At 36.6% G+C, this 72,089-nt stretch overlaps 3 protein-coding genes across 18 annotated transcripts; 1 reads left to right on the top strand and 2 right to left on the bottom strand.

Moving 5' to 3' along the window:
* Positions 1–362: 362 nt before the first annotated feature.
* LOC145157336 (putative F-box protein At2g02030) lies at positions 363–1,562 on the bottom strand. The gene has a single exon (XM_079076393.1). The coding sequence runs from the start codon at positions 1,560–1,562 to the stop codon at positions 363–365; it is 1,200 nt and encodes a 399-aa protein (XP_078932519.1).
* A 40,530-nt stretch (positions 1,563–42,092) lies between these two features.
* Positions 42,093–43,277, bottom strand: LOC145157335 (putative F-box protein At3g16210). The gene has a single exon (XM_079076391.1). The coding sequence runs from the start codon at positions 43,275–43,277 to the stop codon at positions 42,093–42,095; it is 1,185 nt and encodes a 394-aa protein (XP_078932517.1).
* A 542-nt stretch (positions 43,278–43,819) lies between these two features.
* On the top strand, positions 43,820–52,995 carry LOC145158991 (putative E3 ubiquitin-protein ligase RZFP34). 16 transcript variants are annotated; one of them, XM_079077865.1, is made up of 19 exons: positions 43,820–44,838; positions 44,917–45,085; positions 45,196–45,237; positions 45,342–45,387; positions 45,535–45,638; positions 45,725–45,816; positions 45,921–45,984; positions 46,078–46,548; positions 46,708–46,742; positions 47,075–47,250; positions 47,554–48,042; positions 48,113–48,550; positions 48,921–49,064; positions 49,213–49,276; positions 49,778–49,847; positions 51,074–51,150; positions 51,743–51,822; positions 52,118–52,179; positions 52,635–52,995. In XM_079077865.1, the coding sequence occupies exons 5-8, from the start codon at positions 45,609–45,611 to the stop codon at positions 46,240–46,242; spliced, it is 351 nt and encodes a 116-aa protein (XP_078933991.1). In that variant the 5' UTR covers positions 43,820–44,838; positions 44,917–45,085; positions 45,196–45,237; positions 45,342–45,387; positions 45,535–45,608; the 3' UTR covers positions 46,243–46,548; positions 46,708–46,742; positions 47,075–47,250; positions 47,554–48,042; positions 48,113–48,550; positions 48,921–49,064; positions 49,213–49,276; positions 49,778–49,847; positions 51,074–51,150; positions 51,743–51,822; positions 52,118–52,179; positions 52,635–52,995. The 16 variants fall into 16 exon arrangements, with proteins under 16 accessions (XP_078933991.1, XP_078933996.1, XP_078933989.1 ...); XM_079077870.1 differs by having other exon boundaries at positions 44,917–45,237; positions 46,078–46,339; positions 46,465–46,533; XM_079077863.1 differs by having other exon boundaries at positions 44,917–45,237; positions 46,078–46,339; positions 46,465–46,548.
* Positions 52,996–72,089: the final 19,094 nt, after the last annotated feature.

Here is a 72,089-nt window from a genome sequence, read left to right as displayed (position 1 = left end):
GTAGAGATAGAGGTACGCTTTCATTTGTAAGCTTAATAAGATTGTACTATATGTTGTAATAAGTATACCTCTTAAATTTCAAGAAACAGGCAATGTCCTTAATAATATAGTAAAGATTAAGTTGCATTTATTGTAGAATTGTCACATCGATGCATGGTAACCCATATGAATTAAAACCTGGAATTTAACTTCAACATTAACACACTGAGAAAATGGTACCCAAAAAGAAAACGGTTACTACTAGTTTGGAAGCTTGGATTCTTCCTCCTGAAATAGAATACTTTATGTATTATCTTTCTTGGCTGCTCATAAACGAATTGCTTATTTGCTCCAGCTTTTTCAATGCAGCCACCGGCTTGTCTTCAGTTAGTGATAGAAAAAACACTAGAATCTGGGTGATCAAGCAAAAGCAGGGTTTCCATGTATGAGTCAACAAAAAATGAACCACCTTTTGCGTAAATAGCAGTATGATTAAAGTCTTTTGAACAAAGATCATAGAATACAAATGCAGCTGGTTCTCCAAATTCATCTTGTGTTTCCATCATGGGACCACCATTCTTCATAAATCCCAAAATCTTTATAGATGCATATGGTGCGTTAATGGCACACAACTTTGAAAACAAGTTCGAAACACCATTAGTCATCACCCATATGACACAGTCTCGTTTCTCATTGTTTGTATTGTATTCAAGCAGCACAAGTGACCCTTTTAACTTAGAAATGGAAAATTCCATGGAAGCTTGATGTGAAAAACAGTTTGGTAAGTCTATCAGAGTAAATTCTTGAGTAGTCATATCAAATGACAAAATCAGCTTATTTGCATCTACCCCATATTTAACAAATTCCTCAATCCCATGAAAAGCAAACCAATAAATGAACTTATCTATAACAACCGGATTCCATCTAACTGTAACAGGTTTATCAGGCAGTTTGCTTGTAGGAATTCTCCAACTACCTGTGCTTAATGTATAAACTTCAACTGCCCAATGGACGCCAGTACTATTTCTCATTTCCATGCTAACATTTGTAATCTTGACAATCATAGGATCACTGGTGATAGGACAAACCCCAAAACCAAGAACAGTATGACGAAATCCCCACCCTGACACACGAGGAACAACTACACCAATGGATTTTCTAATAGAAGGATTCCAAAGAACAACCATCGCTGTTGCAGATTTATAACAAGAATGATCTCGCTCAAAATCGTACAAGCACAACAATCCTTGAGAGCTGCCAACCACTCGTAAATCCTTGTAATGTTTAGCAAGCCCAAGAGTAGTCGGATCAATCTCCTGGCGAGTAAAAATTGACTCTAAAGTTTCATCATTAACAAATGAAACAATTTTTTTCCCAGTCTTTCCAAGATCTACATAGCAATCTTCATACCATACAAGAAGACGGTTCAGTTGAGTCTGGCCAACCGTGTGAGTAGCAATAAACTTAGAACTGTTGATCAAAGTCTTCCATCGTTTTGAGACAGATCTGAATTGAAGCAATGGCTTAACTGGAAGTCTTTTAATGATTTCCACTTGAAGTTCAAAAGACAAGTAGTCTGACATTTTGGTTTCTGGAGGTTGTTCAGTATGTGAATTTGTAGGGGATTATATAAAGGGAGACACAAGCGTGAAAAGAATATTTAAGATACCATCATCTGGCACATGGAGCGTTGAAACGTTGATTATGAAATTAATTTGGGCACTGATGGACCGTCTGTCTTCTTGTGTTTGATTTTGTAAAACGTCAAAAAGAACCGGTGGACCTTATTGGTTCTGTTTCTACTTGTAGGTTTAGAAAGGTGGACTATTTTTATACTTTAAAAGTTTTTTTTAATCATCATTCCTTTTTTTTGTTTTATGTAAACTTATAAATACTTCTTGTTAGAACCTCCAACTAATTAAAAACCTAATTAGATGTTATGGTCATGCATAATATATTTAATTTTATCACTAGGAATTTTTTTTATAGACAAAACTGCAAAAAGCCAAAAATTATCCCTTTACTATGCAATTTTTTTGTAATTTAGTCTAAACCCCAACTTTTCAAATTAATGGTCCTTTTAATCATGTTTACTTGTGATGTTGATCCATCGGAAAACTAAAAATACTAATTAAAATACCATTTACATTTTATGTTTTAGCATTTAATTTTGTAAAAAGTCAAAAAGAAATGGTGTACCTTCTTGGTTTTGTTTCTACTTTTATATCAAGAAAGGTGAGCTATTTTTATACTTTAAAAGTTTTTATTATTTTTATTATTTAATATTTTTTTTATTTTTATCATCATTTCTTTTATATTTTCTATGTTACCTTATAAATGCTTCTTGTTAGAACAACCGACTAATTGAAAGCCTAACTAGATGTTAAAGCCATGCATAATATATTTGATTTTATCACATATGAATTGTTTTTAGACAAAACTGCAAAAATGATCCTATGATATACAAGTATTCTAGGTTTTAATCTAAACCCCAACTTTTTCAAATTGGTTGTCCTTTTCACAATGTTTGTTTGTGATTTTGGTGCCTCGTAAAACTGGAAAGACTAAATGTCCTTTTGATACGTATTTTATGTTTTTTCTCTTTAATTTTAAATTTTATTAAAAAAATTGAGGGCCTTTCTCTCTCTCTCTCTCTCACACACACACACACACATACAACCCTACAAATCTCTCTCTATACTAAACACTAATGAAATACACCAAAACAAGGGTGCATCCTTCTAACAAATGGTGACTGATTCCCTTTATTTTATGTTAATTTGAGAGGCCACCATTACCATTACTATCATCATCATCTTCTTCTTCTTCCATATGCATACTCACTAATCTATCTTTATTTCTAACAAATGGTGATTGATTCCCTTTATGTCATTTAGAACACAACACTCTTCTACTTGTATTCAAGCTCTCCGGTGGGCCTTTTTCTCCACTCAAGACTTTAATGGTAAGAAAACAGTAACAAGGAGTCTCCATTTTGCTTTTCTTTTTTCTACCATTTTTTGTTGTCTTGCATTTTAGGGGTTTTTGAAATATTCCAAAAATATAAGTACAAATTTCATTTTTTTAAATCAACCAAAATTCATCAAATATCTCAAACAACCATCAAAGTATGCCATTGTAAAAATAGTATCCGAGTACAAATCCCAAAATCTTAAAAATTGCGGAAACATGGGTGGATGAGCTGCGATCAGGCCATGCCCTTTCCTTTTGAACCAAAAGTACCTAAAACATAAACATAAATCGTAAGCACAAAGCTTAGCGAGTTCCTCAAATACCACATACCATACATCATATATATATATATATATATATATATATATATATATATATATATATATATATATATATATATATATCATACATAGCATACAAGGTACAACGGGTTCATTTTACCCCTGAGTCCCTTCTAACTCTCTGAGTCCCTTCCGACTCCTTCGATATATTTCAACCAGTACGAGTCTATTTCACCCCTACAGCTAAACATACATTCATACTAGAAAGAGTCACAAAGACAACAACCACATACAGACATATCCATAAGTGTAACGAAAATCACTACAATTCTACAACATAATCTAATGCGCCGACATTAGTGCCTTGGATCCACAAATACAGCGAGGAAACTCACCCCAGTCTGAAGATGCAGAAATCACACTCTCTGGTTGCTGCTACCACGACTCCTCACACTGAACATATTAAAACCAACCCTAGTCACTATTTAGGGTAACAAATGAAAGTCCAAATCATAATTCCTATAGCAAAGGGTAAAAGTCCCTTTTATCCTTCCTACTATATGCCCAACAAGCCATGACCCAACGCCTACTAATGGCCCAAAAGAACTAAGTCCCAAGAATGGACCAAAAGACCTAAGCCCCAAGAATGGACCAAAAGACCTAAGGCCCAAAAGGCCATCTGGTGAGTACGCCCGATGTAACACCTTGTTATGCCCAATGTAGAAGTTTTCAAAGCAAAGCAAATGGGACTACAACACGTTACACTGAGCGTACGCCTATATACGCTTAATGTATGCCCCTGATTGCCAAAAACTCCATTAAGCACTTAATTCCTTAAGTCCAAACATCCAAATCACAGATCTAGTTCTTGGGAAATGTCTTAAATGATAAAGTCATCAACTTGATGCTTGTGCATGGCTCAAAGAGGCCCAACTTGCATTTCTAACATCTAGCTTCATATTAAGACCATCAACTCATGAATGGTTGAGCTTAACCCATCAAGATGCCATTTTTCTGATTCTATAACTCCAGAAATACCAGGAAATGACCAAAACAAGTTCTAGAGTAACTTCTACTGACAAAAAACAAACAAAGGGGCAAAAAGCATACCAAACATAATCCCAAATCTAGATCTAAGCTAAGGAGTCATAAAGTTTGAAGCTTTATACCTACAGAAGCTTGCAAAGGTGAAGAGAGTGATGGACCTTCAAGCTCCAAGAAAACTAATCATCCCTTAATGATCTCTTGTTTTTCAAGATGCACCCAACACACACCAAAACACACACAACACTCAATATCCTCTAAAAAGGGGTTAGGGTTTTATAGAAGTTGCTTCGGGGAGAAAGAGGCCGGTTATAATAGAGGTGTTAGGGTGGGGTTATAAAGTGTTTAAATAGGGTCCAAACCCTAAAATTTAGGGTTTGTCTCATGCTCAAGTACACCCAGTGTACTATAGATACGCCCAACAAACCAGGAGGGTTAGCCCCGTGTCCAAGGCTGACAAGGTATGCCCTGCGTACCTTATTTACGCTTAACGTAAATACACAATTAACAAAAAAAACATTTAGGTTTTTAATGAATTTACCTAGGAACCGAGCGTTACAATTTTAGGTCAAAATTATCGTTTTTTGAGTTTCTTCATGATTTCTTAGGTTTTGCTTCATGGTGTTTCGATTTTTTCTCTCTATAATTTATGTGTTCTCGATTTTTTGTGTGGAGATATGAGTTTTAGTTAATGATTTTTCTATCATTTTTGTTAACTGTATTAAAAGTTTGTACTTTTTGAATGCATTGCTCTTTTCTGTATCTTCAATTGGGTTTCAAATTGAAATTGTGGGTGCTTCAGTTCTTGGATCATAATCCTGATTTAAATATTTAAATTAAAGGAACCCAACTTTCAATAGGGTGCATGTAACATCCCAAAATCCGAGACCAAAAATTTCATTTTTAAGTTAATAGATTCATAAAACAGATCATGGAAAATGTCATCAGCATATCATATATAATAAAACCGGTAAGTCATGTGTCTTAACGCAGATCATAATAATGTCAGAGTACAATCCCAAGAGCAATCATAATGTGGAAAAACGGTGTTGTGACGCGCTGCAGTCAAGCCGGCTCCTTTCCCCTTGAGGAAGATGTACCTGAAACCAAAACTGTAAACCGTAAGCACGAAGCTTAGTGAGTTCCCCCATCATACCACATACCATATAAATAACATACTGTCAGGCATACCGGGGTGCCCGATCTACCCCTGCCAAGCATATCTGGGTGCCCGGCCTACCCTGCTGAGCATACCGGGGTGCTCAACCTACCCCTGTCAGACATACCGGGGTGTCCGACCTACCTCTCCGGTTTATCTCAACCGGTTACGGGAACTATTTCACCCCTACCACTACCACATAATAACATATCATGAACATACTGCTAGGAATGCATGAGTATTGTCTACCCCTTCGGTATCGTTCGACCGGTATCAGGGGACTATTCCATCCCTCCTACTACTAACACATATACGATCTCATCCTAGCACATAGAGCATACCAGATAGAGGCAACCAAACAATTATCACAAAGACAATCGTCTCAAACATAATCACCTACTGGTGGGCCGACATTGGTGCCTTAGACCCACCTCTACTGGAAGGTAACTCACCTCAAATGTTGGGTAGTTGCTGAACTGTCCTCTGCTTTGAAATCAATCCACTCAACCGTCTACGCATAAACCTTTCCTTCAATTACCCTTTTCATACTCATAATCCCATTAGGGTCAACATTGGTCAAAGTCATCGTCAAGGTCAACACCCTCGGCAAAGTCAATGTTGTAACATCCCAGGTCCAGGTATACCTTGTAACCCTTGATCTTTGAGCACTTGTCCATTTTAGCCCTTTATTGAGAAAAGGTGGTGAATGAGTACGCAAGGCGTACGAGAGTGTACGCTCAACGTACTCATAAGCGTGCATTTGACGCGGAAGCCACCTAGTATGTTGGGTATACCAGAGGGTACGTTGGTCGTACTAGGCCCAAAGTGAAAACCCTAATTTAGGGTGAGTCCCCTATATAAAGGATATGATGGCCTCATTTCTGGCCACCATTCTCAGACAACAAACCATAAGTATTCCCTAACCCTCCTTTTAGAGCTTGTGAGTGCATATGAGAGCCTTTGAGAGTTCTTATGTGTTGTTGAAGAGAAGAGAAAGCTTTGGAGAAGAAGAAGTGGGAGTCTAGGCTCTTGGATCTGAGCATATCTGAGTTGGAAGCTTCATATAGAGGTATAAAGCTTCAAACGCTCGCACTCTTTTGTTATGTGCATCATAGTAGAGTATTTTAGGGTTTTATCCCAAAAATGTGGAGACTTTATGAGATCTTGAGCTCCAAAGACTATGACCAACCCCCTTTGAGTGTATTAGTGGTGTAATGTTATAAAAATCCAATCTAGGTCGTTGGAATCAAGCCATGCATGAGTTATGAGCTTCTTGAGATAAAAGAGTGAGTATTTTGTGTGTCTGTGATCATATCATCCATGCAAAGCCTTAAAGTCACTGACTTTATGGGTTAAGAGCTTTTAGGGAGTCCAGATCTGTAATATGAGCCAAGGTCTTAACTAGTTAAGACCAAATAAGTGAGAAGGGTGAAACTGGAGCGTACGTTGGGCGTAATTCCAGTACGTGCAACGTAGGGGTCGCGCATCCCCGATGCCTGCATGGCAGCGTAGTACGCCCAGCGTAGAGAGCTGGTACGCGCAACGTACACCCTGCCGTTGACCTTTGGTTGACTTTTAGTGTTTGCTCAATTTGTGGACATTTATGGCTATTGAGGGGTAAAATGGTATTTTGTCCTTCTGTGAGTTTAGTGTAGCCTCTTGAGAGCAGTGATTAATTAGGGATAATTGTTGTGTATGTTAGGCGGAGGCTAGACCGGTGATTTGAGTTCAAGATTTACCGATTTCTTGCAAGGTGAGTCTTCTCACTATACTTACCATGAGTGGTACCTTCGTGTGATTGAGATGTTATTTGTGCTTGCCTGTGTATCTTAATATTCTGCATTATATCTTTGTGATTTATGATGAGTATTGTTATTATGAGCTTACTGAGTTGGGACTGGAGGGTCCCATTGAGACACATTGACCGAAGGGTCTTATTGAGTTATAGCCTAGAGTGGCTAATGAGTTGTGTTTGGTATTTTGGGAAACTCACTAAGCTTCGTGCTTACCGTTTTATGTGTTATGTGTTTCAGGTACTTCCGATGATCGCGCGAAGGCCCCAGCTTGATTGTACACTCACACTCACATTGGAGATATATTTTTGGAGGGTCCTGAATTTTGTGATGAACAACTTTTGAAAAAAATAATATGTGTTATGGTTGATACTTGACATTTTTGGAAGTGTGACATGTATTTATTGTGTTTGAAAATGGAAAAATTTGGTTTGGAATTTTCGATGTTACAAATGTTCCGAGTTGACTCAACTCGTCGAGTTCCATAAATCCGAAAACTCTGGACTCGCAATCCAACTCGTCGAGTTCTTCGTATCCATGATATCGGGACTTTCCCATTCTATTCATTGAGTCATCGCTGAACTCATCGAGTTTTCTCTCTTTACAGAATCGGGACATTTCGACCGAACTCGTCGAGTTCCTCTATGGACTCGACGGGTTCTTCGGTCTGTTGAGCCATCTTAATATATTAAGCTCCTATCCTTCAAATCCAAACTCCATACTTCATCTACATACTGGAAATGCCCTTTTAAGGGTAAAGTTTCTAACTTTACCCGTTAATAGTCCTTCTTAATGGGTTTAGCTCAAACCCTAGTTCCTTAAGACTTAGATCTTAGCCCAAAATCCATAATACTTCAAACCAAAGCATGAAAACTAAGATCTAGGCCTTAGATACTGAATGAACACGTAAAGTATAAGACTTTTTGTAACGCCCATAGATCCGGGCTAGTCAATTTAGAGATAATAGGGGTCGAAAACGACTCTTCGACAAAAAATTATTTAGAATAAATAATCTTAACCAAGTTGTAGAATATGTCTCAAGGGTTCCGTACATATAAAGAACGCCGAAATCCAAGTTATAACGAAGAAGTTATGACCCGTCAAAGTTTCGCGACGGAACCGGCACGACACCGGGAAGCGTAAATAGTGAATTTATGATAGAGCGACTTTTAGCCTTAGTGACCTAAACGAAAGTCGTAGAATACGTTAAACCAAGAGCGTCCATAAAAAGAACACCCAAATCTGACTTCGTATGAGGAAGTTAGGATTTTTTGAAGTTTCGACTTAGCAGTGTACAACCCGAAGTTCAAATATTAGATCGAGCGGTTTTTAGCCGACACAACCTAAACGAGAATCGAAGATCTCGTTAATAGTAGCATAACGATAAAAAGGCAGATGAAAACGGACGTCGGATGAATAAGTTATGAATTTTTAACGGACCAATCATATCCGGCCTGTTAATAATATAACTTTTAAAATAAAGTCAAAATTAGCCGATGGAGTCTAAACAAAAGTTGTAGAGTACGTTCCCGCCTACGCGTGGATATAAATAACGTTGAAAACGGAGCTCATATGAGGAAGATACGAATTTTTGAAGTTGGAACTCGAAAATGCGAAGCCTGTTGCGAGATTGACGGCGTGGCAGCATCTGGGCCGTTCGATGTTGATCAAGCTTCGCATCGGATGAGTGACACGTCGCCTCGCCTACGCCCCGCGTTCGAGGCCGAGTACGCCCAACGTACTTTGGTTCTTATCCACTCCGAGATCAGGCCACCTGCGAGACAGCTGGATGCGAGCTGGCCCCCCTTATCCGAACTACGCCCAGCGTAGTTGAGTTGTACGCCCAGCGTACGGTCTGAAGTCTAGCCCTATAAATACCATGCGAAATGTTCCGGATTTCTCACTCATTTCTTCATTCTTTCTCTCACTACTTTCTCTCTTTAGGGTTTTTAACCTCCCCTAAAGCCTAGGTGAACCCCTAGTAGCCGAAGGAAGCCCCGAGGCTCCCGGAGTCCCGAGAAAAAGGGTCTTTCGGTTCGGAAACGCTGCTCCAAGCGAAGCCCGGTTTTCTATAAAACCGGCGGTAAGTGAGCTACGCCTATGCAATTTTTAATATAGCTTTTAAATAATTATAGTAACATTATTAGGACCTTTAAAATAATTATTTGGGCTATTATTATGAGTTATATAGAGTGTTGTTTAACGCTTATATAATAATAATAATAGCTAGACTATTAATTAGTCGCGGTTAACATTTGACTAAACCCTAGTGGTATCGATACTAGATTTTGTCAAGGGAAAATTGTTTTGAGATAACGAAGTGTTGTCCGAGTACCGAGTCACCACCTTCTCAAGTGAGTGCATAGTTACTTTCATCTTACACATAGATATGAAGTATTTAATATAAATTACATGCTACGTGCGCATATTGTCTGTATACTTGCCGTCTATGCTGGGTGGAAGATTTTTATACATGTTTTAAATGATTTAAACTGTATATGTATTTTATATCTATAAAATGTGTTGGGTAAAACATGCGTAGATGAAATAGTTGCTGTGTGACAAAAATAAAATGATTCGAGATGATATAGACCATGAGATAAGGGTGAGAGGTGAACCATGAGAGAAACCGTTTACCCAAGTGTTGGCCCCGTCATCTAGCAGAGTACGGATGACAACCACAGACTATTCTAGACAGTCCAGTGGAACACTAGCAGGCTCGCAACCTGTAGGTGTATTTGAACTGTGTATTCACCAGCTGTACTCTAAAAACCCATTGACACGTATTGCGAGTGGATTCTCGGAAACGATACTGTCGATAAACGAGAATACTATGGCGACTATGAGACTTAGTGCCTAAACCCTGGCGACTATGCGACGTAGTGCCTGTTGTATAAACCCTGGCGACTATGTGACGTAGTGCCTGTTGTATAAACCCTGGCGACTATGAGACTTAGTGCCTATATACTAGCGACTATGCGACTTAGTGCCTGTAGAGTAAACCCTGACAAAGATGGATTTCGTGCCCATTCCTTAGGATGATCCTTAGGAATGAATGAACGAGGAATATCGAATTCTTAGGGTAGATCCTTAAGAGTAAAGAAGATAATGGGGATGGGTAATTGTGATGGGTTTGAGCCATAAGAACTTTCCTATGTGCACATGCAAACCCTAATTGCTTGGATCTAGGTTTCTCTAATTGAACATGCATCGAATCCAAGACTTGCAATACTAGATCTAATGTAATATATTGAATCTAATCATATGAAATCAGATCTGAAAGAATACCTTGAATTACTTGCTTGATACTTCTTCTTCTTGGAGCTTAGAGTCACAATTGTCACTCCTCTAATGGCTTACAAACACCAACTAGCAAGAAGATGATCTACAGAGAGAGGGAGGAGGGATAGAAATCGGCCCTAGGGTTCCTTGGCTTGCAAGAGTGCCGATTTCTCCACCCCAAGGGTTCTATTTATACTATGAGCTATTAGGGTTTCTCCTTTAACCCTAATTGAATGACTTAGGCCCTAAGCAATCCAAGATCCTTCTAGATACAAGGCTTGGACGAATTTAAGGTTCCCAAACCCTAAATTTCGTCCACCCCAATATCCATAAGGATACATAGCCCAAAAAATACAACTATCATACATTTGACAGTTTATGCCCTTTATTCAATTAACCTCTTTAAGTCACCAAATTAATTCTCAATTAATATATGACTTATATTAATCAAATAATATTATTATTCCTTAAATATATTATTCTCATAATATATTAATAATATCTCTTCTCTCTTAACAAATCATCCTGTCAAGTTGCTATGGTGAAGGCAACCCAAAAGGACCATGCATAACCGGGTCAAGTACTTACCAAATATAGTTACAGCCTTAGACACTAATCCAACAGTCTCCCACTTGGATAAGTCTAGTAACTATATATGCAAACACAATCCGATTAGCAATCATAGCTCTCAAAGACGCTGTCAACTCTGATCTTATCAGTATCCTGTCCTTTAGATAAGGGATCGTATAATCCTCTGTTCTAGATATCGTGCGGACAATTACATGGAACATGGTCATACTTATTGTCCTGAAATTTGTTTCTCGATCTCAGATTCATTTGACATAGAACTTTAATCGAACACATCAATTTAGTTCTGACCAGGCCTGGCACATAAGTCAAATCAAATCATCGAGGGGCCCTGATATCGCTTTTACCCTCTTAGGATAAAAGGAACAGATAAACTTCGACTTATATGCATTTACTATCCACTAATCAAATTACACACAACAATACGTTTTATAACATCAAGTTACTGATGCGTTTGCGCATTATCAATGCATAACCAATTAACAAACAATAAACCATATATCTAGGTTTTAAGACTATATGATATTACCATCTTGTGATCACTCGTGATAAATTCCATGAAGTGATTCCAACAAGTGCGGGTTTATTCCAATGCTCAAATCAAGTTCATAAGCACTCATGAACGTTGTAGCAAGCCTTTGCTATGTCTAATACACTTTAGACAATCTACACACCAATTCATGACAGTCTTCATTCATACCTACTTCCAACATACGAACGACTGTGGACTATTCGAATAATTCGATTATTATCAAATAATTAATTACTCAGGAAGTCAAAACATGCAAAATGAAACAATAGTTAAACAATTAACATAAGACAGTAGCTTTACTTATAAATAATACTCCTTTATTTAATCATCAAATGTCAATTACATTTATCTATTACACGTTTCCAAACTATCTAATCTAAACTAATATCGTCCTTTAGCCCAATGCTCCTAGCGTGCTGCAAATGCTTAACCCTGCTAAGTCCCTTCGTAAGCGGATCTGCTGGGTTATCCTCTGACGATACCCTCTTTACCACGAGGTGTCCTTCTTGTACTCGATGTCTAATAAAATGATATTTTCTGTCGATATGTCGAGATCTACCATGATCCCTCGGTTCCTTGGTCAAGGCAACCGCTCCTTCATTATCACAGAAAATTTCCATAGGCTCCTTTATGGTAGGCACAACTCCAAGATCACCAATGAAGTTCTTCAACCACATAGCCTCCTTTGACGCTTCGCTCGCTGCAATGTACTCTGATTCGCACGTTGAATCAGCTACTGTTTCTTGCTTGGAACTTTTCCAAGTCACCGCTCCCCCATTAAGGGTAAAGACCCAGCCCGACTGCGAACGGTAGTTGTCCCTGTCGGTCTGAAAGCTGGCGTCACTATACCCTCGTACCTTTAAGTCATCACTCCCTCCGAGGACTAAAAACCATTCCTTGGTCCTCCGAAGGTACTTAAGTATATTCTTGACTGCAATCCAAGGAGCTCTACCTGGGTTCCCCTGATATCTACTGATCATGCTCAAAGTAAAGGCCACATCAGGGCGAGTACAAGTCATAGCGTACATGATTGAGCCAACTACGGAAGCATAGGGTATTCGGCTCATCTCAGCTATCTCGGCTTCTGTACTCTGGCTTTGAGTCTTACTCAATTTGGCATTACTCTGTATCGGTAGTTCTCCCTTTTTCGAGTTTTCCATACTAAAACGTTTTAGTACCTTATCCAAGTAAGTATTCTGACTAAGTCCTATTAGTCTCTTACTTCATTCTCTCACTATCCTTATTCCTAAAATATAGGAAGCCTCTCTGAGGTCCTTCATAGCGAAACACTTCCCGAGCCAGGACTTAACCTCCTGCAGAGTCGGGACGTTGTTTCCTATGAGCAGTATGTCATCGACATACAAAATGAGAAAGCTAACTATACTCCCACTGGCCTTGACATATACACATGATTCATCTTCACTTCGTACAAATCCAAACTCTTTGACTTTCTCATCGAAGCAAAGATTCCATCTGCGAGACGCTTGCTTAAGCCCATAAATGGACTTCTCAAGCTTACACACTCTATTGGGATGCTTTGGATCGACAAAACCCTCTGGTTGAGCCATGTAAACATCCTCAGCCAACTTCCCATTAAGGAAAGCGGTTTTTACATCCATTTGCCATATTTCATAGTCATGAAATGCAACAATGGCTAGCATCACCCTAATAGACTTTATCTTCGCAACTGGTGAGAAGGTTTCGTCGTAGTCAACTCCAGGAGTCTGAGTGAAACCCTTCGCAACCAATCGCGCCTTATAAGTGTGCACGTTCTCATCCACGTCGGTCTTCTTCTTGAAGATCCACTTGCACCCGACCGTCTTACGACCTGGTACATTGTCAACCAAATTCCAAACTTGGTTGTCATACATGGACTGAATCTCGCTGTCCATCGCCTCTTTCCATTTTACAGACTCTGGGCCTGCCATGGCTTCCTTATAGCTATTAGGTTCATCTAGATTTATTAGTGTACCATCACTAATATACGTGTCCCCTTCGGTAGTAATATGAAAACCATAAAACTGGGGATGAACTCTAACTCTTTCGGAACGTCTAAGAGGTAAGGAATCGTCAATTGGTTCAACCGGAGTTTCCTCCTTGGGTTGAGTGCCAGTGTTAGAGGTTCCTTCATCGCTAGATTCTTGAATCTCTTCAAGATCGACTTGCCTCCCACTGTCTCCTTGGCTTATGAGTTCTCGCTCTCAGAAAACCCCTCTCCTCACAACGAAGACAACATTGTCACTCGGCCTATAGAAGAGATATCCAAAGGATTTCTTTGGGTAGCCGATGAATATACATCGCTCACTACGAGGTTCGAGCTTGTCGTGAGTTTCTCGTCTTACGAAAACTTCACAGCCCCAAACCTTGATATGTGCCAACGAGGGAGCTTTCCCTGTCCACATCTCGTGAGGTGTTTTGGCAACCTTCTTTGTGGGTACTAAATTAAGGATATGGGCGGCAGTCTCTAAGGCATACCCCCAGAATGAGATAGGTAGTGAAGCACGACTCATCATGGAACGAACCATGTCTAGCAAGGTTCGATTACGCCTCTCAGCTACACCATTCAATTGTGGTGTCCTAGGTGGCGTCAATTGTGAAACTATTCCACATTCCTTGAGGTAGTCGTGGAATTCAAGACTTAGGTACTCTCCACCTCGATCAGATCGAAGCATCTTGATTTTCCTGCCTAATTGATTCTCTACTTCTTGTTTAAACTCTTTGAACTTTTCAAAGGTTTCTGACTTGTGCTTGATTAAGTAGATATATCCATATCTGCTATAATCATCTGTGAAAGTCACATAGAAGCGATTTGCATCCCTTGTGGTGGATCTAAAGGGTCCACATACATCTGTATGTATGAGATCCAATAAACCCTCACCCCTCGCACAAGTGCCAGTGAAGGGTGACTTGGTCATCTTTCCAAGTAAACAAGATTCGCACGTGTCATCTTCCCTAAGGTCGAACGACTCCAACACTCCATCCTTTTGGAGTTGGGCTATGCGCTTCTTGTTGACATGTCCAAGACGACAATGCCACAAGGATTCTTTATCCATACCATTGGAAGAATCCATACACAACACATCATTTCCTAGGTTATCTATAACCATAACAGTTTCATAAATTCCATTACAAGGCATTGCTTCAAAATATAAAACACCATTTAGATAAGCATAAATCGAACCATTCTCATTATTAAACGAATATCTAAATCCTTGTCTAAATAAACCATGAAAAGAAATGATGTTTCTTGCCATATCTGGCGAGTAGCAACAATTATTTAATTCTAAATTCAAACCATTCCTAAGCTCTAAAGAATACACTCCAATCTTGGTGACAGGCGACGTTCTTCTGTTTCACATGATCAGATTTATTCTTCCAAGCTCCACATTCCTATTTCTTCCTAGTCCCTGTAAATCAGAACAAATGTGGTAACCACACCCTGTATCAAGAACCCAAGAAATAGCATGAGATGAATCATTAGATTTAATTGTGTAAATACCTGCGAAAGATGGCTTGATCTTCCCATCCTTGATGGCTTGCAGATATTCCGGGCAGCTTCTCTTCTAATGCCCTATTTTGTGGCAATGGTGGCACTCTGCCTCCTTTGGGTTTGGGTTGGGCTTAGAAGGATCAACCTTGGTTCCACTAGAAGATGAACCATTTTGGGGCTTTCCTTTGTGGTGGTTCTTTGAAAAAGCCTTCCTCTTCTTGCCCCTTCCCTGTCCAATAGCCAAAACAGGAGCAACGGGTGGATTGGGAGTTGGTGCAACAGACTTGTCCTTGAGGTTGCTCTCAGTAGTCCTCAGAAGCCCTTGGAGTTTGCTTAGGGTGACCTCGTCCTTGTTCATGTGGTAGGTCATCCTAAATTGGTTGTAGCATGAGGGCAAGGAGTGAAGGACAATGTCGATAGCCAAATCTTCCCCAAAGTTGACATTCAACTTGCGAAGACGATCAACATACCTTTGCATCTTTTGCAAGTGCACAGTAAGAGACTCTCCACTTCCCATTTTGGCAGTAATCATATTCGTTATGATTTCATAGCGTTCTTGCCTCGCGCTTTGGTGATACCTCTCCATCAAGTCTAGATGCATCTCATAAGGATACATGTCCTCATAGGACTTTTGGAATTCTGAGTTCATTGTGGCTATCATGATGCAATGGACCTTCGTTGCATCACGCTCATGGTTCTCAAAGACAGCCATTTCTTCAGGAGTAGCAGTTTCTGGATTGATCTTTTCTAGCTTCTCATCGAGAACATACTCTTTGTCCTCGTAACGCGCGATTGTGCGAATGTATCTTATCCATTCGCTAAAGTTCGTTCCATCGAATGTCACTTTTTGACAAAGGCTCATCAGAGGAAATGAGCTAGCAGTTGTGTTGTTTGCGTTAGACATCTACAAATAGAAAGAACAAAGTTTGATTAGATTAAGTCCCTAATTAACACCCAAAAAGAAAATTAGGGCTAGGACCCAACAACATTATTTACACATTAGAAAAGGGATGCCGTAATCCAACATGCAAATAATTTGGAGGTAAGTGAATGACGATTCACTAATTCTTCACCATGAAAAACATAAGCTTTAAGTTTTAAATGTATTGAGAATTCCTAGATTTCATTGAGATTCATTGAACCTTTCAATGACATGTTTAAATCTCGATATGCCCCTCTCGTTTGTGACTGGGATGCCGAGGATCACAAAGTGGGTGTGAATAACCATGCAAATGTACAAGGTGCCCCCACTGTTACAGTTACCTATTCAATGTGCTGGTTAACCACACACGCTCCATTGAACTATAACAAACAATGAGTCACCCTTTTCCACCTTTGCTTAGAACCCAATTAATGTGCCGGTTAACCACACGCGCTCCATTAATGTCTTAGCGAGGGTACAAAGTGTAATTTCATGGGATTGCATCAATTCACTTTTCCTAAAGTAACTAAGATTGGGAATTTTATAAAACATGTTTAGTTACTTTATATAGATTCATTATACTTATTAATGAGAGGAGGTTTGCCCTATCCTACCCGTTCGGCTAACGACCCTCCACCAGTCAAGCGAGCGGTGGGTGTGAATGTACACCCATTAAGCGCCATTTTATAGGCAGCAACCTTATACCCACCTTATAGACCGGCTTCGTGAATGAGGCCTACTAACGGTAAGACTAGCATTGTAAATCATACATATATATATATATATATATATATATATATATATATTAAGCGTGTAATAATATAATAGTATAGGGTTGAATTTTAAACTTGTAAAATTCTAGGGATTTGAAATTTAAAATTATCCAAATTAAACTTTTAATCATAAAATTTAAAATTTCAAAGCTTGAGGACAAGTCTTGAACTTTTTCAAAGCATAAGGATCAAATAGCAAATAATATAAATCATCTAATTAGATTATCTCAATTTGATCTTATTTAATGTTACTTGCAAAACAATTTACCAATTCAATTCAAATAATCAACAATTATCATATAAGGAAATTATTATTCAACTAATTGGTAATTATTTTTTGTTAGGTCAAGAATATACTCATATATATGATTAAAATCGGATTTTAATGACCCAAAACAGTTAAGGCAAGTATCCTCAAGTAAAACAGCAAGAAATCCCGAAACTTCCTCCTTCTGACGCTCGAACTCGCCGAGTACCTCTATGGACTCGCCGAGTTGGAGCTACTCGCCAAGTCCACAGTGGAACTCGCCGAGTACAGTAGTCAGAATCACAAAATCGAATTTTTTCAAGCAACAAGCAATCAACCAATGCATCAATTCAATAGAAATCAATCAAAGCTCTGATACCACTGATGGGTTGGAGCCATAAGAACTTTCCTATGTGCACATGCAAACCCTAATTGCTTGGATCTAGGTTTCTCTAATTGAACATGCATCGAATCCAAGACTTGCAATACTAGATCTAATGTAATATATTGAATCTAATCATATGAAATCAGATCTGAAAGAATACCTTGAATTACTTGCTTGATACTTCTTCTTCTTGGAGCTTAGAGTCATAATTGTCACTCCTCTAATGGCTTACAAACACCAACTAGCAAGAAGATGATCTACAGAGAGAGGGAGGAGGGATAGAAATTGGCCCTAGGGTTCCTTGGCTTGCAAGAGTGCCGATTTCTCCACCCCAAGGGTTCTATTTATACTATGAGCTATTAGGGTTTCTCCTTTAACCCTAATTGAATGACTTAGGCCCTAAGCAATCCAAGATCCTTCTAGATACAAGGCTTGGACGAATTTAAGGTTCCCAAACCCTAAATTTCGTCCACCCCAATATCCATAAGGATACATAGCCCAAAAAATACAACTATCATACATTTGACAGTTTATGCCCTTTATTCAATTAACCTCTTTAAGTCACCAAATTAATTCTCAATTAATATATGACTTATATTAATCAAATAATATTATTATTCCTTAAATATATTATTCTCATAATATATTAATAATATCTCTTCTCTCTTAACAAATCATCCTGTCAAGTTGCTATGGTGAAGGCAACCCAAAAGGACCATGCATAACCGGGTCAAGTACTTACCAAATATAGTTACAGCCTTAGACACTAATCCAACAAATTGGGTTGATTGTTGGATGTTTAAACTTAATAATTATATTATTGTGGGTTGAAAACCCTATGTACTCACCAGGTTTCCCAACCTGACCCACTCAGTTTATTTGTATCACAGGTGTCGATATGAAGTTACATTACATTGAGAGATTAAGGAGATATAAATCACTAGTGATAATGAATGTAAGTTCTGTTTATGCTTATGTTTCTGTATTGACGATGACATCCCAAATGTTTTAAAATGAATAAAAATACTTTTCTTCATAAATGCTTTGATAACGCATTTATCATGTTTTACTGGGAACAAATTTCGCAACATTTTTATTAAAATAGATACTCTGATTTTTATAAAGCATAAACAAAATCGGTCCTTTCTGGCCGTGAAAATGGGGATGTCACAGTTGGTATCAGAGCATTAGTTTAAGCGAACTAGGAATATGGATTTATTTCTAGACTTAAACTTAGAATGCTAAGCAATGATTGTGAGGAGTGTGTCTAATAAAATTTAGGTAATACACCTGAATAGACACAAGCACTAGCTAACTTAGGGAAAATTCCTAACATGCTTTTATGTGCTAAATGATTTATGATGCTAAATGTCTGATCGGATCTATGGTTTGTTGCCGACCAGATCTGGAAATTTTATGTGCTTAGGTTTCTAAATGTTTAATTACGATATTAGAACTAGCATGTAACTTTTTGGAGTAATAAGGAGGAATACGCGTCTAAATCTTCCTATATCTGTATTCTCTTCTCGATACACCGAATGCCTGCTTTGGTGTATAGAATTTCATGATAAGGACTCATAGCAGACTGAGCAAATGGAGGAAATGAGAAAGATTACGATAGTGAATGATACCTATCGGAAGATATCGTAAGAGTGATATCTTGCCTTTAGAATGTGTCTAATAAATAATACGTCTAGTACAGGAGAAGTACACTTTTTATTAGCAGAAAGAAAGATATTTTGGTATAATCCATGAAGTTATCCCATTGTCTGACGTTTCCATCACCAACCGAGTTGAAGCATAATTGTTGTTGAAGATATGCATGGAAGAAGTCCTAGTAGAGTCTAGGGAAATATTAATGATTTTTTGGACACATTCGTATGTGTTAAATTGTTTTGTGCTTTTAAGAGATAAGAACTTGGGGAACTGCGAGACAATGCTTGGGACGAGTATGAGTAGGTGTGAATGGTAGTAGAGGCCTATACTACCGGAAGCACAGGACTCACACTTGGATCAGGAAAAGTCACAAGGTTACCAAGGAGCTAGTAATTGATTTCGTTTTATTCGAGTATGCTGTTACCATCGCTTCGGTAATGACTTAAAAAAATGATTGTTATTTCGACCCTAGTGGTCATATCAAATTGAGTCCGGCTACGATGATTATGTTACATGGTTCAGAGGACCAAGTTCGATGTAGCATCTGACTTAAGTCAAGAAGATTGAAGTAAAATATAATCGAAGCAGTATCGTGCTCATAGTTAAAGAAGTTGGTAGCTAGAAATTCTACATGTTGAAATGTGATTATATCACATTAGAACATGAAGAAAAGTACATTCCATTCCGAAATTTGACTCTAAAGAGACCTGAGTCTAAGCGTTGCGACACACGATGAGAGGTCGTTGGAACATGATCCATCGGTCTATTGTGGAAATCAAACAACTTATCTAAAGTTTTTTAAGAAGAGGAAGGAGTCTCCAGTAAGGATCGACATTGTGACTTGAAGGTCATAATTTGGAGTCTAACATGAGACAGAGAGCGGATTCAAGATCGAGCACCACCTGCAGTTAAAAAAAGTTAATTTGAATGAACATAGGCGTTACGGTTATTACCTAGGATGAAGAGATAACGCATGGAGTCATTATACAACCCTGTTTCGGTGATGATTCCGGGACGTAATCATCCTAAGGGGGAGATAATTATAACGCCCGTAGATCCGGGCTAGTCAATTTAGAGATAATAGGGGTCGAAAATGACTCTTCGACAAAAGATTATTTAGAATAAGTAATCTTAACCAAGTTGTAGAACATGTCTCAAGGGTTCCGTACATATAAAGAACGTCGAAATCCGAGTTATAACGAAGAAGTTACGACCCGTCGAAGTTTCGCGACGGAACCGGCACGACACCGGGAAGCATAAATAGTGAATTTACGATAAAGCGACTTTTAGCCTTAGCGACCTAAACGAAAGTCATAGAATACGTTAAACTGAGAGCGTCCATAAAAAGAACGCCCAAATCTGACTTCGTATGAGGAAGTTAGGATTTTTCGAAGTTTCAACTTAGCAGTGTACAACCCGAAGTTCGAATATTAGATCAAGCGGTTTTTAGCCGACACAAACTTAACGCAAATCGAAGATCTCGTTAATAGTAGCATAACGATAAAAAGACAGACGAAAACGGACGTCGGATGAAGAAGTTATGAATTTTTAACGGACCAATCCTATCCCGGCCTGTTAATAATATAACTTTTAATATAAAGTCAAAATTAGCCGACAGTGTCTAAACAAAAGTTGTAGAGTACGTTCCCACCTACGCGTGGATATAAATAACGTTGAAAACGGAGCTCATATGAGGAAGATACGAATTTTTGAAGTGGCAGCATCTGGGCCGTTCGATGTTGATCAAGCTTCGCATCGGATGAGTGACACATTGCTTCGCCTACGCCACGCGTCCGAGGCCGAGTACGCCCAACGTACTTTGGTTCTTATCCACTCCGAGATCAGGCCACGTGCGAGACAGCTGGATGCGAGCTGGCCCCCCTTATCCGAACTACGCCCAACGTAGTTGAGTTCTATGCCCAGCGTACGGTCCGAAGTCCAGCCCTATAAATACCATGCGAAATATTCCAGATTTCTCACTCATTTCTTCATTCTTTCTCTCACTACTTTCTCTCTCTAGGGTTTTTAACCCCCCCTAAAGCCTAGGTGAACCCCTAGCTCCCGAAGGAAGCCCCGAGGCTCCCGGAGTCCCGAGAAAAAGGGTATTTTGGTTCGGAAACGCTGCTCCAAGCGAAGCCCGATTTTCTATAAAACCCGCTGTAAGTGAGCTACGCATATGCAATTTTTAATATAGCTTTTAAATAATTATAGTAACATTATTAGGACCTTAAAATAATTATTTGGGCTATTATTATGAGTTATATAGAGTGTTGTTTAACGCTTATATAATAATAATAATAGCTAGACTATTAATTAGTCGCGGTTAACGTTAGACTAAACCCTAGTGGTATTGATACTAGGTTTTGTCAAGGGAAAATTGTTTTGAGATAACGAAGTGTTGTCCGAGTATCGAGTCACCACCCTCTCAAGTGAGTGCATAGTTACTTTCATCTTACACATAGATATGAAGTATTTAATATAAATTACATGCTACGTGTGCATATTGTCTGTATACTTGCCGTCTATGTTGGGTGAAAGATTTTTATACATGTTTTAAATGATTTATACTGTATATGTATTTTATATCTACAAAATGTGTTGGGTAAAACATGGGTAGATGAAATAGTTGTTGTGTGACAAAAATAAAATGATTCGAGCTGATATAGACCATGAGAACCATGAGAGAAGCCATTTACCCAAGTGTTGGCCCCGTCATCTAGCAGAGTATGGATGACAACCACAGACTATTCTAGACAGTCCAGTAGAACACTAGGAGGCTCGCAACCTGTAGGTGTATTTGAACTGTGTATTCACCAGCTGTACTGTAAAAACCCATTGACACGTATTGCGAGTGGATTCTCGGAAACGATACTGTCGATAAACGAGAATACTATGGCGACTATGAGACTTAGTGCCTAAACCTTGGCGACTATGCGACGTAGTGCCTGTTGTATAAACCCTGGCGACTATGTGACGTAGTGCCCGTTGTATAAACCCTGGCAACTATGAGACTTAGTGCCTATATCCTGGCAACTATGCGACTTAGTGCCTGTAGAGTAAACCCTGACAACGATGGATTTCGTGCCCATTCCTTAGGATGATCCTTAGGAATAAATGAACGAGGAATAGAGAATTCTTAGGGTAGATCCTTAAGAGTAAAGAAGATAATCGGGATGGGTAATTGGGTTGATTGTTGGATGTTTAAACTTAATAAGTATATTATTGTGGGTTGAAAACCCTATGTACTCACCAGGTTTCCCAACCTGACCCACTCAGTTTATTTGTATCACAGGTGTCGATATGAAGTTACATTACACTGAGAGATTAAGGAGATATAAATCACTAGTGATAATGAATGTAAGTTCTGTTTATGCTTATGTTTTTGTATTGACGATGACATCCCAAATGTTTTAAAATGAATAAAAATACTTTTCTTCGTAAATGCTTTGATAACGTATTTATCATGTTTTACTGGGAACAAATTCCGCAACATTTTTATTAAAAGAGATACTCTGATTTTTATAAAGCATAAACAAAATCGGTCCTTTCTGGCCGTGAAAATGGGGATGTCACACTTTTCTTCCAAGCATGGCCTTTTGGGACTTAAAAGGCCAAAATGACACTTCAAAGCTTGCATGGGGCTGCCATGGCCATAAAGTTGGCACCTTTATGCCATGAAACCCCTTCTAGATCCCAGATCTGAAAGATAAATCACTTGGGACGTCCATTTCCAAAGGACCAAGCTACATGGACCAAAACTGAACAAAAGTGGAGATGAAGAGATCTAAACACACAATGGACAAGTTAGGAGCTTGTTACCTCTATTGAACCAGAAATGGAGCTTAACTTTTAGATCTACTTTCCTCCTTCAGGTCCTTGTTCTATCTTCAAGGGTCTTCTTCTTCAACTTCACAAAGAACACACAAAATGGCTCAAAACTCTCTATAATGGATTAGGGTTTTCTTAGGTAGGGTTTAGGACGATAGGGTCTGAAGGATAGACCAGGAATAAGGGTTAAAGGGATTAAATAGGGTGCCAAACCCTAAAAATGAGGGTTTCACTCAGGCAACTCTACTCGTCGAGTTGGGGCTCCCAACTCGTCGAGTTGACTCGTCCACCCACGTCCAATTTTCCATCCCTACTCGACGAGTTTGGGGCCTCCAATTCATCGAGTTCCAGTACAAAAATGAATATTTTATAACTTTAATTACATACCAGGAACCGGGTGTTACAAATCTCCCCCACTTATCTTAGACTTCGTCCTTGAAGTCTGTTGCGCCTGGGAATAGTTCGGGGTAATGTTCCCTCATCTCGTCCTCCAGCTCCCATGTCCACTCTGATCCCTTGCGGTGCTGCCACTGCACCTTCACCAATTCTACCCTCTTGTTCCTCAATGCCTTCGTCTTCCTGTTAAGAATGGATACCGGTCGCTCGATGTAATTCAGGCTGTCATCCACCTGAATATCCTCCAGAGGCACCACTGCGGGGTTCTCTACCAAGAACTTTCGCAGCTGAGAGACATGAAAGGTACTGTGTATCTAACTAAGCTCGGCCGAAAGATCCATCCAATATGCCACCCGGCCCACCCGGGCCAAAACCCTAAACGGTCCGATGTATTTGGGGCCCAACTTGCCCCGCTTCCTGAATCGAATGACACCTTTCCAAGGTGACACCTTCAGGAGAATCATGTCGCCCACCTGAAACTCCAAGTCTGAACGGCGCTTGTCGGCATAGCTTTTCTGCCGACTCTGAGCAGTCTGGAGCCTGCTCCGAACCTACTGAATCCTCTCCGTAGTCTTGAGTACTAACTCAGTACACCCGATGACTCTCTGACCAACCTCGCCCCAATAGATTGGGGTCCTACACTTCCTCCCATAAAGCATCTCGAAGGGAGGTCGGTCTATGTTGGCGTGGTAACTGTTGTTATACGAAAATTCCTCTAACTGAAGGTACGTATCCCAACTGCCACTGAAATCCAAAACACTTGCTTTAACCATTTACATGTAAAAGTCTTTAGGCATCCTCTCTCAAGGATCCTACTATGTCATAAAATAGAATAGCACTTTAAAGTTCCATTTATATGGATCTATTTCATCACATCCATTGATGTTGAATGACATATTCAAACTTTTGATGCCCGTTGTTCCAAAGCTTGCTTTAATCATATAATGACTTTACGACTCATACATTTTGTTACTTTCCATCGGGTAAGATAACTACTTGGCAGTTCCAAGTACATTTATACTTCTAAATCTATATTTAGAAGTTTTAGTTTCATATCAGAATGATATGCTTCCAAATTTTGAGAAGTTAAACCACATATAATTATAAGAGCATTCAAATGAAAATTAATCAAGACATTCTTATGTTTGTAATCCAAACATGTATTTCAAATATGTCATCAGCTCTTCCTTCTTATTTGGAAATCCACTAAACCGTAGTGATTTCTCAAGCTTAATAGTTCAACCAATAGAACCATTATTAGTTTTTACAAATTAATCCAATATGATCTTCTAAGAAACGATCATATGATTCCAAATTTAGAGTGCTCATATTTCCATTCATTGTCCTTTAAACTTCATGTTGAATATCTTAATATTCATCAAAACCTTTATCTTTTTTTTGATGAATTCCAACAAATATTATTAGATTTAGTGAAAATAGCTTCTTGGAGTATAGAAGTATCATTTGATTCTAAATTTCCAAACAAGGAATCAGTACATATTTCTATTGAAATCATAGACCATTATGTTCTAACCGATTCTCATATTCTTTGGATCTATCTGATTTCATTTTTCTCTTGAAAGTCCATTTATAAGCTAGTGGTTTACATCCTATATGTATATCCACTAGCTCCCATGTGGGATTTTGCAAGACAAAATCCATTTCTCTTTTAATTGCCTCTCTCCATTGAGGTATTTCTTATGAATCTATTTCACTGTTAATTCCTTTTGAAAGTTTGAGGCTCTTTTTCAACCATATAATTGTAAGAATCATTTCTAAATGATTTCTCAAATCGTACCCTTTTACTCCGTTGAGGCTAAATTTCTTCCTCCAATTCTTCTTCATGAGAAAATTTGTTATGCCTAATTGTTTTGGAGCATTTATCGAAACATAAAAAACACATTTTCATTTGTTGATTCCCTTAGCATGCCTTTATGAATCTCCAACATTTTATATTCATAAAGAGGAAAACAATAAAAACTACTATTGTTTTATGCATAACCAATAAAGATGCAACCAACAATCTAGTGTCCTATCCTTACAACGTTGGGGTTAGGTATAAAACCTTTGTAAGACACCCCCACATGTGAATGTATATGTAAGATTGTTTTATATCTGACCATAACTTGTATGGTGTTTTATTCGTTTTCTTTTGGGGTACCTTATTTAAAAGGTAGTTAGCTTATAATAGCTACCCCCACATTCACCGGGGAAAACATAACTTATCAACATGGCATATCTTTTAAGATATAATTTTTCCTTTCTGTGACACCATTTTTATTGTGGTGAATAAGAGGAAATAATCTCATGTCTTAAACCAAGATTTGCAAAAAATTCTTCAAATGGTGATATATTCACATCCACAAGCACTTTTTAGTACTTTAATCTTTTCGTTGAATTGATTGTCAACTTCAGTTTTATACACTTTAAACTTGTTTATCGTTTCATGTTTCCTTTTAATTATATTAACGCAACAAAGTGTACTGCAATCATCAATAAAATTGATAAAGTACTTATTTCCACTTTTACATGAATTCCACTTCGTATCATACACATTTGTGTGAATCAATCCAAAGGGTTTAGTTGTCCTTTCAATGGACTTGAATGCTTGGTGTATTAACTTTGATTCAACACATGTGTTGCATCCATATTTTGATTTATATGAAAGTAAGGTATGTGTTCAAGTTTGATTAACCATCTTAATGTGTCTAAATTATTATGTCCATGTCTAGCATGCCACAGATTAGAGGATTTAAGCAAGTAAGCAGAAGAGTTATCCAATTCACTGAAATTAGGCTTATTAGCCATTACATGGAATTTAAACATTCCACCATCCACATAACACTTGCCTACAAACATACCATTTTAAGTTGATACAAACTTATTAGACTCAAATGCCAAACAAAATCCATGTTTGTTCAACTACTATCCAAACACTAAGTTCTTCCAAATCAATGGAATATACAATACATCATTAAGTGTTACCTCTTTTCTATGTGATACCATTTCTCGAATGTTTTAAACACCAAATTTAAGTGTTTAGAATCACAATTTCAAGAATAAATTTTTGCCTCAACTTGGACAACCTTATAATTCTTGAGTAACTCCCTCTTTGAAAATTTGGCGTGCAACACCCATATCAATCCATCACTCAATGGAGTTACCATCCATAGAGTTTACTTTGGAAATCATTCCACTTTGGATGGTGACATTTCTGAAATCATTTATACACTAAATATAAATGTTTAGAATTATAATTTCCAAAAAATATGTTTGCCTCTTGCTTGGAGAAAACTCAACATAATTAAAAATCTATATATATGAAACTTGATTTCTAATTCCGAAATTCTAAAAACTTGACTTTCAACAAAACTATTTAAAATGTTATGATTTTAAGTAAAACCAAGCTGCTTTTTCAGTTTTCGGGGTTGTTTTTTATTTTATTTTTATATTCAGACATACCAAGTTGTTTTCTGATTTCCAAAGTTGTTTTATATAAAATTGAAGTTGTTTTTTACTAAAGAACGTTTTTTTTCAAAATCATGCAGTCTGTTCGAGACTGCTTTAGCCCCATTAAAAGCTATCAAAACTGCAATCTATTCTTATAATCCAATAGCCTTTGCTCTTAGCTTTCCAGGGACTACTTGTAGAAGTGCACACGATTTGTCTACAATTTATTATGAATTTTACAAAATTGTGTATCATAGCTGTTAAAATCTAACCAGACAGTCAAAAACGTATTTTTCACCCTAGTTAGAGTTGTTTACAGCTTTCGGCCAAAATTAATGAAACGAAGTAGACTCATATACCAAATTTGAGAATTTGTTTCAACCAAAAAAGATCATCCATGATTAAGTTATGATTTTTCAAATATGGGACAGATTAGAGCATTTCACAGCAACACGTAAATTGTGTTTTTGAGTTAAGCTAGCTTCTTAACCCGTTGGGTACTTAATAGAATCAGTACCAAAGCTAGAAAATTAGATACTTAATAATAAATACATGTCTTAATGACTTAATGACCAAAGATGCTTCAAAATCACAAAAAAAAATCCATTTTTTTCCTTATGAAAATTGTACAATATCAAAATAATGCAAGTAAATTGTTTTCGATTTCTAGTTCGTTTCGTACAAACCAATTTGTTTTCAGATTGTAGGAATAATATTACGGTAATGTACGAAATCAAACAAGAAAATAGAAAAACTGAGGCGTGTGTTTAACACATTGTCCTTAAAACAAATAATCCGCTACCGGGTGTTTGTTTCCCAGGATACAACAGTTAGAAGTTTCTCTTCAAGACCACCCGAACCCTCAATAGGTCTAGATTATACCTTCGATATGACAAGAAAATGAAGAAGACGAAATGGAGAAGAAGAGATTTTTCGTTGCCTTCTTGCTGTGTGTAACGCCTGTGTTTCTGGGCTAAAGCATTAAAGACGATGTAATAGTCTAGGTCAACTATTGTAACGTGTTTTGAAGTAATAAGAATGAATTATGTGAATTTATGTGCCTTATATTTAATTATGATGATATAATAAATTAAGGATAAAAATAAGCGTCGAAAGTAAAATGTTAGATAAAACCAATATCTATGAAGGAAGTTGTAGTGGTCGAAACAAGGATTCCGGAGATATAAAGAATACCAAAATCCGAGTTATAACGAAGAAGTTATGATCTGTCGAAGTTTCGCGACAGAACCGGCATAACGTTGTGTGACGTAAAAAGTGAATTTACAATAAAGTGCTTTTTAGCCTTTGTGATCTAAATGAAAGTCGTAGTATTCGTTAAACCGAGAACTTTCATAAAAAGAACGTCCAAATCTGACTTTGTATGAGTAAGTTATGATTTTTTTAAGAATCGGCATAGCAGCGTGCAGCTCGAAATTCTAATTCTAGATCGAATGATTTTTAGCCGACACAATCTAAACGAGAATAGAAGATCTTGTTGATAGTAGTTTAACGGTAAAAAGACAGACGAAAACGGACGTCGGATTAGGAAGTTATGAATTTTTAACGGACTTTTTCCTGTCCCGGCCTGTTAAAAATATAACTTTAAAAATAAAGTCAAAATTAGCCGATGGAGTCTAAATGAAAGTTCTAGAGTATAATCTCACCTACGCATGGATATAAAGAACATAAAAAACGGAGCCCGTATGCAAAAGATATGAATTGTTGAAATTTTAAACATAAAATTCGAGACTTATCTGAAGCCGTATGCCCAGCGTACGAGATTACGCCTAATGTACTCGGTCTAGGTCAGAAGTTGGCCACGTCGCCTCTTTTTCGTATGGAGGACACCTATCTCGCACGATTGACACATCGGTGACACTAAGCTCCTACGCCCAGCGTACGAGAGTACGCTTCGCGTAGAACTTCTCAAGGCAGTACGCCCCGCGTACTCTAACGTTACGCCCAGCGTAATCTGGGGCTTCGGCCACTATAAATAGAGTGCGAGGCTGCCCGAATTTGTTTAGAAAAATTTACACTTTTACACCCTAAAACATCTCTCAAACTATCCTAACACCCCCCCGAAGCCTAAAGAATCACCCTAACACACGAACCAAGCCCCAGAGCACCCCAAGACCCCCGAGAAAATAATATTTTCAGTCGAAACTTTGCCCGCACAAAGCCTGGTTTTTGAGAAAAAATCCCGGTTTCATCGAAAAAAATTATTTTAAGGGACGAAGTGCTGTCCAATCACCGTCTTATAAGGTGAGTGTATAGTCACTTTCATCTTACACATAGATATGAAATATTTTATATAAAATACATGCTATGTGTGTGTGTGTATATATATATATATATATATATATATATATATATATATATATATATATATATATAGTTTGTTTATGTGAGATGGATGTTAAATGAATGTATATATATATATATATATATATATATATATATATATATATATATAGTTTGTTTATGTGAGATGGATGTTAAATGAATGTTTTATATATGTTTAGAATGATTTAAACTGTATATGTATTTTTATCTACAAATATGTTGGGTATAACATGGGTAGATGAAATAGTTGATGTGTGATGAAATAAAATGATGAGAGGTCTCAATGTTGACGATGTTCCAGTCATCTAGCAGAATATAGATGACGACCACGGTCTTTTCTAGACAATCTAGTGGAACGATAATAGACTCGTAATCTGTAGGTATTTTTTAAGTTATGTGTTCATCCGGTGTTTTTTGAACTATGTGATCATCATATACTTTTGAAATATGTGCTCATTAGGTGTTTTTGAACTGAGTGTTCATTAGGTGTTTTTGAACTAGGTGTTCATTAAGTATTTTTGAACCGAGTGTTTACCAGATGTTTTAAACTACGTGTTCACCAGTTGTAATTTAAGAACCCTGGCAGCGATAGACTTCGTGCCTATTCCTTAGGATAATCCTTAGGAATGACTGAATGAAGGACAGATGATTCTTAAGATCTGTAAGAATAAAGAAGATAATGGGGATGGGAAATTGGGTTGATTGTTTGATGACTAAACTTAATAAATTTATTTATTGTGGGTTGAAAACCCTATGTGCTCACCAGGCTCCCAAGCCTGACCCACTCAGTTTTCTATATTACAGGTAGTTGAACAAGAGCATAGTTGGACGATGATGAGGGATTATGGATTATATGCCAATAGATGTAAATAACTATTGTAAGACCTATATTGTACTGTTTATGCTTTTGGTCTGTATCGATGTGGACATCATGTATTTTGTAATGAAATGAAAAATACATTTCTGTAAGAAATGCTTTGATAAATTTTTATCATATTTTGTTTTGGGGAAAAATTCCGCAACACCTTTTGAAAGATTACTTTGATTTTATTTTAAAAGCATAAACGAAACCGGTCTTTTCTGGCCGTGAAAATGGGGATGTCACAGTTGGTATCAGAGCATTAGTTTAAGCGAACTAAGAATTTGTAGGATTTCTAGACTTAAACTTAGAATGCTAAGTGATGATCATGAGATGAGTGTCTACCGTGTTTTAGACACGAGCACTAGTTTATTTTAGGAAAGATGCCTAAAATGCTTTTATGTGCTAAATGCTATATGTTTGCCATATATGATATTATTTGTTCGGATCTATGGTCTGTTGCCGACCGGATCTGGAAACCTTATGTGTTCAGGATTCTAAGTGTACGATTATGATATTAGAACTAGCATATAACCTTTCGGAGTGATAAAGAGAATTTAAATATCTGTCGTGAATAAAGATCTAAATTCGCCTAATTTGGTGTATAGATCAAAATGGCAAGAACCCGAAGTGGAGCTAGAAATGCAAATAGGAATCAACAACATCAACCCCAAGTGATTGAGCAGGTGCCTGTGGTAGAAGTTGCACCAGAGCTAGTCACAATGGCTGGTGTTCAAGCCATGATTTGGGCTATGATGGCTGAACAGAGGGAAGAAATAAGACAGTTGTTGAACAACAGGAATGAACCTTCAATTCCTGTTGAACAACCTGAATTAAATGACAGTCAGTCAGAGAAAGGAAATTACAGTAGATCTGTTGGTCAAGCTGAACCGCTTGTGGTTATGAGGAATAACCAAGAGGACGGATTCGAGGGAAATGGACGCAAGTATAAAGACTTTATGACTTGCAAGCCGTCAACTTTCACTGGAAAGGAAGATCCCGTCAGAGTAATGGATTGGATCTCGGAGATGGAATTAGCCTTCATGACATGTGGTTGCCACGGCAAGTTACAAACCATATTTGCAGTGTGTCAGTTCAGAGGTGGCGTTGTTCGCTGGTGGAACACTCTGGGGAAGACCCTAAGCCATGATGAGCCACTACAACTGACTTGGGCAGAGTTCTTGGTGCATTTCAAGAGCAAGTACTGTTCGGCCCAAAATCTGCTTGAGCTAGAGAACCAATTACTGACATTAAAGAAGGGAAGCATGTCCATCGATGAATACACTAATAACTTCACAGATAAAATGTAGTTTGCTTTGCGTATTGTCCCAGATGAGCTGACAAAAATCGACAGGCATGCAAAGGGACTTCCATGGGATTATGCGGTGCCATTGCGTCAGGCACTTACTCTGGAGGCAACTATCTGGGCTGCCAATTCTGTTGAAGAGATGATCAAGGGAAGAGCCGCCAACAAGGTTGAAGTTTGTGAGAAAAGAAAGTTGGAAGGAACTTCAGGGTCCAACGAGAAAAGAAAATTCTCAAAGTTCGAAGGAGTAGGAGGTGAAGCAAGATGGTGCGATAAGAGCAAGAAGAAACACTTTGGAAAATGTGGCGAGGGGGTGACATGTTTCAAATGTGGAAAGTCTGGGCATTACACCAATGAGTGTACATCCAACAAGAGGGTGTGTTACGAATGTAAAGAAGGAGGGCATATTTCGAAGAATTGCCCAAAGAAAAATGAAGCAGCAAGGCCATATCCACCGCCAAAGGCAAAAGCATTCCCGACGATCGTTAATGAAGCAGGCGAGGATGCAAGGGATCAGGAGTAAGGACTATATGTTCCAAAATCAAGATATAACGCAACCATGCAGATAATATTCGGTGGTGTAGCCTATAAGAGGCATAGTATAGGTTAAACTAGAACATCTTTGTAATCGTTTCAAGAAATAATATAAACCTTCATTTTGTTACCTGATGTGTCAAACGATTATGTGAAATTTTTGAATGGTGACTTGGAAAACTGTGAGACAATACTTGGGACGAGTATGAGTAGGTGTGAATAGTAGTAGAGGCCTATACTACTGGAAGCACATGACTCACACTCAGATCAGGGAAAGTCACAAGGTTACCAAAAAGTTAGTAATTGATTTCGTTTTTGTTCAAGTATGTCGTTACCATCGTTTCGGTAATGACTAAGAAGATGATTGATATTCTGACCCTAGAGGTCATATCGAATCGAGTCCGACTAAGATGAGTATGTTACATGGTTCGGGGAAAGTTGAGTCTAAGGTTTATTGGACCGTTTAAAGTTCTTTAGAGGATTGGGAACCAAGCTTACAAGCTAGAACTACCATAGGAACTAGATAGTATTCATAACACTTTCCAAGTGTGTTATTTGAGAAAGTTCAAGGGAGAAGTTCCCAACATAATTCCTATTTCTGAGTTAAGGATGGATGAAAGCAAGAGGTTAATTGAAGAACCGGAGGCAATTGTTGATCGTAAGACTAAGAATTTGTGATGCAAGATGGTCGAGTTAGTGCTTATGCGATGGAAACATACGAATGAGCCAAATCTCACCTAGGAAACGGAGAGTGACATGATGAGTCGTTATCGTCATTTGTTTGCTGATGTATGATTCCGAGGACGGAATCATTCTAAGGGGAGAGAATTTTAACGCCCGTGTTTCTAGGCTAAGCATTAAAGATAATGTAATAGTCTAGGTCAACTATTGTAACGTGTTTTGAAGTAATAAGAATGAATTATGTGAATTTATGTGCCATATATTTAATTATGATGATATAATAAAGTAAGGATAAAAATAAGCGTCGAAAGTAAAATGTTAGATAAAGCCAATATCTATGAAGAAAGTTGTAGTGGTCGAAACAAGGATTCCGGAGATATAAAGAATACCGAAATCCGAGTTATAACGAAGAAGTTATGACCTGTCGAACTTTCGCGACAGAACCGGCATAACGTTGTGTGACGTAAAAAGTGAATTCACAATAAAGTGTTTTTTAGCCTTTGTAATCTAAATGAAAGTCGTAGTATTTGTTAAACCGAGAACTTTCATAAAAAGAACGTCCAAATCTAACTTCGTATGAGGAAGTTATGATTTTTTAAGAATCGGCATATCCGTGTGCAACTCGAAATTCTAATTATAGATCGAACGATTTTAACCAACACAATCTAAACAACAATCGAAGATCTTGTTGATATTAGTTTAACGGTAAAAAGACAGACGAAAACAGACGTCGGATGAAAAAGTTATGAATTTTTAACGGACTTTTCCTGTCCCGGCCTGCTAAAAATATAACTTTAAAAATAAATTCAAAATTAGCCGACGGAGTCTAAACGAAAGTTGTAGAGTATAGTTTCACCTACACGTGGATATAAAGAAGGTCAAAAACGGAGCCGGTATGCAAAAGATATGAATTTTTGAAATTTTAAACATAAAATTCGAGACTTATCCGAAGCCGTACGCCCAACATACGAGATTACGCCCAGCGTACTCGGACCAGGTCAGAAGTTGGCCACGTCGCCTCTTTTTCAGATGGAGGGCACCTATCTTGCACGATTGACATGGCGGTGACACTAAGCTCCTACGCCCAGCGTACGAGAGTACGCTTCGCGTAGAACTTCTCAAGGCAGTACGCCCCGCGTATTCTAACTTTACGCCTAGCGTAACTTGGGGCTTCGGCCACTATAAATAGAGTGTGAGGCTGCCCGAATTTGTTTAGAAAAATTTACACTTTTACACCCTAAAACATCTCTAAAACTATCCTAACACCCCCCGAAGCCTAGAGAATCACCCAAACACCCGAAGCAAGCCCCGGAGCACCTGAACACCCGGAGAAAATAATATTTTCAGTCGAAACTCAGCCCGCACAAACCCCGGTTTTTGAGAAAACAACCCGGTTTCATCGAAAAAGATTGTTTTAAGGGACGAAGTGTTATCCAATCATCGTCTTATAAGGTGAGTGTATAGTCACTTTCATCTTACACATAGATATGAAATATTTTATATAAAATAAATGCTACGTGTATATATATATATATATATATATATATATATATATATATTGTTTGTTTATGTGAGATGAATGTTGAATGAATGTTTTATACATGTTTAGAATGATTTAAACTGTATATGTACTTTTATCTACAAATATGTTGGGTATAACATGGGTAGATGAAATAGTTGATGTGTGATGAAATAAAATGATGAGAGGTCTCGATGTTGACGATGTTCCAGTCATCTAGCAGAATATAGATGACCACCACAGACTTTTCTAGACAGTCCAGTGGAACGATAATAGACTCGTAATCTGTAGATATTTTTGAACTTATGTGTTCATCCTGTGTTTTTTGAATTATGTGATCATCAGATGCTTTTGAACTATGTGCTCATTAGGTGTTTTTGAACTGAGTGTTCGTTAGGTGTTTTTGAACTAGGTGTTCATTAAGTATTTTTGAACTGAGTGTTTACCAGATGTTTTAAACTACGTGTTCATCAGTTTTAATTTAAGAACCCTGGCACCGATGGACTTCGTGCCTATTCCTTAGGATAATCCTTAGGAATGAATGAATGAAGAACAAATGATTCTTAAGATCTATAAGAATAAAGAAGATAATGGGGATGGGAAATTGGGTTGATTGTTTGATGACTAAACTTAATAAATTTATTTATTATGGGTTGAAAACCCTATGTGCTCACCAGGCTTCCAAGCCTGACCCACTCAGTTTTATATATTACAGGTAGTGGAACAAGAGCATAGTTGGACGATGACGAGGAATTATGGATTATAGGCCAGTAGATGTAAATAACTGTTGTAAGACCTATATTGTACTGTTTATGCTTTTGGTCTGTATCGATGTGGACATCCCGTATTTTGTAATGAAATGAAAAACACATTTCTGTAAGAAATGCTTTGATAAATTTTTATCATATATTATTTTGGGGAAAAATTCCGCAACACCTTTTGAAAGATTACTCTGATTTTATTTTAAAAGCATAAACGGAACCGGTCTTTTCTGGCTTTGAAAATGGGGATGTCACAGTGTGTCACAAATGGTTGTATTTATACTATAAACCATAACCAACAAACAATTAAATTGTCATTAAAACACAATTTATCACCGACATTATATTTAATATCATTCTTAATTACGACTTGTAACTGAAAATTGAACATCAATTTTCGATTTTAACTCCTCAACTTTAGTGATTAGTTTCAATTCACCAATTATTTTTCCTACAAAAATCACTTATCATCCTCTGAATGATGAGTGATGAGTCCCTAAAGTTCCAAGATCGTCATATCTTGGGAAACGTTCACTCCAGCTACGAACGTATGTCATATGGGCATTATATGGTGATGGTGGCGCTAATCCTAAATGTTGCGTAATAACTTCCAACAAGCCTTCGACCCATGCATCACGTCCCCACACATCGTCTAAATACAAACCAAGTTCTTTACCCTTTCGGATAACCGCTAATTCAATGTAGAAACATATTGTAAATCGATAACATGTTGATGTCCCTATACCGGTCACTCGTATCTTCTCACAATGTTTCGACGTGCTTATGGTTCTTCATCGACACCTCGTAACTGCTCAACTAGTTCACCTACCAGAATAGCATATCCGTGGCCCACATTCATCACTATTTAGATTTTTTCCAAGTTAGTAATTGTGAGTAATCGTACCGGAATAAGCGTATACATGCGGGACAATGGCTGCTTTAAAATCCCATAGGATCTAATTAATCGTGATACCAAGTGTTTCACATAAATTGGACACCCCTCTCTTGCCCTTGCAGCGGTGTCAGATAGGAAATGGGAAATGTTATAAGGAATGTTACAAAACACTATGGGGTGATAATGCACCATACGAAAAATAAATCCCATTTTGGGACCTTGTCTCCTCATTTTCTCTGACTTTTACTGATAGTGATGAGACATTGCATGAAATGGTGAATCGGGGAGCGAATCACACTTTCACACACCAAGCGCATATCAAATACCCATATGGAAATTGTGCTCCAAAAATCATATGACTGAACCCCTCAGAAAAATACCGATACACGGCCTCCAAAACTGTATCAAAATGTCGTCTTCTTGAGTCTTCCTCGCAATAAATCTCATGCCTCACCCCATGCTCGACCAAACTACACTCTTGGCTTTGCTCACCAATCCTAAATGAGATTGGCCTTTGACTATGCACTTTCTCGGTGTTTTCATCAAACCTAATTGTTGTACAGAATTCCACATACAACTCCATGTATACCAGTTCGACTATTTGAAATACGTTTCACCACCCCGAGCATATGAACGAAAACCCGTACCCTAAATAAACTTTCTCTAGGTATGGTGTCACTTGGTCCAATATTCTAATTATGTCTGGCCATGTCGAATCGATGTTTGTTGATACAACAATTTCTCTTTGTCGAAGCTACCTAAACTAGTTGTTATATCGTGTCACGATAGGTGCAATGGTGGTGCATTAGGGTCGAAACATTAGTTGGGAACCGAAAAAACAAGTGCAATGGTGGTGCATTCGGGTCCTCTTGTGGTTCCCTTTGTTGTTGGTTGTGTGAACCTCTTAGTACCGTTGGACATAAAAAATACATAAAGTAAATAATACCAAACGTCACATATTAGAAAGTTAGCATAAAACAATTCAACTTTACATGTGCCCAGAAACCGCACCGTGGTTGGTTCATCCACCACGCCGTGGTGCACGATGAATAACAGAAATTTAGGATCTGTTAATATTAAATAAGACCACTATAATCAACGGGTTTGTCATTCGGCCATGTCTAAATGTATTAAGCACAACAATTCCACAAAAATAATAGCTAAAAGCCCTAATTTTTACAAACCCTAGAAAGATGAAATATTGACCTATTTACCTCAATTTCAAATGATTTTAGGTAATGCTAAGTAGATTGAATTTCAAAGATCATACCTTTGTCGTGGATTAAACGGAAATTGATGAAGAAGTTGAAGCTTTTGTAGAAAAATTTCGGAGATGAATGTCGTCATGGTGGGTGTTTAGAGGTAAGTGAAAAAAGTGAAAAAATGAGTTAGGGTTCAGTAGAAGTACCTTCTCTTGTAATGACCACGTCGTGTTGAGAATACTTACCACGCCTTGGTCGCACTGTACTATGCATTTGATTGTCATTCAGGTAAGGACTAAGTGGGGGTAGTAGGTCTACCATGTCGTGGTATTGAGTATTTTAAGACAAATTTTGTTCAAAAAATATCAAATTTAACCACACCCCACACTTGATGTTGCCTTGACCTCACAGGTACCATGCCGGGAAAAAATCAAAACGATAGAAATACCACTAAAAATGGAAAAATAAAGACGAAAATTAAAAAAAAAAGCGATGAACCAAATAGCAGGCTGCCTCTCGGAAGTGCTTCTTTTTTGCTAGAGTTGTTAGTTGGACTCGTTTACAGTCTACATTGTAGTGGTTGTATCGAGGATTAGATCCTCCCCTTCGTTTTCATTTTCCGGTAATCATTCTTCATAATGTTTCACTCGATGCCCATTGAATTTGAGCGTAGTTCAAACCTATTTTATCAGCTCAACCGCTCCATGTGGGAGTGCTTCTTTCACTATGAAAGGTCCATACCATCTGGTCTTTAGCTTTCGCAGAAAAAGTCTCATACAAGAGTTAAAAAGTAAGACCTTTTGACCAACTACAAACTCCTTGTTTCCTCTTAACCTTGTATCATGCCATTTATTTGTGTTGTCTTTATAGATGAAAGAGTTAGAATACAATTCATTTCTTAAATCATCTAAGGCGTTCCTCTGCTTTAAACGGTTAGTACACAATTCCAATAATTGAAAATTACAAGTTTTAAGAGCCTAATATTCATTGTGTTCAATTTCAACCGGTAAGTGACAACTTTTACCAAAGACCAAGCTATATGGTATAGTACGAATATGGGTTTTAAAAGTGGTTCAAAATGCCCACAATGTATTGTCTTATTTTTCATACCATTCCTTTTTATTGCTTTTTTCTGATCTTTCTAAAATCCTTTTTAATGCACTATTAGTTATTTCAGTTTGGTCATTTGTTTGAGGTTTATAAGGTGTTGCAAACCTATAGTGATAACCATATTTTTGTAACAGCTTTCCAATTTTTTCATTACACAATTGACTCCTTCTATCTCTAATTAAGGCTTTAGGCATAACAAAATGATAAAATATGTTTTTTAGAAATATAACAACGACACATGCATCATTAGTCGGTAAATCTTGCGCTTCCTCACACTTCGACACACAGTCAACGACTACTAGTATGAATTTATTACCTTTTGAAGCTGGAAATGGACCCATGTAGTCAATGTCCCATATGTGAAAGACTTCACAAACTTGGATGCTATTTTGGGGAATTTCATTATAAGAAGAGATATTACCAGAGCGTTGGCATGTGTCACATTCCTTGTTAAATGATGTCACCTTCTTTGCAATATATTGTGCTCCATGATGTCCATGTTCTTTGCTATATATTGTGCTCCATGATGTCCAATGTTTGGTCCACTATGACAATGTTGCAAGATATCCCTTGCATCTCTTCCAAACATGCATCATTAGATAATGTTGTCGGCAGAACCTCAGAATAGATATGGCTCATCCCAAATGTTATACTTCATATCAACGAAAAATTTCTTCGTTGTTTCTTGGTCAAGCCTTTAACAAGATAACCGTTGGCTAGAAAGTTTACAATACCCGCAAACCTTGTCTCTTCTCCGGTTATCACCATTAAGTACTTGTCGGGAAAGATGTCGTCAATCTCGCCTTCTTTGAACTCCTCCATTTTTGGATTCTCTAATTTCAAAAGGTGATTGGCTTATCTTTGATCTCGATGTTGAATTCTTGAGATAGAAGCACCTGTCGAATCTCTCTTGGTTTTGCATTATGTTTGCTAAATAAATACTTCAAACCAAAATGGTTAGTAAACACAACCGGTTTAGATAAAGTCAAATACGGATGGAATTTATCGAAGGCATATACAAAAACTAATATTTCTTTTTCATTCATAGTGTAGTTCTCATGATCCGGGTTGAGTGTTTTACTTGCATAGTAAATTGGTTGCAACTCTTGTCCTAAGACAACTCCTAAAGCAAATTCAAATGTCGAGTTCCAATTCGGGGCTATCATGATCAAGGTGGTAGTTATCTTCTCGTTTAATACATTGAAAGCGTTTAAACAATCATCATAAAAATCAAAGCTAGAATCTCTTAAAAGCAGTTGAGTTAAAGGACGTGTAATTTTTGAAAACTCTTTTATAAATTGGCAGAAAAAACATGCCTGTCCTAAGAAACTCCACACCCCTTTCTTGTTTGATGGAGGTGGCAATTTGGAAATTATGTCAATTTTTAGCTAGTCCACTTCTATCCACAAATTAGAGACTTTGTGTCCTAAAATTATGTCTTCTTTTACCATAAAGTGACATTTCTCCCGATTGAGGAACAAGTTAGTCCCTTCGCACCTAGCCAGGATGAGATTAATGTTAGTTAAACAATTATAAAAAATGTGACTAAAAAGCGAGAAATTGTCCATGAAGAATTCCATAAATTTCTCCAAAATGTCATGCAAGATTGCGGTCATGTGTCTATGGAAACTGGCTGGTGCATTGCATAATCCAAATCACATGTGTCGGTAAGCAAATGTCCCATAAGGACATGTAAACGTGATCTTCTCTACGTCTCTTGGATCAATGGGGAATCGAAAATATCCTGAAAACATATAAAAACAATAATAAAGGTGACCAGATAGTTGTTCAAGCATTTGATATATAAAAGGTACATGAAAGTGGTCCTTGTAAGTGTCATCGTTTAACTTTAGGTAATTGATGGACACTCACCAAGCGGTTAACATCCTAGTAGGAATTAGCTCATTATTATCGTTGTTGACTATCGGCATTCCTCCTTTCTTTGGCACTACGTGAATTGGACTCACCCAAGGAGTATCAGCAATCAAATAGATTATCCCGCATCCATTAGCTTTCGAATCACTTTCTTGACCACCTATTGTATTTTTGAGTTTAGCCTTCTTTGGTGTTGTACAACCAGGTTTGCATCATCTTCTATAAGGATCTTGTTTGAGCAAGCCTTATTCCGTTAAATTCGGTGATTCTCCATGTGATTGTGTTTTTCCGTTTCTTCAAAACTCCAACCACACTTTCTTATTCCTTGATCAATGTTAGATAAAAATTTATCAAAATTGTGACAAAAAACTGAGAAATCGTCCATGAAGACTACCATATATTTCTCCACCATGTCATAGAAGATTGCGGTCATGCATCTTTGGAAAGTGGTCGGTGAATTGCATAAGCCAAATGACATGCGTCAGTAAGCAAATGTCTCATAAGGACATGTAAACTTGGTATTCTCCTTGTCTCTTGGATCAACGGGGATTTGAAAATATCCTAAGTCTTGCCTAAATTAAATTTAGGTCCCATACTTATGTTTTACATTAATTGAAGGTATTAATTTTAATGACAATGACATAAGGGTCTAATGCGGATTTTCCCAATAGATGCATTTTACAAATATGCAATCAATTTTTATAGGATGTACACGACGCTTCATAATCTCCACAACAAAACACCATAATCATTGTAATCGATCGTTTTAATATCATTACCATAGGAGTACATCCTTTTGGCAAATCAACTAATCACGTTGAAATACATTAACATCATTATTAAATTAGATAGAACTTGTAAGTCCTTATGTTTATCATCACCCATTATATATAAAGTTGTTACAGGTGACAAGTCATTCCATGTCGCCATTAATTCTATATATAATGTACATGTATCGCTTTCTTGATAGTGTTGTTGCTTTTCCGTTTAGGAGTAAAACAGTTTTCGCTCCAACCATATTTCTCTCTATTTTCAAATTACATCCACAAACCCAAGGAAACAAGTTTTGTTCACTATTTGCAGCCCAAATACATTTACATACTCTTACATACACTTACATACGCAGACAATCCACCTGTTTTACCTAGAATGTATTTATATATCTATGCAACCATTGGCATATGCAAAATGATAAACCAATTAGTTTGGTTTAACTCGAAGTTATATCTTTTAAGGTAAATATGAATTGAACATGACATAAGATTATCTTAAGATATTTGAAAATTACATGAAAAAAAATCTATGAAATGAGAATGCAAGGTATCAACACTAATCATGTAGACTAAGTTGACAAATTTGTGAATTATATTGACAAGCTTATAAGCATTAAAGATTGTTTCAGAAAAGATTTCAATATGTTCAAGGAAGAAGTTCATCTTTGAATTTTTTTAAGTAAAGAGAATAGAGGTAATTAGGCTAGCTACAAAACATGTTTTACTTTCACACGGATTATTCTATTGAATATTTTACAAAGCTATACATTTGAATATGTGAAAACGCATTATTATGATACATCCAAACATGCGTAAAGTCCGAACCCGACAATGTATGAATGAGTTTGTTTTGAATCCGAGAACCCAAACGCTGAGGGCTGTCATGTGCCACAACAAGCTTTGATGAATAAATCCCACCACACTAGAACATATCTAAATTATAAGTCTAGATTCTATAACAGACATTTATTCAAGTTCCACATAATTAGGGATCATTAAAATAGCTACAGCTCTAGAGGCAAAGCATATGTATATATAGAAGGTCGACCTAGAATACGCATCCAACACTATAGAGAGAAGCAATACTATTTGTAATACTTGATTGTCTTCCAGTTAAATGAACAGCCAATTGAGATCTCTGTCAAGGGAATTTTTCGTTCTCCACTCAAGCCCTTGAGAACCAAACAATAATTGAAATCCTACCGCAAAAAAGGAAAGATTGCGCAAAACTTGCTACAAAGTTTATATATTAAAAACAAGTTGCTTACTTTAGTAAATGCAAAATATGTTTTACTTTCACATGGATATTCTATTGTTATGATGAAAATGGTTTAGTTCTCTCCTGCTTACAAACATGGCCCCTCAACTGTAAGATCTCATATCATCTTGTCTTACCTTCCAAAGGACGATAATTCATCTCTTGTAAACTACACATCTTGCAATCTTGCCACCAGGATCAGTTGTCAATGTTAGAATAAACACTACAATCTAACTGATCAAGCAGAAGTAGGGTTTCCATGTAGGAGCCAACGAAGAATGAACCATAATTTCCACTAATCCCAATATTGTTGATGTGTCCTAAGCTGGGTTCATAAACAACAAGTGCAGCTGCTTCTTTGTAATAATCTTTCACTTCCATCATAGGTTCACCACTTTTCGTAAATCCCAGTGCCCTTATTGACGCATATGGAGCATTAATGGTAAATAGCTTTTTAAACAAATTCTGAACACCATGATCCTTCACCCATACATTACAAACTTGATTCATCATGTTTGTAGCGTATTCAAGAACAGCTAGAGACTCCCATACCTTAGAGATTGACAAATTCATGTAAGACTGGTTTACTAAATTCTCAGGTAGATCTACCACTCTAAATTCTTCAGTTGTCATATCAAATGACATTATCATACTTTTTATGGAAAAACCACCATCAGCAGCAACCAACTTGTCAAAAGCAAACCAATAAATAAACCTGTCTATAACTACCTGAGACCATGTAATTTTAATCGACTTATTAGGCAGATTACTAGAAAGAATTCTCCAACTACCTTTACTCAATGTGAAAACTTCAACCACCCAAGGGACGCTAACCCTACTTCTCATTTCCCAGTTTAGATTAACCTGTGTAATCTTCACAATCATAGGGTCACTTCTGATAGGACAAACCCCGAATCCAAGAATGGTTTCAAGACCCCAACGTAACACACCAGGCACAGCTACACCAACTGATTTTCTGATTGAAGGATTCCAAAGAACAGCCATCTCTCGTACAGAGTTGTGACGAGAATGACCTGGAACACGATAATAGCCATATAAGCACAACAATCCTTGAGAGCTACCAACCACACGTGAGTCGTTAAGTACTTTAGCAAGCACAGGAACAGTCACAGCGAAACCTTGTTTGGCGAAAGTTTCATCATCAATAAATGAAACATACTTTTCCTCAGTGTCTACTGGATATTCATACCATACAATTAAACGTTGAGTCTGATTGTGGTAGATATTGTAAGCAACAAGAAACTCACGGCTGTCTATTAAAGACTTCCATTGTTTGGAGACGGATCTGAATTGAACCAGTGATTTCACGGGAAGTCTTTTGATGATTTCTGCTTGAATTTCGCAAGGTATGTTGTCTGACATTTTTATTTTAGAGATGGTTAGGAAGTTGAATTGCTAGGGTTTATATGAATGGAGAGACAAGCAGGAATAGATGATTTAAAGATATCATTTTTTTGAATAATTGAGCGCGTCAACGTTTTCCAGGTGGCGGGAGTGATGATCATATGATTTGTCTGGAATTGAGATTTCTTTCCTTCCGAAACCGTTTACTTGGAAAGTGGGCGTTATTTTTGTAAAATGTATAAATGAATGGTGTAATTGTTTTTGGTATTCAAGCTCATCCTTATATGGTAAAGACGTGAAGTGGTTTCTATGTTTAAAAAAGTTTATATTTGTATATAATTTTAATTTTATATATTGATCATAATTCTTTATGTAAATTGTGAAATTTTCTCTAGGTTATTATTATATTATATATATATTAAAGTTGTTCACCAACATGAACAGTGAAGTTACGTCTTTTTGGCAGAAATGGTCCTTCAAGTATACGGTTTGTTGCAAGGGGCATTTTATATAGTTAGTTCCTTTTTTCTGTACACGTGTTGATCATCGTGGCTGTTGTGTGACTGTATTTTCATGTTTATCTTCCTTTCTATTACTCTATTTCCTTTATCCATCGCTTCTTCGTTCTTCTTCTCAGTGAAACCTCACCGCCATCACCCTATAGGCGGCCATCGTTCACCACCACCAGCAATCTGCTTCTTCACCACTGTTCATGGGGTTTACTTCGTCAACGATGCTCACCGCCCCCACCAGCTCCGTCAGCCACTCTCTACTACAGCCTACATCACCCCCCAAATCAACCATAAATCACCACCAAAAAAGCCTCCTTAACATTCTTCAAGGCAGCAACCGAGCAATCACAGCCACCATCGAGCCTCCCTGTCAAAAAGAAAAACCAGCCAACACTTTCTGACTTCGATTTGGAGAGAAAGAGAGAAGGATTTTGATCGATCTAGAGAAGAAGGAGAAGATGCGAATTTGGAGGTAGTGTGATCGATTTTGACAAGGAAAAAGAGTGGCTTGTGCGAATTGGTGATCGAAATCAGAAGAGGGAGAAGAACCTGTTATCGCTTTGGAGTGAAAGAGAATCTACGATTTTCATGGCAGGGTCGATCGGATTCGGAGAATCGAAGGGACAGCTGCGATTTCTTATTTGGTGACAATCGATCGGAATGTTGGCTGCTACGCACGCAACGGGTAGCTTGACTCTTTGCTGGGGTACAAACGCACGCAACAGACAAGGTGTAGAGGTGTAATTGGGCTGAAATTGTAAGCCTGATTTCTTTTGGGCTAAGTCATCTATGGATTGGGGTTTGATTTTTGTTTGTGCTTCTTTTCAATTTTGAAAAGTCCGTTACTTCTGTGAGTTAATCAATATATTTCACATCTCTCTGCTTGTGCGCAGCTTTATTTATATGCCTGAGAACCTGATTCCAGGCCTAAATTTTTCTAATTCGATGGTTTGTTGATTTCAATTTTTGAATTAATCGTTTATATGGTTATCGACATGACCTTATTACTGTGCATTACAAGGCTTGATACAAACTCAGTGAGGAAGAAAGGAAGGAAAAGGATCATTGTGAGTGACCCATACTGATTACGTGAGTTCCTTATCAATATTTTATTAGATTGTTTCTAAAAGTTTGTTTGTTTGCAGTTGGCCCATATAACAGTCGGCCATTCCAAAATCCCTCTTCCAATCGATCGTTTCCACAATCTGAATCCTCATGGACTGGAATAGACCACCGTTCCCTTTTCCTATCGACGGTCTCTACAATTTGAATCGACTGGGAAATAGAAAAAGAACAAGATTTTTTTGGGAATTGGTTGAACCCTAACTATCTTTCTTCCTGCCAATTATCTCTTGCTTCTTCCGTTTTTAATCTACTATGCTTAAAATTTATTATATTATTTGCTTCTTTTGTTGGTTTCAAAGTATTTGGCAGATTTGAATTGCAGATTGAAAATATCCGACAAGGTAATACAAATCCATCATCTATTTTTTGCTTCTATTTTGCTTTTTGTTGATTTTACTGATATATTGAACACAATAACTTGCAATTTTGCTGATATATTGAACAGAAGAACCATAATAACTTGAGACAGGAATCCATGTTGTTTGTAATCGGTAATGGTTTGTTGTTTTTGCTGATTTTTCTTCATTTGTTGCGCTTTATTTTTGCTTTTTTACTGAAATTGATAATGATTTGTTGCTGCTTTTGTTGATTTCTGAAATATATGCTTATATTTTGTTGAATTATGTGTTCATTTACAGATGTAATCTAAATGATGTTGAGCTGTATTTTATGAAGATATAACTATCGACTTCTATCTCTTTTTTAGGGAGCAATGCACCATGATTGCCCTGTATGCTTTGAGGTATCCATTTTTTCACCTTTTATTCATGGATAAATCATAAATATTTATGGGGGTTTTTCTAAATATTGGTTATTTTCACTTTGCAGTATCTTTTTGATTCAATAGATGATCTTACAGTCATGCCATGTGGCTATACCATTCGTAAGAACTGTTTAAAGCAAATGCAGCAACACTATCAGTGAGTCAATCTAAAACACACCAATTTACACTTTCAAATCATTTTGTCAACTCAATAAATATTAAATGTACTTATATTTGTTTTTTTAAATGTTATTGGAACAGGTATGCTTGCCCTTTATGTTTTAAGTCAGTGTGTGATATGTCGGAATTCTATCAAAACAAACTGGTATGCCATTGCATCTCTTTGTCTTTTTTAGTTTTAGTTTTAGTTTTTTCTACTTCTAAGAAACCATTTTTTTTTTGAATTTTTTTGTTGAAGATATGGATATTGTGCAATGACTGTGGGACCAATTCCAAAGTGGCATTTCATGTTGTGGCTGTTAAGTGCCCCAGTTGCAAATCCTACAACACCCGCCAAACGGGTGGCTGGGCTTCTATTCTGTTCGGATTTTGTTTTATTATGATGTTAGTTGTCCTTTGTTGAGGGTTTATATGATGATATATATAGAGGATGTTTCCATGTTCTTTTACTTTGGACAATGTAACTTTTTCTGCCTCATTTCATAAATCATTATTTACGGGTAAGTCCCATTCCTTTTCTATTTAATCAGGTACCTTACCAACTTGCTACAAGGTAATTATTATTCGCAAACCATCTGATTATGTTTTAATATCTAAAATATTTGTGAAACTTTCTTGCCTACAGAAAGATTCAAAGACGAAAGCCATATCACTGCAAACAAAATCATCAGCCTCTTCAAAATTCTTGTATTAGGTAGATTCTTTGAAGGTATTTTGTTAAAACCCAAAGTTAAATTCATTAGATGTAAGTATAAATGTTAGTTGGAAACTTCATGTTTTAATTTCTCCTCGCTTTTAAATACGACAAATGTTATTAACATGGAATGGTTCATGGAGACCTGAAACCCGGATAACTTTTTCTTTGCAGGTTGATGCGACGGGTGTCATAGAAATGGAAAACAGGTGCGTGCATCAACTTTCTTCCTTGCTACATTTAAAATTATTAAGGTTTTGTGGAATCGGGTGACATCTTCCTTGCATCTGAGTTGCCTTTCACTAATGTCCCTGGGATTTTTATTTTTGAAAACGAAGAGATGATTCCTTTCCACTAATTTACCTTTTACTTTAAGTTAAATAAAAGTTAAAAGAGATCTATTGATTTTTAAGTTGACTAAAAAAACTAAATGTCACACTTTAGAATGATAAATTATCATAATGGATTTTCTTTATTTGAACTACAGTTTTTATGTTCAAGTTATCTGTATTTAGTGATTAATTTCTTATTCTTTTCGTAGATAATACTAACAGAGGTGGATCTACATTGCGACATACTAAACAAACTAAAGAAGTAGAATCATCCACATGATCATAGTTGATAGGCTAGACACATCAGCTACCGTGGTGCTGGCGGTCAAGGATGGAGATGGAAATTTTTTCCGTTGCTAAGTCGGTCTTGACTGGGAAAGTTCAGGTGAGGGATAAAGAAAGCCAAAGGAAAACAGTGCTTCCATTCGGTTTTGGACCAAAATGCCCCTGCATAATGTTTTTCTACTTAAAAACAATTTAACAATTTTGGATGAAACTGCCCTTGCATACCGTTTTTATAGTTATTATTATTTATTTTTTTTGCTTTTAACAGTTTTGTACAAAACTATCCCTACATACTGTTAATTTTGGTTAGAACCAAAAAAAAATTCACAAATCCGGACCACTCATCTAGTATATATTAAAGTTGTGTTAAAAGATGAATAGTGAACTGGCGAACTTTTGGCAGAAATGGTCCCTGTATTATTGTTGGAAGTAGCAACATTGGTAAAGTCGACTTGGGGCATATTTTGACATTACGTATATTCTTTGTCTATACGTGTTGGCAATCTACTGCGTCGTTATCTTCCCCACTGTCTCTCTCATCCGGTACCTTCTACAATCTTCTCGATTTTCTTTCTTTCCTCTGAAACGAACCGGTTGCCTTCGCATGCCACTAACAGCTCTTTGCTTCTTTCTCTCCTCCCAAAACATCTTCCCTCCGCTTGCTCCGACGTTTCTTCTTCTTCTGAGAATCATCAACCTCCACCAAGTCCTACCCTAAAGGGGTCGTCTTTTTCAAGGTCGAGAACGACAGCTTGGGATACACACGCAAATAGACAGACGGTCCAAGAAGTTTATGGGGCTTTAATTTCGTTTATGTGGGTTGGGCTGCCATTGATGAGGCTAACCGACAAGTATTTGTTTCCACTCAGATTCCTTGAACAATCTGGAAAAGGTATAAATCACAAGTCACTATTCAATTTTGATTCATCACAAATTACAATTATCATTTTTTTTCAACATAGGTAGTGCAGAAGGTTGCTCCGAGTTCATAAGTAATGGGCATGAAATCCGGGAAGAAAGTGGGAATGGTCACAACTGTTCTTGGGTCTCATGGGGTTGGGCTGATTACGCTTCAGGAAGCTTTCAAAGGGTCAGGGAATTTAGTGATCAAAGGAGAAGAAGAAGATGTGAGGGTTGTCACTGAAACATTTCCATTATCTCTCCGTGTGTGTGTGTGTAACTTTTTGACCGGTATGTAAGTAAAGATGAAATAGCAGCGATAGGGTTTTGGAGTGGGCTGATTTGGTTGATATAGGAAGATAAGTCGTAGGCATGAGGCAGGGGACGCATACCATGTGTTTGATAAGAATCCCCAACGAAAGTGCATTACAAGTGCAGCTGATTGGCATTGACCTTTTTAGCTTTTTTTTTTGGGAAAATCTTTCGTAATCTATGATTAGGTATGCAATTGCCATTAATCTCAGTTCATATTATCTGTACGTTTATATTTTTGGGAATTTTCGCATTAGTTTTTTCATTGGCTATATTGGGTCCATATTTTATATGCGATTATGGAGCTAGGTTTCCAATTATTACTCTGATTGTGCTTTAATTTGATCAAATTTGAAGTTTCTAGGGCTAGCTAGGGACTCATTATGATCCCTTACATGTCATATGAACATCATGCATATGACTACTTTAAACACTCTATCTCTTTTATTTAATGAATGAAATTTTTCTTAATCTCAGTTGCTAATAATTTCATTTGATTCTGATCACAAACCATACAATTAGCTGATTTCAAATTTTCAATTTCCTTCGGTTGTCTAGGGGAAGACCTACAGTTGCAAATTTATATAAGTTATTGTTCGACTGGATCAGTGAAATTGTTAGACCTGGTGAAGAAGGCCATCAAACAGAAACAAAAATATAATCTTTGAGGATGTCTTTTACAGCTGTAGTGGTCATCCAAGTGTGAGTAATGATAGGTGTGGTGGATGTGTTTTCATTTTCCATATTTTAAATCAAAGATTACATGTAATTGTAAAAATCTGAAACATCATAATTTACTAATTACCGATTGACAAAGTATATGAGAAATAATCATGTTTGATCTTACCAGGTTGTCGCAGGATGCTGAGAACAAAACATTATTGTATAATATGGTCATTAAAAATTATTCCCAGGTTAGTTTTTATAACTTATGTCTACAATCCTTATGTTTTATTATAAAATGAAAATGAAAATATTCAACTATTGCCTCTTTATTTTTGCCAAATCACTTTATATAATCATCATCTCTTCCGACCTCACCCATCCACCTCCGAACCCAACTACCCACACACATAAATAAACCCACTAACCCACAGAATCAAAAAACGGATGGATTCCATTCTGTAGTGTATTTGTTTGCCAATTGGAAAGAATTTTAGGTGAAGTAGAACACAGGATCAACATCAGTGATGGATTTTGTTGTGGACAGGTTGCTTAGCATCACACCATTCCATTTAGCTCAATAAACTTTCTAATTTCCTTCCACTGAGCAATATTTTGCCTGCCACATCAGCATGGTAAAGCAGTCCAAATTTAGAAAGTTTAGTGACCTAAGATACCAAAAATGGAATACTGATCTTAACTTTATTTGGCAGGTTATAGTATGACAATATTTGTTTGTTTGTTTGTTGCAGGCATTTATCAAAACTTGAAATATTGAAGCATAATGGAAAGGGACCAGAAAGCATAATCCATTACAAAGAGGTGAAACAAACATAAACACAACGGATTCCATTCCATTTCCAACTAGGGGTGTCAAATCGGGCCATCGTGTCGTGTTTTTGTCTGACACGACACGACACGACACGACAAGGTTTTATATAACACGAGCACGACACGACACAATCTCGTGTTTTTTTAACTAACACGAAAACGAACCGATTAAAAAACGACAAACACGACACGACACGACAAAGATAACATGAAATAACAATTAATGTATTTAATTAATATTTATTCATACACAACACGAAAAACACAACAAACACGAAAAACACGACAAAAAATGTTAAATCGTGTCAATTTCGTGTCAAATTTTGAACACGACACGACACGACGTCGTATTTTTTACACCTGACACGAACACGAACACGAACACGAACACGAACACGAACACGAACACGAAACGAACACGAATTCGAATTTCAATTTCGTCTCAATTTCGTTTCGTGTCGTGTATTTTTGTGGTGTCGTGTCATCAATTGCCACCCCTATTTCCAACGAATCATTAAAAGTTAGTGGTTTTAACGGATTTTGATGAAAATTTCCCGTGTTTACCGTTTTGGATTTTAATGACCCTTTTTTAATGGTAACTAGAAATATGCCCCCGCGTTGCGGGGGTCGGATTTTGAATAAACCATTTCCAAAGGGGGTTTACAGGCACTACGTGGTTGATTGTTTATTCGGGAGGAAAAAATGTTTGAATAAAAAAGTGATAAAATTGACAAACATAAAAAGTCCAGGGGGAGAAAACGATAATATATATATATATATATATATATATATATATATATATATATATATATATATATATATATTAATAATAAAAAAGAAGTGACACACATAGCAATATAGAGGGACCGGAAATGTAATTCAAACACAAACAAAAGGATATGAATAAATTAATTAAAGAAGTACAGGGACCGGATATGTAAATGAAGGGACCAAACCTGGACAAATTATGCCAATTTCACTGTTCCTTTCGTCCACAACTTTAATATATATATAATAATTACAGATAAAAATTAAAATTATTATAATCCTATTTGGGTTTTAATGACCTTTTTTTTTGTTAAAGCAAACATATATTTTCTAGATAGACTTTCACTTGCTATAATTGAATAAATTTTCCAAAGTATAATGCTGCAATAGGAAGAAATGGAAGCATGTTGCTATTTATTGCGTTAACACATTTTTTTCCCCACTTGCAGGCTGAAGGTTTTTTCTGGATCAATATAAACATCCAGGAAGCACATTTAACAGATCATTTGAGTAATGTTGATTGTTGGTAATTTATATGTGTATCCATTCTCTTCTTCTTTAAGACTAGAATAATTTGGCAAATTGGTAACTAAACTATTGATTGTCATGACCTATAATCTAATTTGGCAAAACAAAAGGCTTGCATCTCATAATGTTTTCAAACATGGAAACTTCACTAAAATATCATTATTTTATTTATTATAAACCTTGCATGCTCTTTCAATCATCTTCCTGTCATAAGGTCATGTAAAAATCACATAAAATTAGAGTAGAGTGTAAAAATGGGTCGACTGTTTTGACGGCATGGGAAACAAGAGTTTGGAATAGTTAAATAAGCAATAAATTTTTATAAATATCAGATCTTTGAATTTATTTTTGGTTGTGGGTGTTCTTTTTTTTTTTTTGCTGTAATTTGAGGTAGAAAAAAGTAGTGGGATGTCATTCCTCATAAACTGCAGAAATTGCAGACATGTGAGTACTTTTTGTTGTTTTTAAATAAAATATTTTTCTAGACTATATATGAGATGAAATAATGCATGTTAATTTGCTTATTATATTTTAGTAAGAAGGGAACCACCACAAGCATTCAGATCATACTTTTACACATTGTTTTGTAGTTGGTTCACTATTGCAAAAGGTGGTCATCTCCTTGGCAACAGATCTCGCTGAATGGTTATCAGAAGTGGAGAGTTCCAAGGTAAATTCTTTTTAGATGTAAATTACAAAAAAAATATTCACTCATATGAGAAATCCGTTGTCTTCTTCTTCACCCACCATCGGTCTGACACCCCACCACTGTCCAAGAACAATATAGTGTTGAGGATGTTTGCTTTTTCGAAGTTGTTCACCTTCAATTGATTGTAAGCTTTTCGATTTCTCCTTATTTTTGTTGAACAATGTCTCTATTTTCATTTAATTTTTAATTTTTGATCATTTGCTTTTGATTTTTAACCCTAATTTTCCGCAGAATATTTTACTTCGTTTTGACACAGTCAACACGGAAGAAAGAGAGAGGAAAATGAAAGAATTTGCATCCTTATAGAGTTACCAAGAGGTGGGTTATGGTTCATCATACATTCTTTGATTGATGTTTAGTTCTTGAGTATACAGATTCTGATTAAACAATATTAAGTTCAGAATTGAAGTTATCTCTTTTGGGGTTTTGTTAATATGTTAATTGATTGCGTCTCTTCTAAAGTTACAAATACCATGTGAAACCATTCTACACAAAATAAAGAACATTTCCCTTTAGATTCTTCTTCAAATTCTCAATTCTCAGATCCTTGTGGATTTTTGGTCACATTCAGGTACTTTGACTGTATGTTTTTCTGCAAAAAGTCAAATAAATGGTTTGTGTAGAACCTCTGTAATTACATGTCTTGTTTATGTTTATTAGATACGATGTTGAGATAATTAATTCTACCATACATATTTGCATCACTATTGGATTTTTTTTGAGTAAATGCTTATGGGTCTATTTTATATCTAATATATGTTTCTATTTTATAGGTTGATAGTTCAAACGTCGGTATTAAAAAATAAATAAATATTAACTAAAATGGAAGTATTAAAAAAGTTGGAAACTATGGTGGCGGGTGCTCAGAATGTGAATGGGGTTGCAGTCGGTGGACTTGAAGAGTATTTCGGTAATTCGAGGTTTTGTTCTCATGTTACTAATGGTTATGGCAATGGAATGGAATCACAAAAGAGCATTTCAATCTCTACAATCATGGATTCCATTCGGGTTTCATGTAAATACACTATAATATTTTTTTTTTTTGGCTTCTCATTTCCGCCTTCATATATATTGATGCAAATATGGAGTATGTATTTTGTTTTTTACTCATAATAATAAAAAATGTCATCTAAATGCAATGAAAATCCCTTCAATTTAATTGTTTTTATCCTCTAAATTTACCATATATATATACATGTTACAAAATAAAATATCCTTTAAAACACAAATATTACTTCCTACTACATACTAACAAATACAATCACCAACGAGACACTACCTATGACTATACGATATACATAACCGAAAACCAAAAGACTAAAACCCTGGTCGTAATCGAACCCCGCGGAGCGGGGTACCCCAGCTAGTTTATATTATAAAAATGTGTTTCAAAATAAAATTATATCTGTTCTAAATACCAAAATGGGTGGCGACTTCTTTTGCTTTTGCTCCCTTCAACTTTTGCCTATTTTTTATTTTAACTCTTGGGAAAATGACACAAATGCCCTACTAACTTTCTAGGGTTTATCCTTTTCGACCCTAAACAATTTTTGTGGCCTTATGAAGGCACGAAGTTGTTTTTGTCGGGTCGATTACATCCTTTTGTCCAAAGTGAAGGGGTCAGCCGGTTACTTCTTTGACACAATGACATTTGTTGACCAATTTTCTTATATTGACTTTGAATTTTCCCATACTCTCTCTCTCTCTCTCTCTAACTCTCTCTCCCTGAAACCCACCTACAAATAGAGGTCCTGTACTCCTGCTGTAACTAGCATCATATCAACAAATAAGGGGATTGAGTTTTTTGTTTAATCATTGACCACCGTTTGTATGTATTCTCTTTGAATCGCTTGAGACCAATTGTGTGGGTTTGTATGTATTCTCAAAGAACAGAGGTGTTGTGGTTCCCCCAAGAACTTCAAAAAATCAAAAGAAAAACTTCACCCTTTTCTGAATCGTTCACCCAGAAGGCCAGATCTTGAGATCTGATTCACAACAGGTGTGGTGATGGTTGGTGTTAGTGTCTGCCTAGAAACGAAATTGAAATTGTGTATACCCAAAAATGAAATCGAAAACAATTACTCTAAAACCAGTCCAGAAACTCGATGAGGTGCCATTTGCTTGGTTCCTAAGCTCCGGTAACCAAAACAACAAAGTCGATCGGAAATTTACATCATCCCATCATGAATCGCAATTGTTTCAGTTATGCCTAGGAAGTCCGGTAGAGGCCAACTCATATCACCCGGTTCCGATGTCTCTAACTCCGACACCTCCTCTTTGTTCCCAGATAAAGGCCCTGTTGTACTCCAGAACTATACCGAAGAAAAGTTATGGCCTCGAGGATGGTAATCACAACAAGAATCTGGAAGTACGACACCTAATTCTACCAGAAAAATGAGCGACAAGAGAAGTTTTTTGGGGATTTCACTATATATTCCGAATTTCTGAATGTTTTCTTCAAAATCGCCATCAGCTCTAGCAGATTCATGACGAGATGGAGTGCAAGCTTTAAATTTTGCTCGAGTAATGATTTATATGGAGTTTATGTGTGTTTGATTAGCATATAGAAATAGATAGTTCAGTTTATAGTCTATAGTTCCTAGAGAGAGAGAGAGAGAGAGAGAGAGAGAGAGAGAGAGAGAGAGAGAGAGAGAGAGAGAGAGGCCCCAAGTTTTGTCAATAAAACCGGGAAAAAGAGGTGAAAGTGGCTAAATAAACAGGTTCCCCCTACTTGGTTCCCTTATTAGGCCAAAAAATAAGTTAAGTGGCTAAAAGGGTAAACCCTAAGAACATTATAGGGCCTATATGTCATTTTCCCTTAACTCTTTAATCACTTTTATTTTTTGGCGATTTAGGTCCCTCTACTAAGTTTTTTTTGTCTTTACTCCTTTCAACTTTTCTTATTTTTCATTTTCACTCTTTAATCATTTTTAACTTTTGGCAATTTAAGTCCTCCTACTAAGATTCTATTGCTATTATCCTCATACTTTAGTAAATAACATTTTCAACCATTCACCTTTTAGAATATCATATTCACCCTTGTACTTGAACTTTGGAAAATGTCAATTTCACCCTTTTTATTTTCTAAACTTTTGTTTTATCTCCAAGTATAATCTAATTTTCCTAGAATTATTACCCTTCTGATTTTTTAAACCTTTCATATGTGTCGGTATGAATTAGAGGTGGTCAATGTTTCAGCGTAAATTTAGAACTTTAGTTCGTTTATTTAAGAAAAAAATAATGTAGCTGTCAGGATATATAAATTCGAATTTGTTTACATTTCAACGTATTTTTTATATTTTCGTTCTTATTTTTATACGTATAAGCCGGATCACATATGATACGTTTTTAATTATTTGAACTTCCATTCTTTAACTTCAAAAAATCTTACTTAGTTATGCATGTCATATATAATACGGTTTTATTATCTTTGTTTGGCATGGTTTTGGCATCAAACTATTGTGGTTTGCTGGCTTATGTCTTTCTCAATTCATGTTCCACATGTAGCAACTTATTTTCTACTACATCTCAAATGCATTACTGCCGCCGCAACGCGTGACGTGTAAAATCCTAGTTATATTATAAAGACAAATTAAGTTTTCAACTTTCTAGTAGTGTAAGAAATCAATATCATTGTTACGTATCACATTGTTATTACTATTTTTCATCTTTTTAGATCACTTAGAATAAGTTAGAATAATTTAGCTAATAAATATTTTTATCAAAAATTCTTATTGAGTTAAATAAACCAACACCCCTTTAATAGTTTTCAATTACTTGTTTAAAAAAAACATTTTATAGAAACATTTATAAAGCCTATCAATCAAAAACACATAATTACAGGGTGAGAATAGCCTTGCTACGACAATTAATAAATGACATCCGGTCTAGTTTTACACCTCTACCATTAGTTATGATCAAAATAAAAGAAGTTTGTTTTATTTTATCAAACATCAAGAGTCTACTCAGGATGGTCTACCAAGACAACCTCCTTGCCAAAAAAATGAAAGGTTGAAAGTGAAGCTTCTTTCCTTACCATTCCGACCTCTTATGGATAAGGATTTTACCGATGTTAAAGGTAGCTTGTTTTCAAGGTATTTGACATAAGCCGTCTTTGCTTTTTCTATTATCGACGTGATCCTTTTCTTTAGCTTGGCACCAAGGATTCTTTCCTCCCCTTGAACATCACCATATTTCCATGCTTCTGATTAATAATAGGCGGAAACTCTTTAGAGTTACTAATAAACTAGATATCCCACTTCCTCCTCATCTTACAATATAACGATATAGCGCTTGCGTAGAAGAAAAATCATGATCGATAACATCAACATCTTCCACACATAAGGGGCACAACAGGTTATCTAGGTCCACGTGTATTGGAATCTTGTTTTAATCAATCCCTCAACTCAATATATTCACTTTAACACACACTTAACTATAGTTGTTCAACGTGGGGAAGTGCTTGAACCAACACATTGATAGACTTTAGTCAAAAGTGACATGATACTCATGATGACTTGAGTGTAACTTGGTTCGTACATCACATGATTTTTTCATGGTTAGTTTACCATCCAAGCTCATGATCCACGACATCCACATCATGAGAAATTAGGGGTATGCAAGATAAGTCAATGAATCTAGACAGATCTAGGAGTTTCATAGAGACTGAAATTGACAAACATAATTGCATACCTAAGTAGCTTCTTAGTATGATTACAACATCCCTTTTCTCATCTTGAAGTGAAATATGGTTCCTAGCGTTATCTGAATAATTTTGATCCGGATAATCATTTTTAAGGATTATACAAACAAAATAAAATGAAACTTTATTGTAAATGATGTCTACAAACTCAAACTTGTCCACCACAAAGTTTTCATTGCTACAAATCCTCTAAAGGGATAAGCTGACTCGGTTGATCGACCTTAACTGATTCATGACTTGAGAATAATTCTCATGTACGAAAAGAAAGAACGTGTTCTAGATGAAACTCTTCTTACGTTTTCTCCAGTTAATGTATCTGAAGATATGAGGGGGGAGAAAGTGTTAAGATAGGCCATACATTGAGACTGAAATTGACAAACATAATTGCATACCTAAGTAGCTTCTTAGTATGATTACAACATCCCTTTTCTCATCTTGAAGTGAAATATGGTTCCTAGCGTTATCTGCATAATTTTGATCCGGATAATCATTTTTAAGGATTATACAAACAAAATAAAATGAAACTTTATTGTAAATGATGTCTACAAACTCAAACTTGTCCACCACAAAGTTTTCATTGCTACAAATCCTCTAAAGGGATAAGCTGACTCGGTTGATCGATCTTAACTGATTCATGACTTGAGAATAATTCTCATGTACGAAAAGAAAGAACGTGTTCTAGATGAAACTCTTCCTACGTTTTCTCCAGTTAATGTATCTGAAGATATGAGGGGGGAGAAAGTGTTAAGATAGGCCATACATTGATATATTGGAGCGATTCGATTTCGATTTAGTTATGAGTTGGCTATGGATACTATCCTCAACTAGGTGATAAGTTCATATATAATTAGTTCACCTTGATTTTGATATGAAGAAGTTGGAAAGGACCATCTTGGAGTTGCATGGATTGTTAAAGACCATTGAACATGCATGTACACGCCTAGAAACTCTAGCTTTATTGCTATTATATTTGCTATCATTAAAGAAAATTTTAAAAAGAAGAAAGCCAAACACGTAAGGGTAAAGGGGAAAGATAAAGTTAGGACACTCAACTCCAACCCCAATGTCATGGGAAAGAGAAAAGATGAATCCAAGATACTTCAAACAATCCTAATAAGGCAATATGATTCCATTGCAAGGAACAATACTAAAAAGCATAGATTCTTAATATATATTAAAAGATTTAAAGAAGCTACAAGCCAAAGAGTATGACACAAATCGATATACGTACATAATACCATATAAATATTGCTTCTAACTCACATGTATTACACTCAAGATGAAGTATTGGCAATTAGTAAGAACGTGCAGTGACTTAAAGGAAGTAAAAAGCTAAATCATAAAGAATTGAAAGTGATCTTGGATATTGAGCTCCTCACTATTATCCATAGGATCATGAATTAATTTTATTTTTCTAGTGTTTTACTCATGGTTTTATAATTGAAATAGAAAATGTATACAATGTTTAATGATACTGTTCTGAGCTGTTTAAAATAAACCAATTTTGGTTTATATAAGGTGTTTCTTATTTTAAAAGTAAAACTTAGTCATTAAATATATAACACTAGTATCGTAACAATTGATCAATGTTGAGTCAAATACATGTACATGGTTTGGAGAAAATATATCTGTGGAGTTGTCCTCTTGATCAAATAAATAAGAAATTAATTACCAAATATGTAGATGTATAGGATTTTGGATGTAATTTGACCATAAGTCTTATCATAAATACAATTCTTATTTTTTAAGATAGATGAAAAAAACACCACTTGTGAAATTGTTTCTCAACTATATCCACCCTGGAAACCACCACACAACAACGTAGTTGGGAGGAGAAACCAATCATTGTTTCATTTGGTTCATGCTAAATCGTGTTCTGCTTTTAAATAGTTTCAAATATTGTACCATGAATATTGTTACAAGAGTCCTTGATGTTTTACCAACATAGAATGTTCGAAAAACATAATCTTAAATATGAAGTGTAGAATTACGTTACTTGCATATTCTGAACGTATTGGGTTGTGACCCTTATGTTCACCGTGAATCTCTCAACAAGTTAGAATCCATATTAGAGACATATTACTTTTTTTGGATATATGGTAGATCTTTAAGGTATTTATTTTAAAATCCTTCAAAGAAGAAAGTGTTGATCGTTCGAAGGGAAGTCTTATGTGTAAGGGTGTTAGTATCAAAAGATGCCAACAAGAGCTAGACTAATCTTGAAGAAATTTAAGAATCAACCATAAAAGAACCGAAAGTTAGAACTAGAAATTTACCATAGGTTGAAAGATCTATTAAGCCTTATAAAGGAGCTATTAAGGAATATCGAATACCCCATCTCATATACAAAGATCTGATAGAGTATGTCATGCACCTAAGTTTTATGTCTTACATATTACTAAGGGCAATGAGTTACTGGTAGATGATGATTATCCTACCAGCTATCAGGAAGTTATGGCATGCCCAAAGGCTACTAAATAGAATGAGGAAATAGAGATCGACATATAATCCTTGTGTGATACCCAAGTGTGGAACTTAGTTGATCATACACCATGACTTATAATAGTCAGGTGGAAATAGGTGTTCAAGAAGAAGACATACATAGATGAGAATGTACACACATTCAATTCATAATTGGTTGCAAAGGGTTATACTTAAAATGGGGGAATTAATTATGAAGAATCCTTCTAAACAATGAAGATATTTTATTCTATAGCAAAAGATGGTTGCAAAAAATGTTTTCCTTGATGGAAAACTTATAGAGGATGTGTTTACGACACAACCAGAAGGTTTTTTTACCATCCAAATACCTAAATACAATGTGTAATCTTGAGAAGTCCAATTATAAACTTGAACAAGAATATCACAATTGAATACTTACTTCACTGAGAATGTCAAAAAGTTTGGTTTTTCGATGAGCAAAGGTATGTGTATGTGTCTGACCTAATGGGAGTGTTGTTGTTTTCCTTATGTTGTATTTGGATAACATACTACACAAAGGAAATGATATTCCAACTTTCCAAAGTGTTAAAAGTTTTCTTCGGATTTGTTTCTCTATGAAATACTTGGGAGAAGCAACATAGATATGTATAGAGATAGATCTAACATCTTGTTCCTGAGTTCAAATTAATAAGGGAAAATAATGAAAATGGATAGTAGTAAGAAGCAAGTACGAAAATTGGTGTTCCCGAGTTTCATTAATGAAAGGAAATAGAAGAACCCTCCTAACTTTCATTCCAATTTGGAAGGATTTCGAAAGAAATGAACAAAATGTTTAATTTTCCTTTATCTTTATTTCCCTCTTTTTCACTTTCTTTTTTTTATCTTTGTTAAAACCAGGAAAAAGATGTTAGTGACTCATTAGATTGAGCCTGTGTACATAAATATATAAGGTATTAAAAAAACTTTAAGAATCAAAACTCTAAGAAAAGGGTTTGTGCCTATGCACATGGTCTGGCATTAAGCATGGATCAATGCTTATAATTAATGACGAGCTAGGCATAATGAGTCAAGTTTGATATGCTTCAACCATGGGATCAATCATGTATACCATGATATGTATAAGGCCTAATGTCTTGTACGCTTTAAGCTTGATAATTTTTTATCGGGCTAATCATGGTGAAAATCCTTCGATTTATATTAAGAACATCCTTAAGTATCTAAGGATGAGAAAAGATATGTTCTTCATTTATATAAGGGCTCAATGTAAAGAATTATATTGATTCTACTTTCATACTAATAAATATGATTCTTGTTTAGAACTGGGATTAAATTTCTTACTTAATTGATGAGAAGTTACTTGGAGAAGTTCAAATTACACCGAAATGGGTTCGACAACAAAGGCTAAGTATATTGCAGATAGTGAGGCTATAAAGGAGGTTATGTAACTAAACAGGTTCATCATAGATCTCAGTGTTATTCCAAGTATTTATGGTCCTTTTGACATATTTTGTAAGATTTAGGATGCAGTCGCTTGACTAAATATCCTAAATCATACAAATACACAAGGCATGTACTTAGAATGTACAATTGCATTTTAAATCTTGTCAAATCGAATACATCATATTTGGTAGAGTTACATCGTAAGAGAATATTAGCGATCCATTCATAAATCCGTTGAGACAGACCAAGTGTGATTGCTATATTATGTTGTAAGGCATTGGATTCGAAGATGCATTGTCTTGAGTATATTTAGTTAGTTAATATCTATTTGGAACTTATACAATGTAATTATTTATCTGATTTGTCGATTATTATATAGACATCATAATATCTAATGGATAGCATCCATTTTAATTAGTTTATTATTGTGTTCCATTTGCAAGTTTACCTCGATTCTAGAATATTAATTTATTCAATGCATCGACAGTCGGTCGTACTTATGGAAGTTAGTAGTGATTTAAGACTTCATGAGATATTTGTAGATTGTACATAGAGATAGACAAAGCATAAATATGTGAATAATATTCATGTCTAATAATGGAGATTAAGTATTGGAGTAACTCGCACATAGAGATTACGTCGTGAAAACTATGAAGAGTACTTCTAAGATAATAATATCATTTTTTCTTCTAATATAGGTGCATGTATTCTTATTTTTTGCTTAATTTTATGAATTAGTGTTCTCCAACATTGTCTGTAACCGGGAGCCATAAGGGAATGTCCATGTATGACATGATGATGGGGCAAGATCTATGTAGTCATAGTTTATTTTTTCCTTCTATCCTAACATGAGAAGTGATATCCATGGACCCCTCGATGATTTGGTGCAAGCATCAAATGTACAACCATATTCGTACTAAGTTGACAGTGGATCAATAGTGTAGTTTGTTGTTGGTTATCATCAATCTTTACCGGGAAACATAATGTTGAATGTTTGATTAACATACTTCTCTATCTTACATTCACATGGATATCACAAAACATTGGAGTATATGATCACTTAATTAGACTATTCACCTACATGTTTTCGGTACAGTTGTAGTCTTAGATGACATACAACTTGCGTAACGTCCCAAAATACAACTTAAAATTTTCATTTTTAAATTAACCAAATCATTCATTTATAATTTCCAAAAGCTATTCAGAGTATCTAAACGTGTCTTAAAATAAAATCATAGTTATTATAAAATCATAAGTGTGGAATTGCCATTGAATGCGATGCAACCATGCCGAGCCCTTCACTCTGGGGCTAGAATTACCTGAAACATTTAAATATAAAATTTGAAGCACAAACCTTAGTGAGTTCCCCAAAATATGACACATCATACATAACATAACATATGAGTGTTGTGGTCCTCCCATAATCTTAACATCACTCACTGCTGCAGTCCTCATGAAGTCTTCTTTGCTATGGTCCTCCTATAGTCTTTTGTACGACTGCCATGCTCCTTCCATGGTTTTTCATATAGGTGCCATGGTCCTCCCATGGTCTTTCAAACAAGTGGCATGCTCCTCCCATGGTCTTTCATATAGGTACCATGGTCCTCCCATGGTCTTTCATGTTAAAGTCACAAAGCAAGTCTAGCAACCAACATAGTATAGTAAGAAGACTCACCTTGCAGATACTAGCTAAACAACAACTCTTAAATAGTGAAGAGCGATACAACAAACACCTAAACAATGATATAGGAGTAATCTCTCAATATATACCCAAAAACCCTTATGTTAACCAAAAGTTAATAGTGGTCAAAAGGTCAACGGTCAAATTCAGCCTGAAAAGTTGTATTCAATCAATCATAAAAAGAAATAAGAGTACAAATGAACAAATGATATAAATAAGATCATGTTTTAGCTTGATTTATCTGGATTGGTACAAGTACATATGTAGAGAGAAAGTATAATGCACACTAATGGCAAAAGATACAACTGACTGATGTGTGTTAGGATAATTATGTTGCGTCATTGGGCCTTTTGTATTGTTTGTTTTCTTAACGGATTGGGCCTGTCCTATCGTATTTATTTACTAGGGTTAGAGTATTTAAGACGCATGCATGCATCACGTTTTTTGTAACTCTGATATTATCTTGTAACCCTAATCACACCTCTATAGTAGCAATTCTTCATCGAGTTATTCTGAGTCGTGAATTTTGAATCATTTAACATATTTTTAGTCATTGTCGTGTTCTTGCTTTAATCCGTTTGAATCTATCGATCATTCAAGGATATTTAATCCTAACAATTGGTATCAGAGAGCAGGAGACTGTGTGATAAATACGCATCTCTTCTGTTTAAGAGTTTTTAGGGTTTTCGTTAATATTGGATCTAGCTTAACGATCATCACTGTGTTCTTGATGTTGTTTAGCAATCTCAATATTACCCTAAAACTGATTTAGTTTTACACGTTTGATTCTTAACAAAGTTTTAAAGATCTTATCATCATGCAACACGACGATTATCACATCAACTCTATCAATCTTTCAAGCAGCATTGGATCGAGCACTAGGATCCCAATTATCTTTCCTAATGAATATGAAGTATGGGCCCTTCACTTCGAAGATTATGTTCTTTGCCTAGAAGATAACAAATATGTGATATGGGAGGCTATAACTCTTGGACCGTTTGTTCACACTAAAATCAAAAAGATTTATCAAAACTCAAAACGACTACAACAAACTCCTTCTTGATATTAAGGACGTTCCTCAAGATGAAAAAGAAAAACTGATCAACAATGTTAAGGCATTGAGAATCATTCGACACTACTAAAGCCATCTGGGATCGACTTAAGGAACTCTACTCAACAGATGCAGATCTTGAGCACTCAACACAAACGCTCTTGCTTTCAGAGTTTGGTGCTTTTTCACAGAAGGCTGAAGAGAGTTTAAGTCAAACCTTCAATCGATATAATCATCTTTTAAGCAGAATGACGAAACATGGCATTGGACGTGAGTTAATCGAATAAAAAGTCACGTTTATGAATAGACTTCGATTAGAGTGGAAGGAAGTGGTGTGTACAGTTAAGGCACATGAGCAGTTCAAGAACTATACACTTGCCAAGCTTGTTGGTATCCCGAGGTCACATGAAGATGAAGTGACTAAAGAAGCGAAAGTAGTCTCAGGAATGGGTTCATTGGGCCTTGTTGCGAAGGGTAAGAAGATGGATGAATAGGATGATTAAGATTTTGAGCTTTCTGATTGCGAACTCTCTAAAGAAGAGTTTGCAATGATGGTGTCGAATCCAAAGAGATTTGCAAAGAAGAACTTCAACCTGAACAAGAACTGAAATTGACAGGGCAGTTATAGCTCTGAAAAGGTGAAAGAAGAAAATGTGAATGGTTCGCAGAAGGATGAAGACAAGAAAGATAAGAAGCTCATGGGTGACTCCGGCTATGATTGCAACTATTTCCATGGCAAAAACCACTTGGAAAAGGAGTGTATGCTGCGAAGATTGAACGAAAAGAAAGAGGGAGAAGACGACGAAGCATACCATGTGCAAAAGCTTGAAGAAATCAAGAAGAAAAAGAATGCAGATAACACTATGCTTGCTTTGATTGTGTAGGAAAATGAAGCTGATGATGAATTTGGCAGGGTAGAGGTCTGGTCCACAGACGATGAAGACGAGGAGGTTCGCAGGCCTACTCACGGGAAAAGCTTTGTTGCGAAAAAGGAGGATTCGCACCATGAAGGAAGATGTTTTGTGGTGACAAACGATGTGTCACAGATGCGAGGATATATAACTGATGGGGGAAATGAGAGTGATAGCTGCTTTGCTGCAAAGCCGGTGTTTGAACAAATCAACTAGTATGATCAAATGATCAATACGGTACACTCTATGCTCGAATCACTCAATATTCTTGTGTCACAATAAGAAACTGAACTAAAAGAATTGAAATTCACATCTTTCAAGTATAAGTAACAGTTTGAAACAAACTCGATTGACAAATTCTAACCTAACCGATCAAATCAGCAGGGTTTTTTCAAAGAGTGAGCAACAACGCATATGGATTGAAAAGTTGGAGTCCAATATTTCTAAGTCTAGGGATAAACTTATTTATTTGCAACGAGACAATTTAATGCTTTTGAAACAACGAAAAAAAAATTGTTTAATTGCAAAAAAAGGCTTTATTTCAATATTACACAATTACATCTTGATTGTTAGATTGGTAAGAAATTTCATAAAATGATCTTACCTTTCCATGAATTAAAGGAAGATGAAATCGACGCTGATTGTTATAAGTGTGAGTCAATGTCTCTTCTGATGAAATTTCAGATGCTTACAGAGTGGGACTGGACAAAATTGAAACATACATCAAGTCCAAAGAGCATAAGAACATGTTGAAGCAGCTTTTGGACGAAAATGATAAACTAAAAATCAAAACCGAAACTGTACAAAAATTTGACTCGTTGAGTTCAAACTTGAGTTCATATAATAAACTCAATGTTGTAAACCCATCTGAATTCGACAAGGACAGTGACATGATTGAAATTTCAGTAGAAGATGAGGTTGATTGTTCAACGTTTGTTAAAAACGAATATGAACTGGCGAAAGTTCTGATTTCTGAAAATTCAGTAGAATTCGCACGTCTTTCACAAAACAAACCAAAGTATTTAAAAGAAATAGTTGTAGTTTATCAAAAGGTTCAAACCGTCCCAAATCAAGTTTTTGCAGCCACAAGACTGGATAAAAACAAAAGTATCGAATTAATGTTCCTTGTAAATGAAGATAACAAAGGTGGATATGACGAACATTTCTGGTCTGCACCGATCGATAACGCAGATGAAACCGTGGGTCTCTCAGAAAAGACTTCATGGAGAGTAAAAGGGAGATATGTAGCGGAACAACTCAACAATCCATCAAGCTACAAAAAGGGAAGTCCAAGTGGGACAAAGGATGTTTCATGCGAAACCTCATCAGCAAAAAGCAAACAACCTGTGAGAAAGGAGAAACCCAAAGCAAATATCCACAAGTCATCTGAGCAATTCGCGGCTCAGAAAAGCCAAAGAAATGTGAGATATAACAAAAATCTCAGGGAAAGAAAGCAATTTTGGAAATGTAGAAATCCCAATTACGTGCATAAAGAAAAATCTCCACGTTTCAATCCAAATGCGAAACTCTCACAAACTGCGAAACCTCAAGGTTTTTCACAAAATCAATCTAAAACGTCACAGGTTTCAAAACCAAAGCTTCAAAATCCAGCTAAACCAATAGTGAAATCGAAAATTAAGGAGAATGGTTCAGACTTTGCTAATACATCAAAAGATGTCAAAGGCAAAAGTAAGATGGTTTCGGAGTTTAAAGCTCATTTCAAGGAATCTGAAACTAGGTCTAAGAAAGAAGAAAAGAAATTCGTTAAACTGAAAATTCAACAACAGAAAAAGTCTTCTAAAGATGTGAATCTAAAAGGCAAAAGCATAACTGTTTTTCAAATTACTAAGAAAGATAGCACAACATTAATAAAACGAATGTATTTGCTTGATCCATCTATTTCTTTTCCCACTTCCATGAAAACCTCACAAGGGCCTAAACAACTTTGCGTTCCTAAGTCTGCTTAATTTTTTTGCAGGTAATTCGTGACGAGCCAATTTGACTCAGAACGCTATATCGATAGTGGCTGCTCACGTCAAATGACAGGTGGGAAGGAGGAACTGCGAGAATATAGGGCACTGAAAGATAGAGGAAGCGTAAAGTTTGGAAACAATTCACTTGGCACAATCAGAGGTTATGAAATGATCACAAATGGTGAATTCTCAATTCGCAAGGTGGCATATGTGGAAGGACTTCAACACAATTTAATCAGTGTTTCGCAAGTAGTGGTTGGAACAGGACTAAAAGTTTCGTTTGATGATGAAGGATCTGAAATTATTGAGAAGAAAACAAAAAACGTTCTCATCAGATCAAAACAAAAAGGAGAGATGTTCCCACTTGATCTGAAACCCATTATAGGGATGCCATCTATATGTCTGCTTGCGAAAGCTTCATCAAAAGAAAGTTGGTTGTGGCATCGTAGACTTTTGCACCTCAACTTCAAAGATATCAACAAGCTAGTTCTTGGTGATCATGTGTGAGGACTACCCCTCTTAAAGTATGACAAAGAACATCTCTATGTAGCTTGTGAAATGGGAAAGCAGACCAGAAAGAGTCATCCTACTATCATGAAAACGAAGGTCATAGAACCACTTGAACTTCTGCATATAGATCTTTGTGGTCCTTCTGCAATTGAAAATGTTGGTGGTAATAAGTATATTCTCGTAATTGTAGACGATTATTCTAGATTCACTTGGTTTTTCTTTCTTAAACAGAAGTCTGAAGCCACTTCCAAGCTCAAAGACTTTATAAAGCAGATAGAGCTTCAACTGCGAACACTGGTTCACAACGTTCGCAGCGATAATGGGTTGGAATTCAAGAACCAAGCGTTTGAAGAATTTATAACTACGAAAGCAGTATCGCACAATTTCCCTGCTCCTTATACTCCACAATAGAACGGGGTTGTTGAAAGATGAAACCGGTCTTTATGTGAGGCCGCGAGAACCATGCTCTCATTTGCGAATCTGCCGCTCTACTTCTGGGCTGATGTGATTGGAACAACGTGCTTTACATAAAATCGCTCAATTCTCAACAAGCGATTCGCAGTTACTCCCTATGAAATCCTAAATAAACGCAAACCAAACGTTAGGTTTTTCCATGTTTTTGGTTCTCATTGTTTTATTTTTAACTCCAAGGAGCAACGGAACAAATTCGATGTGAAGGCTGACGAAGGTATTTTCTTGGGATATTCCCTGACATCCAAGGCATATAGGGTTCTTAATAAAAAGTCCAAGAAGATCAAAGAAACCTATTATGTCATGTTTGATGACAACTATTTAAAGAGGAATCAGAAGACTGCGAATCAATCAAAGGAGATCTTTCCACAAGCGAATCCTGCAACCATACCATTGGCTAATCTCTACGAAGAATTCATGCTTTTATTTGATGAACCAGCTAAATCTATTTCGTCAGATTCCAAAGCAGCAAACAATAAAGAGGACGAATTGAAGAAAATAATCGATTATGATGAGAAAGATCTAGAAAGCAAAACTCACAGTCCAAAAGAATCACAACTGGCTAGCACACCTCTCCAGGGGGAGAACCCTGATTCAACTACACGTGCAAGCTTTCAGGGGAGCAACCCATTCACAAGATATGAACACTCCATTATAGGGCGAGGTTTTTACTTCATCTATTGAATCACCAACAGTGACTCACGAACCTCCATTTGGAGTAGACAATTCCATTCGTGAAGAAGAGGATTTATCATCATTCGAGGGGGAGAATAGAGATGTGAATGATGATTCGGATGTAAAATCAGAGTTTGAAGAGGTAAACACAAAATTGGATCCTTCTTATGATCGTAAATACCCTCCACTAACTAAATGGACCAGAGATCATCCGAAAACCCAAGTCAATGGAGAGTCTTCTGCATGAGTGCTCACCAGATCCCAGCAAACAGCGAAACAAATTGCATTATTCTCTAAAGTGGAATTTTGTATGTTTAATTCATTTGTTTCCAAGGTTGAACCCAAAACTGTTAACGTTGCTCTTGATTATTCTGATTGGGTGCAAGCGATGGAAGATGAACTCAACGAGTTTGAACGAAACAAGGTTTGGAGGTTGATTCCCACTCCACCAAACGTATCAGTCATTGGTTTAAAATGGGTGTTTCGTAACAAGCTGGACAAAGAGGGAAACGTGATCAGAAACAAGGCGAGACTCGTCGTCAAGGTATATTTCCAGGAAGAAGGTATTGACTAGGAAGAAACCTTCACACCAGTTGCAAGGTTGGAATCCGTTCACATCTTCTTAGCATATGCAGCGCACAAGAACTTAGACGTATTTCAGATGGATGTCAAATGTGAATTCTTGAACGGTGAACTTGAAGAAACAGTATATGTGGAACAACCACTTGGGTTCGTAAACGAGAAGTACCCTAATCACTGTTACATCCTAGACAAGGCCGTCTACGGTCTGAAGCAAGCTCCAAGAGCCTGGTACGAAACTCTTACTAGATTTTTAAAAAATGTCTAAATTTAAACAAGGTTCAGCTGACCCAACCTTCTTTCGTATGAAAGAGGATGACCACTTGATGATTGTCCAAATTTATGTTGATTACATCATCTTCAGATCTACTAATCCCGACCTAACAGTTGAATTCTAAAAGTTCATGGAAACTAAATTTGAGTTGAGCTCCATGGGTCCTATTAACTTTTTCCTTGGACTAAACATTAGACAGAGTCATGAAGGTATCTTTATTAACCAAGAGGCTTACACGAAGAATCTACTTGCAAAGTTTGGGATGGTGGGAGACTCAAAAGCGAAAGTTCCAATGGCATGCATAATGAAACTTACTCCTTCTTTGGATAAACCGGCTGCAGACATGACACTCTATCGCCAAATGATAGGTTCCAAGCTAATCCTCGAGAAACTCACATGACGGCAGTCAAGAACATTTTAGGTATCTAAAGCGAACGTCCTCACTAGGAATTTGGTACCCTTCTCATTTTGGGTTGTTTATACAAGCTTTTTTGGATGCTGATATTGGAGGATGTGGATTAGATAAGAAAAGTACAACTGGAGGATGCCAATTTCTTGATGGCAAACTTGTCAGTTGGCAATACAAGAAGAAAACCTATTTGTCACTATCAACAGGTGAAGCTGAGTATATAGTTGCTGCCTGATGCACTTCCCAGGTTATTTGGATTCAAAGCCAGCTTTGTGAGTATGGCTTAAGTACGAAGCGAATCCCATTATATTGTGACTCTGAAAGTGCCATTCGCATTTGTCACAACCCAGTGCAACACTCAAAGACGAAACATATAGGACTGAGGTATCATTTCATTAAGGATCACGTAGAAGATGGCAACGTTGAAATTCACTTTGTAAGATCCGCTGATTAATTGGCTGACATATTCACAAAAGCCTTGCCTGAAACAACCTTCAATAGAATTCTTCAAGGCCTAGGAATGATGGAAGCTGAATCTGTACCAAAACCATTTTCGCATCAATAGAGTTCACACTGCGAACCGGTGCGAACGCTCACAGTAGTTTGCAGTCCGCTGTTCATTCGCAGTCCACTTTAACACTGTGAATCGGTGCTACGCTCGCAGTAGTTCGCAGTCCACTGTTTATTTGTGGTTCGGATTTTCCAATATCCTTTTGTACTTTATGTATAATGTTTGTTATCTTTGTTTCGTTTTTCTATCTTCTATACTTTTAACTATTTTTCAGAAAATTTCAAAATTCTAAATAATTTGTTTTTTTCTGTTTTTTTTTTAAATTCCAAAATTCCAAAAATATATTATTTGTGTTTATCTTTATTTTCACAAATCATAAAACTTCAAAAATATTGTTTTTCTTTTGTTAATTATCCATTTGTGTAGGGTTCAAGGATAAATTTTTAACACGAATGATGGGGTAGGTATACATCTTTATATCTATGTACTAGCTAAGTGTCCCTAGAAGCATGTTGCTGCATGTTGTCTAAAGCCTCAACGACCTTATTTTGAGCCTTAATGAATCGATCACACCAATCGTTTCTTCCCAATTAGGCTATGATTTCACATAAGTCATGAGCTACCTTACTCTTCTCATAATGAGTCAAGAGTTGTCTGCTTGGTCACTTTCGCATAGCAGAGGTACTTTCGTTTCCTTAAACCACCTTACACTATTCTCCATCACAATCACTTACCTACAAGTAACCCTTGAGACTCTCAGCAATTACCACTGAGGTTTATGGTTGCACAAGATTTGTGTTAATGATCTTAGTTTTGTTCCACCACGAGCTGAGTGAAACCCAAAATTCAACACACTTAAATGAATTAACGGTGAACAGTTAAACGTTCAAGATTTTCACCAAGGAATTAACGAATGCCACATTTGTGGTCTGTTCCAAGAAATCTCTTTTTCTTTTGCGAGATATTTATGAATTGCTCTTGTCCCAACATTTCTTCCCATAAGATCCAATTTTTATTTTCTGAGATTTCTACAACTCTCCTGGCCACTCAAATATTTCCCAACCTACTCGTTTAACTGACTACACTAGTCACACGAGTACTTCATCCGAACGTTCGTACTTATATCAAGTTTCGGAGTTTGGTTGAAGATAAAGCCACTCATTTTGCATAAAGAAAAGATGCCTTTCAATGTTTCTTAATAAACAATTGATCGTATTTCAACGAGAAACCACACAGACACGTCTTAGTCTCTCTTGACTTCAAAGAAAGAGATCTATGCCCGGGATCCACAGTATCGTGTCTTAATAGAGATCACTAGATTCCTTTAGAATTTATTTCTTTACTTCTGTATCTTTGGCAAACTCTTGCACGAAAATCCTAGTGATTTTCAAAAGTCTAGTTCGTGGTTCTTACATTCTGTTTCAGGTTCGCAGTTTAATCTATGTTCTCTTAAAACAAAGCTCGCTTTCATATGAGACAGAGAGAATCACACTCACAGCGAAAGGGCAAAGCCGACGAGGAAAGTTCCAAAGGATAAGAATACAAAAAGGTGCATGAAATTTTGAGCAGATGTCTACTTTATTGCCGTATGACGTATATATCTAACACAAACAGTTGTCAAATCATGGTTTTTCAGGCGACGTTACATTAATCGATGCAATCTCTCTCCGGATTTCTCTCACGTAACAAATGGTATAAAAGGTTTTTGGCGCTTCATCTCATATTATCACTCACAATTCTCTCAAAGATTTCTCGCGATCAAAACTTTCTACTGTTCATCTTCTTGCTCAAGAACTCAACAACGGCAGGCTCGTCTGAAACTCCTTCACTTGAAGAACAAACAGGGAAATCTCAACTTCTCACCATCAAGCCACATCAAAACCTGATCATCGATCTTGATCCTTGCAAGTATGAAAGCCACTTGCTTATGATCATTGAGTGCTTGAAGTATTCTCCACTAATCACAACCCTAACCAAGATGGAGAGTGTTCCGATGTCAATGTTGTCAAAGGCCTACTCTTCTACGTGTTACATCAAAGAAGAACGGAGGATTACGTTTGAGATCCTCAATCACAAAACCTCAATCTCCAAATCACGATTCTGCTCCGTTCTAGGGCTTCCTCTATCAGATGATATGATTAACCCAGAATCTGTGTCCAACGCCGCTCTATTGGAGATGTTCTACCAAATTGGTTATAAAGAAACCCTAACCACCATCTCTAAGTTCCGGAAACCAAATCTGCCATCACAATGGAATGACCTCTTCACTCTAGTGTTCAAGGCATTTTATGAAAGGGTTACTGGGTCTGATTGCTCCAGCAAGCTGTTCATGGCGATCATCTATGGCATTTACACTGGGCTGAACATTGACTATGGTGCTGTTCTATGGGCCCAAGTGATTCAAAGCACACATTCAACAACTCATCACCGCGAAATCTCTTGTGCACGATTCTGGTCCATCATTGTTCAAAGGGCCATCACCAAGTTGAAGATTCCTATTATGCAAAATGCCTTGATGTCCAACATTTCAACCCTTCACACCACTTGAATCATTGTTGCAGACACTTTTAAATTCACCTTTGTTGGCTCAATCCCTGAA

The sequence above is a fragment of the Lactuca virosa genome, chromosome 2 (genome assembly GCF_052849685.1).
Source record: "Lactuca virosa cultivar CGN04683 chromosome 2, Lactuca_virosa_CGN04683_v6, whole genome shotgun sequence".
Classification (NCBI taxonomy): Eukaryota; Viridiplantae; Streptophyta; class Magnoliopsida; order Asterales; family Asteraceae; genus Lactuca; species Lactuca virosa.
This window is presented reverse-complemented; position numbering and strand designations above follow the sequence as displayed.

Excerpts from the sequence above, each read along its gene's own strand:
- LOC145157336 (XM_079076393.1), bottom strand. The coding sequence starts at position 1,562 with ATGTCAGACTACTTGTCTTTTGAACTTCAAGTGGAAATCATTAAAAGA.
- LOC145157335 (XM_079076391.1), bottom strand. The coding sequence starts at position 43,277 with ATGTCAGACAACATACCTTGCGAAATTCAAGCAGAAATCATCAAAAGA.
- LOC145158991 (XM_079077865.1), top strand. The coding sequence starts at position 45,609 with ATGCACCATGATTGCCCTGTATGCTTTGAG. Across the intron at positions 45,639-45,724 it reads ATTGCCCTGTATGCTTTGAG|TATCTTTTTGATTCAATAGA; the intron begins GTATCCATTTTT and ends TTCACTTTGCAG. Across the intron at positions 45,817-45,920 it reads CAAATGCAGCAACACTATCA|GTATGCTTGCCCTTTATGTT; the intron begins GTGAGTCAATCT and ends TTATTGGAACAG.